The 69,110-nt window shown below is 51.0% G+C and overlaps 1 protein-coding gene, 1 long non-coding RNA gene and 2 other non-coding genes across 6 annotated transcripts; 2 read left to right on the top strand and 2 right to left on the bottom strand.

Moving 5' to 3' along the window:
* The first annotated feature begins 11,274 nt into the window (after window positions 1-11,274).
* Window positions 11,275-11,346, top strand: TRNAA-CGC (transfer RNA alanine (anticodon CGC)). The gene has a single exon. It is a non-coding gene; the product is annotated as a tRNA-Ala (tRNA).
* Window positions 11,347-11,558: 212 nt separating this feature from the next.
* TRNAG-GCC (transfer RNA glycine (anticodon GCC)) lies at window positions 11,559-11,629 on the bottom strand. The gene has a single exon. It is a non-coding gene; the product is annotated as a tRNA-Gly (tRNA).
* A 3,910-nt stretch (window positions 11,630-15,539) lies between these two features.
* On the bottom strand, window positions 15,540-18,687 carry LOC106628043 (uncharacterized). 2 transcript variants are annotated; one of them, XR_015773086.1, is made up of 3 exons: window positions 18,441-18,687; window positions 17,101-17,207; window positions 15,540-15,990 (listed from the first exon to the last, which is right to left on the bottom strand). It is a non-coding gene; the product is annotated as an uncharacterized LOC106628043 (long non-coding RNA). The 2 variants fall into 2 exon arrangements; XR_001331253.2 differs by having other exon boundaries at window positions 18,485-18,682.
* A 70-nt stretch (window positions 18,688-18,757) lies between these two features.
* GPD2 (glycerol-3-phosphate dehydrogenase 2) lies at window positions 18,758-64,631 on the top strand. Of its 2 annotated transcripts, none has more exons than XM_005519572.3 (17): window positions 18,758-18,897; window positions 28,862-28,969; window positions 33,833-34,001; window positions 35,489-35,613; window positions 36,826-36,923; window positions 37,824-37,987; window positions 50,219-50,383; window positions 51,333-51,477; window positions 55,484-55,677; window positions 57,403-57,537; window positions 57,770-57,945; window positions 58,386-58,517; window positions 58,847-59,005; window positions 59,733-59,845; window positions 59,926-60,004; window positions 60,103-60,201; window positions 63,953-64,631. In XM_005519572.3, exons 2-17 carry the CDS (start codon window positions 28,868-28,870, stop codon window positions 64,076-64,078), a joined length of 2,181 nt encoding a protein of 726 aa, XP_005519629.1. In that variant the 5' UTR covers window positions 18,758-18,897; window positions 28,862-28,867; the 3' UTR covers window positions 64,079-64,631. The 2 variants fall into 2 exon arrangements, with proteins under 2 accessions (XP_005519629.1, XP_087914992.1); XM_088058866.1 differs by lacking the exon at window positions 18,758-18,897 and adding an exon at window positions 28,274-28,377.
* The last annotated feature ends 4,479 nt before the right edge of the window (window positions 64,632-69,110 follow it).

Genomic DNA, 69,110 nt, shown 5'->3' with positions numbered 1-69,110 from the left:
TGGTGTCGGGCTCCGCCGGCCGCGTCCTTCCTCCCGCATCGCCGAGGTCCCTTCAGCTCCCGCCGGAGCCGCTGCGTGTTCCGGGACGGCTGTGATTGATATTCCCGAGGTGAAAGGCTAAACGGGCCATATGGCGCTCGCTGCAGCCCATCTGCTCCGTGCCCCGCCGCTCCTCCCGCCGGCGGCATCTGCCCGCCCGCATCCAGCTGTGCGGGCACCGCTGGCGGAGCCGCCCCCAACCCGCGCCTGGCTGAGGGGGCCGGGTCCCAGGACCCTCCGCATCCTCTCCCCATCCCCACCCCAATCGTCTGGATCCCTGTCTTTATCCCCATCCCAGTCCCAGTCCCCTTCCCAGTCCCCTTCCCAGTCCCCGTCCCCGTCCCCATCCCATCCCATCCCATCCCATCCCATCCCATCCCATCCCATCCCATCCCATCCCATCCCATCCCATCCCAGCCCAGCCCATCCCATCCCATCCCACCCCACCCCATCCCATCCCATCCCATCCCATCCCATCCCATCCCATCCCATCCCATCCCATCCCATCCCATCCCATCCCATCCCATCCCATCCCAGCCCAGCCCAGCCCAGCCCATCCCTATCTCCCCCCTCCGTTACCTTCCTCTGCCGCGGGCTGGGAGCGGGGCGGAGCGGCCGGAGCCGGGACCGGAGCCCGGTGCCGGGGGCCGCCGCGCCCCCCCGCAGCCTCCGCCGCGCGTCAGAGCCCGTCACGGCCCGTCAGCGGCGGCGGTGACGGCAGCGCCGGGGAGCGGCCCGGGGCTGCCGGGGGGGCTGGCGGCTGGGGGGTGCGGCACCGGGCTGTCCCGGTACCCCCGGGCTGTCCCGGTACCCCCCGGGCTGTCCCTCTGTCCCTCTGTCCCTTTGTCCCTCTATCCCTCTGTCCCTCTGTCCCTCTGTCCCTCTGTCCCTCTGTCCCTCTGTGCCCTCTGCTCCCCCCGCTGCCGCTCAGCGCTCCCGCGCAGCCGAGGGTTGGGCAATGCTTTGTGTTTTGATTTCAGGGGGATTTTATTCAGGTGTTTTTGGGTTGGTTTGGGCTTAGTTTGTTTTTTCCCACCCACCGGGCACCCCCCGATGTTCCAGTGCCAGGCTGCTTCAGGGAATCTCCCTGCTGGAAGTGTTAGACCGGCCCCAGCCCCGGCTCTGGGGGCTCAGCCTGGAGAAAAGGGGGATCAGGGGAGACCCTGTGGCTCTGCACAACTCCCTGCCAGGAGGGGACAGCCGGGGGGGTCGGGCTCTGCTGGCAGGGAACAGGGACAGGAGGAGAGGGAACGGCCTCAGGCTGGGCCAGAGCAAGTTCCCTTTGGATATTGTGGAAAATTTCTTCCCTGGAAATGTTGTCCAGCCCCAGCGCAGCAGTTCAGGCAGTGGTGGAGTCCCCATCCTTGACTGGATTTAAAATCTGTGTGGATGTGGCACTTGGGGACACGGGTCAGTGGTGACCTTAGCAGTGCTGGGGGAATGGTTGGACTTGATGGTCTCAGAGGGTTTTCCAACCCAAACAATTCTGTGATTCCATGATTTTAGGATCAAACAGGTCCAGTCCTGCCCAGGGTGCAGCTTCCCACCTCTGTGACAAACCCTCGCTGGGGTTTGATGTCAGACACGCGTCCTCTGGATGCAATTGATCCCGGCAAACAGACTATTTTAAGTGTCTGGTGAAGTTTTCTTACATAAAACACATCTCCAGACTCACCCCCACGCACACACGCTCAAACACAGGCGTCGCTCGGGTTTTTAACTTGGCAGCGTTTTCCTAAAAGGTTTGGAAATGCCAAAAGTAGTAACTACACTGCAGAGCCTGCTACAGCTTTTCATCTGCTACTCAGTTCTGAATTCCTTCTCCGTGACAAGGATGCCAGCCAGGCTGCAAGAGTGGAAAAACAACCCCAAGAGTGGCCCAGGAATGGCACAGAGCCCTTTGCTGCAGATGGGGCTGGGGAAGGATCAGGGGGAGGTGGCCCAGCTCTGCAGGGACAGGCTGGCAGAGCTGCAGCATCCCCACTCCTGCAGCAGACTGAAGGGACATCCCTGCATTGTCCCCCTCCAGAATTCACGTGCAGGGACACGGAGCTGCCCTCACTGGAGAAGCCCACGAGGCACAGGGAGCACCACGAGGGTGTCCCGGGACCAGCTCTGGCCACGGTGCTGCGGGAGGTGGCCAGGGCCTGCTGCTTTGGGAATTGTCTCAGGGATTGTCTCAGCCCCAGGCTGTTCTGCCAGCTCTAGAAACCCCCAAAACACAACACTTGGCTGATGTACTTGTGCCACAAACAGTCAAAAATAGCATAATTGCACATTGTTCTTCTTGTATTTTGGGAATTACCGACACAAGACACAGAAATGTGGTTTAATTAACTGCTTTCGTTAAGAGAAATGTATTTTGTTGTTTTAAGTGAAATCCTTTCTTGGTTTGGGAAGGATTTGCTCAACATATCTGGGATCCTTCTCGCTCAGCAACGCATTCCCTGGAAGACACTGCCAAGCAGGCAAACAAGTACCACAGACACTGGGCAAGGGGTGGCTTTCCAGTGACTGGTCACACAGGGAGGTGCTGCTGGCCCCATCTCCTCATGGACAAGGCTGGCAGAGCTCCTTGCACACACAGAGAGGTCAATGATGAGCTCCAGAAGTGCCCCTGGCTCTGTCCAGAGCTCCTTGCACACACAGAGAGGTCAATGATGAGCTCCAGAAGTGCCCCTGGCTCTGTCCAGAGCTCCTTGCACACACAGAGAGGTCAATGATGAGCTCCAGAAGTGCCCCTGGCTCTGTCTGGAGCAGAAGCCAGGGGAGAGGCTGGACACAAACGCCAGAGTTTTTGCTCCAAGATGTTTCTCATTACATTTCTCATTACAGGCTCCTCGTCACAGCAGCGTGAGGTCCCTGGTGGCCGGGATCACATCCTCAGTGCCAAAGCCGTCTGTGCAGAGAGGGGGCTCCTGGGGACACCAGGGCAGCGTTATCACCCCGTAAAGCCTCAGAGATGTGAGACAATGCCCGAGGGACGTCTGCTCCCACCCAGCCACCGCCAGGCTGCTCCTGCGAGCCCGGCCCCAAACCGTGTGTGCAGGTCCTCTCACAGCATCTTCTGTGGGACAGGGTCTGGCGTGGTGAGCACAGCCCCACAGGGGATGGCCCTGGCCCCTCGCTCAGGGACTGCCACATCCAAAGGCTCTGTGGCTTGGAGCAGTGCCCGGGTGGCCGCAGCCAGCTGGGAATGGTGCCCACCATCACCAGTGTGAGCCTTGCCCATCCTGCTTGGGGCTGGAGTCCTTCCCTTCACTCACAGCTTAACAAAATCTCTTTGCAGGGAGGCTGTGAGCCTCCAGGCCTCCCGAGGCAGAGCTATTCTGAGTTTTCCACAGCACGTCTGTTGTGCTCATGCCTGGTGAGTGGGAGACCCGCGCACGCAGATCTCCGGAGTGTGCCAGCCCAGCCTCCTCCTCCTCCTCCTCCTCCTCCTCCTCCTCCTCCCTGCAGCAGAGCCTGGCTGTCCTGCAGCGCTGGGGGCTGCCCTGGGCACCCTGTGCCTGTCACAAGCTGTGTCCCCCTCACCAGGACATGTTCCAGGCAAGGGGCTGCTCCCAGGGATGGAGGGTCTCCATCCCTCTGTTCCCTCCCACAGCCCCGGGAAGAGCCTGCTTGGAAAAATACCAGATGAATTTCTAGAGGAGACCCAGCTGTGTTTTGAATTCATGCTCTGGACTCGGACCCTGGCAGTGTCCCAGGCCAGGCTGGACGGGGCTTGCAGCAGCCTGGGACAGTGGAAGGTGTCCCTGCTGTGGCAGGGCTGGAACACGATGAGCTTTAAGGTCCCTTCCAGCCTAAACTGTCCTGTGATTCTGTGACCCTGAGCCCAAGTTACAAAGTGCAGTCTCCTATGGGCAGGAGGCTGCTGGAACTTTCCTTCACTGCTGGAGGTCCCTCAGATAATGGGCAGAGCCCAGGAGCCACAAGCTGAAGCTGTGAGAGCACCCAGATTCCTCCCCCCGGAGCAGGGAGCTGCTGCTGCTGCCTCCTGAGGATGGGCTTTAGTGGGGGGCTCACCTCTGGACCCCCCGGTCTGAGAGGGCTTTTCCAGCCTCAGCCATCCTGTGATTCTCTGACAGGCAGGGAACTCAGCATGCTGTGTTTGTCCTGCCACTCGTGTGACAATGTCACCTCCTGCCAAAGGGCTCACACCGAGCCACAGCCCTCAGAAAAGAGAGGGACAATGAAGAGAAAACAGCTCCTGAGAGGAGTTTGCAGAACTCTCCATGTCTGTGATGGCTGCTGTCATTAGGGGGAAATGGCAGGGAGAACAAACCCATTAATGCAGCTGTTAATTGAAAACAGGACTGTGTGGAGAATGGGGTTTGTAATTATGAGAATAGTTATTAAAATACCATTTTTGCTTTGAAAAATGCCTGACTTCAGTACAGAGTATGGAGGAGTTATGCTTTAAAAAGTTCAGCATTTCCAGTGCTTCAGAAAGAGAGACCCAAACTGAAAATGATTTACCAAAATTGTTAGGACAGATGTTTTAATTATCAATTTTAAAACACTGCTGTAGAGTGTTGGCTGAGCCTCAGTTTTACCTCCAGTCTGGAACGTGCCTCCGTCCCACGTGGGTCCTGCTCCTCCCCAAGCTCTGGAGCTGAGTGCTGGGCACGGCCGTGCCGGTGCTCAGGAGCTCTCAGATCCCAATTTCCATTGCCATTTTGGCCTTCTGGGACAGCTTTTTCCCTTGGTGTCCCCATCCTGGTGTGGGTTTGGGGTGGTGATGGGCCTTGGCAGTGCCATGGGCTCCTGCTCCAGCTCTGGGTGCTGGGGCAAGGGATTCCCACAGGGGGAAATGATTCCCACAGGGGCAAGGGATTCCCAAAGGGGAAGGGATTCCTACAGGGATAAGGGATTCCTACAGGGGGAAGTGCCTACTCCAGGGAGCAGGGTGTGTGTGACTGTACTCAGCCATGTGCTGCACACACTGGCTGTGCCTGGAGCTGTTCCAGGGGATTCTGCCCCTCTGTCCCTGTGCTCAGGTGAGGCCCCACCTGCAGAGCTGCCCCCGCCCTGGGACCAGCAGCAGAGGGACATGGAACTGCTGGAGAGAGTCCAGAGGAGACCCTGGATCTGCTCCAGGGCTGGAGCCCCTCTGCTCTGGAGCCAGGCTGGGAGAGCTGGGTGTGCTCACCTGGAGAAGGGAGGGCTCCAGGGAGAGCTCAGAGCCCCTTCCAGGGCCAGGAGAGCTGGAGAGGGACTGGGGACAAGGGATGGAGGGACAGGACCCAGGGAATGGCTCCCAGTGCCAGAGGGCAGGGATGGATGGATGGGATGGGATGGGATGGGATGGGATGGGATGGGATGGGATGGGATGGGATGGGATGGGATGGGATGGGATGGGATGGGGTGGGATGGGATGGGATGGGATGGGATGGGATGGGATGGGATGGGATGGGATGGGATGGGGTGGGATGGGATGGGATGGGATGGGATGGGATGGGATGGGATGGGATGGGATGGGATGGGATGGGATGGGATGGGGTGGGGTGGGATGGGATGGGATGGGATGGGATGGGATGGGATGGGATGGGATGGGATGGGATGGGATGGGCTCTAAGGCCCCTTCTAGCCCAACCCATTTTGGGATTCCCTGATCCTGCAACCACAAGGGTCTCCAGGCTTCAACTCCTCTTTCCTTCTCTCAGCAGTTCTTTGCTTCCAGCGAAGCTCAGATGGAATTCAGCGCAAGTGTAGGATGGACACACACCCAGTGGTACAAAAATATACACTCACCCTTTCCTGACATTATTCCTGATGGAATAATCATGGAGAAACAGGCAATTAATCATGCACAATAAATAATTTAGTCTTTCTTGCAACACATGGAGCACAGCGAGTAAAAAACACGGATTTGAGAAGAGTGGTGTTAAATAAAACTACACAAAATGAAGTTCAGCCTGCACACTGAATAGAGGAAAAACTGGGTTTTATTCAATTTTAATTAAATGGGATCTGGTTCTTCAATATGGAAAAACTAGATTAAAACTGAGGCAAAAATTGAATCCCATTAATATTACCAGTAAATAAAAATACATTATTTTTTGGTTGAGGGAGCTTTAATAATAAGAGGCATCATAAAGAGAGAAATCAAAGCTGGATTGTACATTCACCAGATTGTTCAATACAAAAGCCAACAAAATTAGGCCATATTGATGGGACAAGCAAGAAGAAATATATTAGTTTCCAGCTCACAACATTCTGCTACAAGATATCATTGGAAAACCAAGTCAATTTTGATATCAGTCAGATCCCGATTAAATGAGCAGGCAATCCCACAGGCCTGGCCCCTCCTGCCACACAGGAAAGGAGATGGAAATGGATTTATTGCAGCACCTCCACTGCTCTCCAGCGAGGCCTGGGTGGGCAAGTGCTGCCAGGCTGGGGGTGGCCACCACAGCCACTGCCACGTCTGGGGGCAGGAAAGCCCAGGAAAGGTCTTTTTTAAATACCTGCAATGATATTGAGTTCTTAATGTTTGAAATGATGCCGTGGGTCAGCCTGGATAATGAATGTTGTCTGGTGTTTCTCATGGAAGGTGACGTGTTCCATGATATAAATATGGATTTCCAAAGCTGTTCCAGGAAGAAAACCAAACACTGGGTCCAGGAGAGAGTTCCCAATATCCATACCTTAAAAATGTGATACTAAACAAACAAACTGAAAACCAAACATTTCTTACCTAAAGTGCTTCTGCTCACTGGGGACAGAGAGACAGCTGCAAATGGAGAATGAGGTTCAGGGAATAAGTCAACGTTGAAGGAAATATTATAACATAAACAATAACATGAACAACAGTAATGACAATAGTAGTAGCAGTAGTAATAATAAGTAGAAGAAGGAGAGAAAGAAGAATAGTACAGTAGTGTGCTTTTTAAGGGTTAGGTTAAAATATTTTAATCAGACATTCTCTAAGCAAAGCTGAAGTGTCCTGTTGAGTGATCTGCCCTAATGAGGCTCCACGTGGGCTTCCAGACCAGCTCCTGCCTTGCTTTCCCAGGAAGGGCAGTGAATTAAAGGCGTGAGGAGGCAGGAGCATCCCGCTGCCTGGACAGCTTCATTGCCAGTGTAAGCTGAGTAATTGTGCTAGAGCCTGGCCTCCCGAGCCTGGCAGAAGCCTCCTATTCGCCTCAAATCCTGAAATGTTAATTTTCATCTCTGATTAAGCTGCAGACCAGTCAAGGCTCCTTTTATTAAGTCAGGCAGACTCCTACCTGCTTCCCGAGGGCTAAATTTGGCTGGAAAAGCCATTGTAATGTTGTGTAATTAATTTGCCAGTCAAATAATTTCTGCAGGGCTCTAATTTACTTATCTGTCTGCAACACTAATGAATCTCCCAGCTCAGTACTTTAATCATGTTTTCTGCCTTTTTATCTCCTTTTTTAACTCCAACTTTCCTAATTGTTTACTATGGGCTCATCTGTACTTTGGGGATGTGTTTGTTCTCACAACAAAACCCAGCCAAGCTGGTGGACTCTGTAGTTTTCCTTTATGACTGGGAGCTGCTGAAAGCCTTCCTTGCTTTATTCTTCAATTCCAACAAGCGAGACAGCTGAGTCAACAAAAATCCAAGATGCAAAATTGCAGGAGAAAAAGCCATTCGCATTTGGAGGACTTAAGGTGGCAACTTCATTCCAGCTCAGTGTAACCTGTGTGCAGAACTTCCTAAAGGTCATTCTGAGCACTCTATGCCCTGATCAGTGGCAGTGGGTAAAGCATGTTTCAAAAACCATGGATGTGACACCTGGGGACACGGCTGAATGGTGCCCATGCTGCTTGGTGGGTTAAGGTTGGACTCGATTATCTGAAAGCTCTTTTCCAACCTTAACCATTCTTTGATTCTTTGAAATGTATCATTGGCAGGTTTTTCAGTTCTTTAACTTGGCTAATCACAGGTCTGTAGTAATTTTTTGTTTTTCTAATACATGTATTACATAAAATGCTGCGGTGAGTGGCACATCTCTGTAGTGTTCAGGACTTAGGTGTCGTTCCAACACACTAACTCTGATATTTGTCACTTCACAGTTTTCCTAATCTCTAATGAGAATGCTTTTTCAGGAGAAGAGGAATGCTCCATAAGAGATAAATAATCCCACAGAATCCCGGAATCCCTGGGGCTGGAAAAGCTCTCCCAGCCCACGGAGTCCCAGCTGTGCCCGACCCCACCGTGTCCCCAGCCCTGAGTGCCACTTCCAGGAATTCCCTGGACACCTCCAGGGATGGGCACTGCAAACCTCCCTGGGCACTTCCAAGGCCTGAGCGCCCTTTCCATGGGGAAATTCCTGCTGCTGTCCCCCCTGAGCTGCCCTGGCCCAGCCTGAGGCCGTTCCCTCTCCTCCTGTCCCTGTTCCCTGCCAGCAGAGCCCGACCCCCCCGGCTGTCCCCTCCTGCCAGGGAATTCCAGAGAGGGAAAAGATCCCTCGGGATCCTCCTTTGCTCCAGGATAAGAGGCTGGAATTCAGGTTGGAATTCTGCACCCCCTTATTTGGATACCCCAAACAAATGGATGATATGGGCACGTGATAAAAGAAAAATAATTTTATGTATTTAAGTATAAATGGGTGGTGCCACTGCCGTGGGCTCAGGTGCTGCACGGAGGTGTCACACACACCTGGGAGCTGCAGCTCTGCCATTGCTCCAGGGCTGGATCCACCACAAAAATCCTCTTCACCTGTTTGTGTTACACCACTGGGCTTTGCTGCTGGATTCTACTGAATGAGAGCGCTGGTTGTAAGAAGGAATGTTGGGTGTAAACATTTAATCCTGGGAACAAGTGCCGTGGTGGGAAGCTGTGCTAGAAGGAAACACAGACCTTCCCATCTGTCTCTCCAGAACCCTGCTGAGATCCCCGTTCCCATGGAGTCTGGGGCTTTGGAACAGAGCTCTTGGAGCCTGGAGCTTGAAGAAGAGCTGCTGTGGAAAACAGTGAGTTTGCACTTGTATCTGACGAGACTTGAGGAAAAACGCAGAAACTTGAGCAGATCAAAGAAAAGCCCATCCCCAGGGCCAGGGGAGGCCTCCCTGGAAGGCGTGAGCTTCCCGAGGTACCAGGAATGAGTTAATCCCACCAAGGAATGCGGAGGAGCTGCCAGATAACAGAGTGACATTGTTTTTCCCTGATGTCAGCGCAGAAACCCAAACACAAAGAGGTGAATGTAGTCCTTGGAGGCAGCTGAATGTGGAGCTTGTGCCGGCGTCCAGCAGCATTGAAACAAGATGACAAAGTGTTTCCTGGAAGCAGGGGTTGGCTCTGGCCAGCTGGGCCGGCTGTGGCCGTGTGGGAGGGATCAGGGATGTGCCGTGGTGGGAAAGGGTGAGGGATGTGAGTTTGCCCCATGCTGCTCCCTCCTGTTTATGAACACGCAGCTCTGGGAGTGCTGGGGCTTCCACCCCGTAATTCACATCCATCCATGGGCATTTTATTTTCCTTTACAGTCACTTTAAGGCATCTTATTTTCTCCCGTAGCATCCTCGTGCTGTGTCTTGCCTGAATAATTCACCTTATTCTGTTTGGTAGGCGATGAGTCTGGAGGATATTTAGACCAGGCAGGAAGAGAAGCCTTGTTTCACTTCAATATAGGCAGCACTTGTATTGCTTCCACAGGGACAGTAATTAAATACTTGCTGATAGGCTTTGGATGTGGAGCTGCTCTTCTCAGCAGCCAGAATGTGCTCTGCCTCCATCCTCCTCCCAAATGAGAAGTTTTGCAATTGGTGACTGTCCATCACAGCTGAGAAATCCATAACAGCCTAGTAATATCTGTATTATTCATTTTTGGCTATTCTGAACTCTACAGGAAGGTAAACAAAAGGAGGAAAGACTGAAGAGAAGGTTTTAAATTGCTTTGTGTTTTTATTGCAAGGTTAGTATGAGCCTTCCCAGCACCCTTGGCTCAGCCTGGTGGGGAGCCTCTGCACCTTAGGTTACACACAAACCAGAGTTTGGCTGGTCACTGGGAAAACCAAATCCAGTAACTCCCAGAAAGCGGCTTCTTAAAATCTGGCTGGAAGAAAGTCAAGCTTTGAGTGCTGTTTTCTGACAGGATGGAAAAACCTGAGTGGCCAAGGTTATGGATGTCAAAATGGGAATGGCTGGGTGGGGAAGGGCCCTGTGGGATCAGTACAGCTGCTTGTGGGAGAATAAATTAAATATGTTCTGACAATATCCAGTATTCTTCCCTGGGAGGGTGGGCAGGCCCTGGCACAGAGCAGCTGGGGCTGCCCCTGGATCCCGGGCAGTGCCCAAGGCTGGGCTGGACACGGGATGGGAGCAGCTGGGATGTGGGAGGTGTCCCTGCCATGGCAGGGCTGGGATGGGCTGGGATTTAAGGTTTTAAAGCGTTCCCAGACTCTGTGACACTGTGGGATTGCTCGGCTGCACACCGAGAGCACCCAGCACTGCCATGGAAATGGTGCTTGGGTTCTGACAGAGCCAGACCGGCACCGGGCCGCTCCTGCGGAGATAATGGGCTCTGTTAATGTTGCTGTTCAGAGGGAACACGGCACGGGGAGAACGCCTTTGGGTTCCTGCCCGGCAGCGCCAGGGCTCCGAGCCCCCAGGCCCTGGGGACCCCGGGGGCATCAGCCCCAGGCCCCGAGGCTCTCCCTGCTCCTCCCGAGGCTCTCCCTGCTCATCCCGAGGCTCTCCCTGCTCCTCCCGAGGCTCTCCCTGCTCATCCCGAGGCTCTCCCTGCTCCTCCCGAGGCTCTCCCTGCTCATCCCGAGGCTCTCCCTGCTCCTCCCGAGGCTCTCCCTGCTCCTCCCGAGGCTCTCCCTGCTCCTCCCGAGGCTCTCCCTGCTGCTCCCGAGGCTCTCCCTGCTCATCCCGGGGCTCTCCCTGCTCATCCCGAGGCTCTCCCTGCTCCTCCCGAGGCTCTCCCTGCTGCTCCCGAGACTCTCCCTGCTCCTCCCGAGGCTCTCCCTGCTCCTCCCGAGGCTCTCCCTGCTGCTCCCCGCACACGGACGGGGCCGTGCTGCTGCCGGGGCTCCGTGCCCGTGTCCCGGTGCTGCTGCAGGGGTTCTGTGCCCGTGTCCCGCTCCGTGCCCGTGTCCCGGTGCTGCTGCAGGGGTTCTGTGCCCGTGTCCCGCTCCGTGCCCGTGTCCCGGTGCGGGCAGAGGGAGTTGTGTGATCCGGGCCGGGCCGGGCCGGGCCGGACGGTGGGACAGGCCCCTGCCCTCCCTCCATTTGAGGGCGGCCGGCGTGAGGCGCTCGCAGCCGGGGATGTAGCTCAGTGGTAGAGCGCGCGCTTCGCATGTGTGAGGTCCCGGGTTCAATCCCCGGCATCTCCAGGCGCCTCCCTTTTATTTTTTCATTTGCTTTTTTTTTTTTTTCCCGTCTCTCCGTGCGGCCGCCGGTTCCGCCGGGCCAGACCGGCACCGCACCGCCCGCACTCCCCGGCCCGGCCGGCCCGGCGCCGCTGCCTCCCGCCCGAGAGCCCCCGGGGAAAATGGAAGCGCAGCGGCCACAAAAGGCGGCGGCACGTCCGGCGGCAAAAGGGAGTTGCATTGGCCGGGAATCGAACCCGGGCCTCCCGCGTGGCAGGCGAGAATTCTACCACTGAACCACCAATGCGCGCTCGCTGCACTCCCCCCGCCCCTGGCTGAAGCAGCGCACGCGGTGTCACCGATGCCCGCCCGCTCCGTTCTGTGTCCCAGCCCCACGGCTCACGCAGCGCTTTCAGCCGTCATTCCCAGGGGAAAAAGTGTTTTAAAAGTCAGTACTAACCGTTGTATATTTTCCCGCTAAAGGATTAAAAAAAAACCTGGGAAAGTGTATCATGCACCCATCGTACACCCCACAGAGTCTGTCCCGACTGTTGGTTTTGGTCTTAATCATCTCTCACAGATGCCACTAATCATTATTTCAGTAATCATTTTTAAAACTTTTTTTTTTCACCATATTCTTTGAAAACTTCTTTCATTTCTAAGCATTCTGTTTGTATCAGGGATAAACTAATACTATTCATTGAATAAGCAAGGAGTGATTTAATGGAAGAACTTCAGGAGGTTACAGGTAAAAGTTTCCAAGATTCTTTACACCTAGTACTATGGTTGGAGTCAATCTTAAAGGTGTTCTCTAACCTAAATGGTTCTATGATCATTCTTAACATTTAAAGCTTTCAGACAAAGTTACAAATGTGTATTTTTATTCCTTTTCCATCCTGGAAGGACTTTACCAGGGGAGGCCAATGGTTAAGCACTCAGAGACTCAGCTGATCCACAAAGGGATCATCAGATTGTGCTCAAGACGGTGTCTGTGCCGTGCCAGGTGATGCCGTTTCAGCACGCTGTGCTGCGTGTGCTAATGTCAATAGTGAGCCCGTGCTTCTGCTGTGATGTGGCCATGCCGTGTCCCAAAATAAATGATGCATGCTCCTGACACTCAGTTTGCCTTGGACACGCTCCCACAAACAGCCACATGTGAGCCAGAGTCCAAGGAAAAGCTGCAATGAGTACTTCATGTCAAGGGAACATCAAGATATGTGTACAGATCATGGGAACATCTGCAGAACACCACCAGGGCAGGAGTTACAGCTACAGCCACCCACCTCTGCACAGGTAGGAAGCAGGGGTCTTCTGCTTCAACCACCAGTGCCCTGGTGCTGCAGGGCATGCTCCATGTCCCGTGTTTGGGTGTGCATGAACACCACAATGTAACAACCCAGCACACCTCCTGCTCCTTCTCAGCTTCTGCTGGCAGAAGGCAGCATAATTAAAACTGTAAGTAATGACTATTATTTAGGCTGCTGCTTACGGTTGGATTAGTCAGCCTAGGAAAACAGTTTTCTCAGACAAGCTCAGGACCAAAAACAGCCCAAGCATTTAGGCAAAAAAATATTCATATTGAGAAGCCCCTAATTCCCCATTTTACTGTGTCTGGAAGTCAGCCATGAGCAGGTTTCCCCCTACTTTAGTTCTCCCACCTCCTCTTGGTCCTGGTGAGCTGAGGCTCTGCCAGGCAGGGACATCTGGCAACGTCCACATGGGACCCAGCAGCGTGTCCTCAGAGAGGATCATGGAATCAAAGAACCATGGGCTGGATGAGGTCGGAAAAGTGCTCTGAGATCACTGGGTCCAATGGGTGACTCAGCACTGGCAAGGCCAGCTCTGAACCCTGTCCCCGAGTGCCCCTCTGCTCTCTGGGGCAGGCAGAGCAGAACACGCTGCTTGCGCCACTCCTTGGAGAATTATTGCACAGAGCCACTGCAGTGACAGACTTTGCACTACTCCTTCCCAGAGCAGAGATGGAACTGTCCTTGCACTCATGGTGAATAACTCAGAGAACATGTCTCATGTCCATTACACTGTTCTACATCTGCTCAGAACATCTGGGACTGTTGGCTGATGTCCTGCAGGGAATTCTGTCATCCAGAGTTTGGCAACTCCCAGGCCTCCCAGGGGCCCAAATGTGACTCCAGAACATGCTCTGGGAACCAGTTCCCAAGCTGTGTGACCCAGGCTCACACTTCAGAACTGACTGTGAGTAGGAGGGTGCTGAACAGAGCAGAAATCGAGAGCTGCAATAGTAGAAATGGTGGTCCAGAGCCTCAGAACTGGTGAAAATCTCACAGGATCGGTTCAGCTGAGTAGGAATCAGAATCCTACTCCAACAAAAGGAGTTCTAAGGGGTTCCTTGTGTTAGTCATCACAATGGCTGGGAGAACATTCCCACCCAAGCTCCAGTGTAGATGGATCTGTTCTGTGCCCCCAATGGACGGCACTGTGGCAAAGAGGCCAGAGGAGTTACAAAGTTGGTAAGAGGCAGGAAGAGCAGAGGAGTTACAAAGTTGGTAAGGGGCCTGGAGTACCTCCCCTGTGAGCCTGAGAAAGTGGGGCTGCTCAGCCTGGAGGGGAGAAGGCTTTGGGGGACCTCCCAGACCCCTGCAGTATCTGAAAGGGTGTACAAAGAAGCCAGAGAGGGACTCTTCACCAGGAGCTGTAATGAGAGGGCAAGGAGGAATGGTTTCACACTGACAGAGGGGAAATTTAGGTTGGCTGTGTGGTAGAAATCCTTCCCTATGACGATGGTGAGGCCCTGGCCCAGGTTCCCAGAGAAGCTGTGGCTGCCCCTGGATCCCTGGCAGTGTCCCAGGCCAGGCTGGACACTGGGTCTTGGAGCAGCCTGGGACAGTGGAAGGTGTCCCTGCTTCTGGCTGAGGCTTGACAGAGCAGAGCCCAGGAGCTTCAGGTGTTTCTGCTGACTCTGCTGTGTCCCTCTGAGGAGGATGCTGCAGCTCAGGGCCACCCGCAGCCCCTCTCCCCAAGTTCAGTTGGTGCACTGTGATAGGAACAAGGTCAGGTTGATAGGCAGTGGTAAATCAGCTCAAATCAAGCTTAAAAGTGCAGGTGTGGCTTACCTGGGGTGTGTCCAGTGGGTATCATTCCTTCCCTCCTGCCTGCTGGCATGGACACGTGTTCCCATGCCACATGGAGGGACTGTGGCTGTATGAATGGGTGTTGGATCAATCCTTGTCCTGGCACATGAAAATGGGGAAGTGATGGCACAGCTGCACCTGTACTGCTGGCTCTGAGTCACCCCTTCCCATGGAGCTGTGTTAAACCATGTATGACCTAAAGGAGCTGCTGAGGGAGCTGGGAAGGGGCTGGAGAATTCCTGAGGGAGCTGGGAAGGGGCTGGAGAATTCCTGAGGGAGCTGGGAAGGGGCTGGAGAATTCCTGAGGGAGCTGGGAAGGGGCTCAGGCTGGAGCAAAGGAGGATCCCGAGGGATCTTTTCCCTCTCTGGAATTCCCTGGCAGGAGGGGACAGCCGGGGGGGTCGGGCTCTGCTGGCAGGGAACAGGGACAGGAGGAGAGGGAACGGCCTCAGGCTGGGCCAGGGCAGCTCAGGGGGGACAGCAGCAGGAATTTCCCCATGGAAAGGGCGCTCAGGCCTTGGAAGTGCCCAGGGAGGTTTGCAGTGCCCATCCCTGGAGGTGTCCAGGGAGTTCCTGGAGGTGGCACTCAGGGCTCTGGGCTGGGGACATGGTGGGATCGGGCACAGCTGGGACTTGATGGTCTTGGAGGCTTTTTCCAGCCTCAGTGATCCTTGGATTCTGTAAATGGAGATCTTAGAAATAAAGCCTAATGAGTAAATCAGAGCACCATGAAAGAGCAAACCCCTGTGCAAGAACCAGCTGGCATTTCACTAACAAGTACACAACACTTTGTATCACAGGCAAGTCCAGTCATGACTTCCAAAGCACTGAAGGTAACAAGAGGCCCTTCAAAATGGCTTCTCAAAGCCTCTCCAGAAAGGCTTCCCAAGTGCATTCCTGTCTCTTGTTCCAGAGTGCAGAGAAATTGCTCCATCCCCGGAGAGTTCTCCGCTGAGTGGAGCACACGCACATCAACTCGATTTTAACAGGTCACGGAATAAGCCGGGCATTTAAAAATATCCACCTACCCAAAAGGACAAATGAATCCGTATTGTGGAGCCTTCAGCAAAGATGGTTGGAACAAAACAAACAAAACAGTCGTGGTAATCTTTTAGGGAAGACTTATAATGTAGAACAACTTGTCAGTGCGGGTTAAAGTTTTAAGGCCTAGCAATTTTGACAGCGTCCCTTTGAGCACAGCGAGCGCGCGGGGACGAGCAGGACAGCAAAAGGTCACTTGGTCACACATATCTGCTGCCTCTCTGAAGTTTAGCTCAAGACCCACTAGGCACGTCCCAATTAATTATTTAAATCTGCAGGGAGGAATATTTCAGTAGATGAAAAGGCATAATCTGAAATTCCGGGGAAGGTACAGGATGGCTGGCGTGGCCAAAATGGTGCTGAGGGAAGATGTGGTGAGATATCCCCACCACGGCCTTTGGACACGGAGAGGAGCCACTCACATCCAGAAATGCTCGTTGTTCCAGATACCAGGCTCTCAGGGATTTTCCAGTATCCTTTCTTTTTCAATGGAATAGTTCTGGACCACAAAAGGTCACTGAAACCAAATTGACAATGATATATGTGGTTATTTAAAGTAACTTTTCCCTGCACAATTATTGATGATGTTGCTGGCAATCTGTAAGTTCCCTATAAATGCATGGACACCCTGAAACTGTTCATCCCAAATCCTGTCTAAAGTGTCCTAAAAGAAAGCCATCAGCAGGCAATGCCAGGGAAATGGGCACCAAAAGCAAACAGGAGACTCAAATCCTGGATTTACTCACTAAATTTACTCACTAAAGGCTGGGAATTTTAAAGTCATTGTATATGTCTCTGAACAGGTTTCTAAGGTTTTCCTAATCAATTCAATGAAGAAAATACCTGGATAAACACTAGACATGTACAGTCACCAGGACTGCTTTTCATCTGTCATTGTCTGAGGGAAAAAAATAATACAGCCCAAATGCTGAAGAGCCTTTTGCCTTGCTTTTGCTGAATACAGCCTCTCATTCCAGCACATACAGAGAAAATAAATGTGACAGTTTCTTCGTATTTCCTGCCACAACAAAGCTCCTTAAATGTTTAATGAGAAAATAACTACTCTTGACTAGTCCAAGCAGTCTCACTTTCTAAAAGATACTGTCCTTCTTCTTTTCTTTACCAATGGAATGTTGTCCATCAGACCTAGCTTGGCTGTTTGCCCCAGAAAAACACAGATGCTCCATGTCCCTTCCTTCCATTCCCTCCTGTGCTGCCATTGCAGGGAGAGGCCAATTAATTATGGGTTTTTTTTTTCTGCTACAAATAACGTGACCCGTGACCTCACTCTTTTAAAACTGCAATTTTTGCACTTGTTTCTGTGTGGGATCTTGATGGGACAGCAAACCATCAGACCTAATTGCGATGATAACACATCATAATAGAAAAATGAGCCACCTTCTGTCCCTCAGACACATAAACACGGATGGATTTATCTGCTGCAGTGCAGGGGAAATTCCGGAACACCAGCAACACGTCCTGGTCCAGTGGTAAACTGAGCATGGGTGGGAAAGCCACAGGGTTGTACTTGGAGTGACACCTGACACCCACAGCCGAGATGGGAACGATTTAAATGCCTAATCACAGCCACGACTGAGTACCTGGATTTTCAAACCAGAGGACCTACCATGGATCCTGTTGGAAAAATCCCAGCAGAGAAATTCTGTATCTGTTCTGTCCCTTTGTCCCAGCTCTCCTGCAATCACCACTCTTGCTCCTCACAAAGGCATTTTCCTGAAGACAGATTAGGAGAAAACATATTTATGAATGTATGAACAGATTTTCTTCTTATGATACATAACTTTGGCATGCAGTCAGGAAACGATGATGATCTTTTTCCCCATCTTCCCTTGCTAATGAAGAGAAACTGCCTCTGGGGTTAAGGACAAAGGGTGAACTCTCCGTGCACGCAATTTACACCTTTACACCTGCTGAGCACATGATTTCAGGCATCTGAAATTCCTGTCTTGGCAGGTGTCCCAGGGACCAAGCCACATGCACAGAGACTTTTGGAGGTAATATTTTCATCGAGGCATTAAATAAATAACAGACTTGAGAGGGATGAATTTTGCAATATTTTCAGGCATCTCATTTTTTTACTTAACCTTGTAAAACTCTTTCACTCTTCAAACTTACAAAGTACAGTCTTAAACAATCAGTAACTAAGATAAAAAGTAGTTGAACAGAAGCCTAAAGTAGGGAAGAGAACAGCCCATCCCTGTGTATTGGTAACTGCACCGTGCAAGTGGAGAGAACCTGTACCTGGAAAGTGACATTGCTTTGGAAATGTGATCCTTATGAAGTTTTCACTTTCCTTTTATGAGGAGACTAGTACAACACTCTCATTTTCTACCCCCTTCAAGATTTTGCAGGCTGGAAAAAGCTGGTGAGATACAGCAGTGCTGGGGTGCAAATAATGTTCACTTAGAAACGGCTATAGATACATTTTGCACTCATAAACAGCCCTGTACCAATGAAAATTTGTCATATATTAATACTGACAGTGCAGCTACATCTGGGTAGACAACTGCTTTGAGGGGTGGGAGGACAGAGGATTCTCCTAGCTCTGTAACGAATATTTGTTAGAGATGGATGAAACAACATATAGTGCCATGTTAGAACACGTATATGGGTAGGCATCACATCCAGAACTTGCGTGTGTTGCATCATGCTGAAATTATTTGCCACAAACTGCATTTAAATCCCTTTTCTTTTTCATATCCCAATTACTCTTCCTCTGTTCTCACGTGTTCCAAAAAACACATGCCCTAAAACCATATCCTTAGAAAACAAGGAATGGTTTTCCAGTCTTTTTCCTTCTATTTTCAATTCTTGCTCTTCAGCTGACAGTTTCCAAGCTGAAGTATCTACTAATTCCAGCTGCCGCTCGAGATTTTAGCCCCTTTTAAGAGCACTAATGTTCCAGATAAACACTGCTCCCATCACCAGTGACTGAATATCACTGACTTTGCAGAACTCATGAAATCCAATCCTTGCAGTTGTTTACTGACTTGAAATGACACCCAGACAGCTGAAGACCACGATCAGCGGTGGAGCCGGGCCTCACGCGTGGGCCTGAGACCTCCGGTACCGCCTCCGGTACCGCCAACGGCGCAGCCCCGGGGAGGGGCCGCCATGGGCGGCGACCCCCGTCACGCAAGGCCGGGGATGCGGAGGCCGCGCTGGGCCCGTCCCCGCGGGCCCAGGCCGCATCGGCGGCGCTCCCGCGGCCTCCGGCGGGCCAGCGGCGGCCCCGGGCGGGGAGCAGGGCGGGGAGGTGCCGGCGGTGTTCGAGGCGGAGCTCGGGGGAGCCTGGCTGGCTGCTGCAGGCGGAGGGCGGGCAGGGAGAGAGCCGCCCTCCCCTCTTTTCCTGCCGCCGGCCGGCGAGCAGCCCGCAGAGGACGCGGGCTCGGCGGCTGCCGCAGTAAGTGCCTTTGGGGTTGTGTCCGAGTGGCTGCGGAGCGCGGCTGGGATGGATGGAGGGAGCGGGGCCGGCTCGGGAGCGCGGTGCAGCCGCGCGTTGAACGCTGCAGCTGCCTTTTATTCTAAACGGGTATCAAAAGCATCCTGCCTGCCTCTCCTCCGCATCTTCCCCGTGCCCGGAGAAGCTGCCCCAGACCGGGGAGTGATCCGGGCCAAGGCTGGACACTGGGGCTTGGAGCAACCCGGTCCAGTGGAAGGTGTCCCTGCCCATGGCAGGGGCGGCACTGGAGCATCCTTAAGGTCTGTTCCCACCCGAACCATTCTGGGATTTTATCCTTCTGTGCGTAAGGCTCAAGAACAGCACGGGTGGATGGGATATGGGGAAGAAACCCTTCCCTGTGAGGGTGGGCAGGCCCTGTCCCAGGTTCCCAGAGCAGCTGTGGCTGCCCCCGGATCCCTGGCAGTGCCCAAGGCCAGGCTGGACACTGGGGCTGGAGCTCCTGGGATGTGGGAGGTGTCCCTGCCATGGCAGGGCTGGGATGGAGTGAGCTGTAAGGTCCCTTCCAACCTAAACCATTTCATGATTCTATGATCTTATTCAGCAGCTTTCACTACCAAGTGCTCTCAGCCTCTTCCCCCTGTTTTATTTAAGCTTTTGGATGGAGAAAAAAAAAGAAAAACCCCAAGAAAAGGAGTGTGTGTCAGTTTTGCAGAAGTGGGGCAGAGCCCCTGGCAGCTGTCCTGTGTGTGGGTCATCCCTGTGCTCCCTGACAATGTCCCACAACGAGAGGTCCAGCCCCAGAGTCTCCCTGTCCAGGACAGCTGCTGTGTGCCTGTAGGTGTCTATATATAATAAATAAGGAGGTTGCAGAGCTCGTTAACTATATTTTTATTCTTGGATGGAGCTGATAGAAATAATATCTCCCATTATAAAAAAAAACCCTTTGAATTCTTGGTAAAAAATAGCACAGCTGTAGTAACATTGAACTTTGTGCAATTGAAAGTAAGTTTCTGCTTCCACTAAACGTACTGGTGGGACCATTGCTTGGTGTCCTAAACTTCTCTGGGTTCTTGCCTCTATTCAGGAGTCAGTACATATTGGTAAGCCTGGTTCTACAGTAAAAGATACAAATGTGTGTGTGGAGAGCTTGGGTTCAAATTTAATTCAGATTCACTCCCTAACTGACTTCCTCTTGTGTTACGGTGAACAGGTAGTACAGGTGTGCTGAAAGCAGCTCCTTTCACCTGCTGCTGGGAAGCAGGGGCTCTCCTCCCCTCCAAAGGAGCTGCATTTTCTAATCTTCCCTGCTCCTTCCCACCCTTTTCTTTTCCTCACTTATTCATGGTTACAGTTCTTCAGGAATTTTCAGTGATGAGCCGTGACTGATCAGCCAGTAAAGACTTGGTCTGATATTTCAGGATCTTTCTGTGTTAATATGTAAAGTCCAGTATTGCCCCTTCAATAGCAATAACCAGAATATTATTCATTTCAACGTTAGGCAATTAGAAGTTTACTTAGTCTGAAGTTGGATGGAAGTTTTGAGTACAGGTGTGTACGCTTGTGTACAAGTTTTTTACAAGTTCTTTATGCACAAATGTGCATAAAAAAATGATTCACACCCCTTGTATCCAATTTAGAGCATTACTTTGGTTGTGTATGTATGGATTTACAATTTGTTTTGCCTAATTATGTGTGTGCCCAGGGGCACAGTAATAATAACAACTTTATGAAGTAGACCTTGCTGCATAACGTAGTATTTTCTCTAGAGATCCATTTCTACCTGCTGGCTGTCCCCGACAGGAATTGAGGAAGCTGGCAGGATGTGGTCAGTGCAGAGGCCATTCATGTGGAGCAGGTTTCCAAAGGACAGCTCCTACAGGTTCCTTGCTGCTGCCTGCTTTGTCTCTACTCAAGTCTCTGCAAGCTTTAGCAAATATTTGAAAGAAATGTGCATTTTCTGCTGTCAGTTTGCAGTTGTGACTTTCACCTTCCACTCGTAGTGGATGGTTTCAAAACAGGGCTTGGCATTTCCAAGTAGCTCAGTTAGGCAATCTCTTCCTTGTGCTGGTGCTTGTTTGTGTGCTGGCAAATGGGACCTGGGCAGGTATTTTGCCTTTTTATGGGCTGTGTACCCTCGGTCTCAACCATGGCTCTGCCAGCCTGCTTGTACAGATTAAGGAAGCCACTGTATGTTCTTGGCCTCGAGGTTGAAGTTGGAAGCTGCGTTTCTCCTGGGATTAGCTGTGTCATCATGGGTGTGCTCCTGCAGCTGATGGGAGCGCAGGATGTGAGCACGAGAGTGCTGATCCCTGTCCCTGCCACCCCCCTGGGACCTCTCTGGGCACACTTGGGAGAGTGGGACACCACGGCCGAGGTGGGAAATGGGAACAGGCTGGGCTGTGGGAACAGGGACAGGAGGAGAGGGAATGGCCTCAGGGGGGACAGCAGCAGGAATTTCCCCATGGAAAGGGCGCTCAGGCCTTGGAAGTGCCCAGGGAGGTTTGCAGTGCCCATCCCTGGAGGTGTCCAGGGAATTCCAGGGGGTGGCACTCAGGGCTCTGGCTGGGGACACGGTGGGATCGGGCAGAGCTTGGATTCCATGGGCTGGGAGGGCTTTCCCAACCTCCCCCAACCTGGGCATTCTGTGAAATAAAAAGGAAGCTGAAGCCAATGGGACAGAAATGGAAGATCAGCCTTTAAGGAAGGAAGGAAAGAAGGAAGGATTCCTGCACTTCCACTGCTCCATGGGTGTTTGTGGCTCATATTGGTGCCATTTGGGCTAAACACTGCAGAGCACAGAGACTACAGAGCTGTTTGCAGCAGCAGCTGTTGGGCTCTAGGGCTCCACTAAGTAGCTCTTGGTAATGTACATGCAGCCTATTTCTTCCAAAAAGCTTCACTTTAGGAAACAGCTTTCATTACGTAAGGAACAGGCAGTTTGTAATCAGATCTCTTCTACAACATCACAGTATTGATTTTGGAAACATTCCATATCCCTAAATGGCTCTCTCTGAGCCAGGTTCCCGAGCCAGCGTGTAGCTCTGTCTCCAGGGGTTTCTAGGTGAACTCACCCCGAATCACAACCAGATCCTGTGGATGGAGTCCAAAGTCTTGGACTGGGTTGTTTGCATTTGTTTTGTAAAGCTTCTCAAACGAAGATTCAGTTCTGATTTCAGAGTGATTCTGAACACAGGCCCCTCCTCCAGGATTAGATTTGCGTGTGCTATCAGGTCTCAGTCTGTATCCCAGGATATAAAACTAGGCTACTTCCTTGCCACACCTAAGTATTCACCTAATTTGTAGCTTTTGTTTTGAGCAGGTTCCTGTTTTGTGTGCAGGTATATGTCCAATCTTGTAAAAAGCAAAACACCTTGTTTTCTAATCCCTGCTCCTTGAGTCTTTGGCTAGGGAGTGGAAGGAAAAGCATAGATAAAGTGCCAGCATTGGGATCAAGCTGAACTGGCAGACTGTCTATTCAAATATCTGCATTAAAAATGAGGGGAATGAAGAATATGAAAAAAAAAAAAGGAAAACAGCTATAAATTAACTGTATCTGACAAGAGCATTTCTTGCTAGTGACAGTAATTGGCTTGTAGTCATTGTATTGTGTGTGTGGTTGATGGCTGATATTAACCCCCACCAACAGTGAAAGCAAGAGTGACTATTTGAAAAGTTTAAGTTAAAACAACATTGTCACAAGAACACAAACGTATGGAAATCATCCTGCACACATTAGTCAGTGATCAGGCTGGAGACCAGGCTTCCCACTCCTAGGACAGGAGGGAATTGAAATACTTTCACCTAGAACTTGATAAGTATATTGTGATATCTGTATGCCAGGAAAGCTCAAAATGCCTATTGACATTGGTGTTTCTTTGTATTCCTGTTAGACCTTAGATACAGTTCTTGGGATTACAGCCATCCCTGTCTGCAGTGTTGCCTCACTCCCAGAAACTTGCTACTGTCTCTGGCAAGACTATTGCTATTGGAATTCCAAGTGGGATTTACACATCAGACTTTTCCCCTCATCATTTATAGAGATAAAGTGGGAGGGTAACAGCAGAAGGAAGAGAAGTGGTTAGGCTAAAATGCAGACAGTCAGGAGCCAGAAAAGTTTGTTCCTTGTGGGACAGAGTTTACAGCAGTTGTTCTGTCATCTAAAGCAGGGTGGGAATATCTTGGTGTCTGAGTACAGAAGGCAGATTAAGTAGTTGGAAGCAGTAGGACCAAGAGGAGGAATGAGGATAGGATACCTATTTTCTGCTTTGTTTCTCCTTTATTTTTGTGCCTGACAAGTGCTACAACCACTTTTGGGCATGAGAGCCGAGCTGGTTGCCGGTACTGGAGCGTGGGAAGGACTTTCCCATATGGTAAAGTGCTGCTTGGTTTCCACCTACCAGCACAGGGTGGCCTGGGGGGACTGGGCGTTTAAATTCTGTGTGCAGGATGTTCCACATCTGTGGGGTGACCCTGTGAGATGTCTGGATATCACAGGTCATGTTGCTGGGCTTGGTTCCACATCTGTGGGGTGACCCTGTGAGATGTCTGGATATCACAGGTCATGTTCCTGGGCTTGGTTCCACATCTGTGGGGTGACCCTGTGAGATGTCTGGATATCACAGGTCATGTTGCTGGGCTTGGTTCCACATCTGTGGGGTGACCCTGTGAGATGTCTGGATATCACAGGTCATGTTGCTGGGCTTGCTTGGAGAGGTGGTCTTGGGAAATGACTTTAATTGCAGTGCCCTAACCTGTGTTTGAGAACGCAGAGTGAGCATGGGAGGCTCCAGGAGAGGCTCCGGAGGGTGGATGTGTCCCTGCTGTGTCAGACGTGTTAGGACCCTCTGGAACCCTTCCTTGGGGTGTAGTTCCTCACCAGAAATCTGCCTTGCAGGGAAAGCATCTCCAGCTTGGGTTGGTTTAAGCTTTAATCAGTTCCTTTCCAGCTGTTTCAGTTGTTCTGTATAACATTAACGCTCTCGAAGGCACACCAGAGACATCTTGCTAGATGACCCGGTTAAGAGGCTGCTAATTGGGCTATTTTCTGGTTACATCCCCTTTTTCTTGTTAGTTTGCCACTTCCTGCATTGACACACCCTGAAACTGCCGGTAACAGACCAGTACAGCTTTAAAGGCTGAAAGTACCCCCAGCCAGAATTTAACCGGGGCCTTGCTGCTGTCACCGTGGCCACCTTCCTCATAGTCCTGCGAGAGGGATGGGAGCTGGCTTAGAGCGAGCTGAGGGCAGGGCTGCAGCTCTTTGGAGAGGCAGGAGCAGTGCAGGACTCTCAGCTCAGCCCGGAGGGACATCAGTCCGCACCTCTCATCATCCCAAACTTACCTCAGGAGCTTTGGGAAGGAAGAAGTCAGACAATGCTCCTGCGCCAACGGCAAGTTATGCAAACTGTAGTGGAGATGATTATAAGTTTTCTATTTTTAAGGCTTGCATTGAGTGACTCACTTTATTAGATGTGTTCGTTTGCAATGGAATGCGAAGCACCCGGATTCCATGGTAATGGCCTCGTAAGGCACACGGCTGTACGACTTAACAGATTGGGTTTCTCCTCCCAATTTCTGCGGCTCAGAGCCGTGTCTGATGGCAGCTCTGCAGCCTGGATCCATCTGTCCCTGCTCTTCTGCTGGAACACTCGTCCTGCTTCGCTCTCTAATTCACTGCTCTGGGGCTGAGCTCCCCACCATTGCCCTTCCTTCATTCCTGTCGTTCTTGCCCCCAGCTTTGGCAGTGGGCTGTTCAGATCTAGCCCCATATCTTTGTAATTAGGAAGTACCTGAGTAGGGAAAGGCACATGTGGTGCTTCCCTTTCAGCCACCTGCTGCCCCGGTGGGAGTGGGTTTCACAGCTCCCAAGAACACCCAGACAACAGTCGGGCAGCTGGCTGGGCTGGGCATTACGGGAAGTAAGGAAGGCAAGTTACTGCCAGGAGCTGTGCCAGCCTGGGGAGGGTCACCTGGAGAGGGTCACCTGGGGACCTCACTGAGGCAGGGGTCTGGAGTGGGACACTCCTCTGGAAGTAATTGCTGCACATCACTGTAGGGCAAGTGAGTGTGACTGAGCTGCTGGTTAAGGACTGTGCCGAGTTTTACTGTGACTAGGGTTTGTATTAACTTTTGGAAACCGAAAGCAGGAACTTGTGCTGATAAATCTTCTGTGTAGTTTCCATTTTGTGTAGACTGCTCTCCCCACCCCTTTGTGTCCTTTCAAGTTTAAATGCTATTTCTTCTTACCATGAATCCTTTAATAGCAGTTTGAGCTAATGTCCCTCTGAATCTTTACCAGTGCTCAGCTGTTCCTGGGAACTGTTCCCTGGGGTTATTGAACTCCTTGGACAGATCACTCTATGCAGTAGCTACTCCTCGTGACGTGCTCCTGGCTCTTCTGACACCACTCAAGGGCTCCTGCTCCTGCCACAGCTTGTTCTAGAGTCTGTCAGGGACCTCAGCCCACTCTCCAGGTGAGGCTATGGGTCCAAAGGTGCCATTTATGGCTCCTATTGAAATCAAGGGTAGGGTTTAACATGCAGATTTACTGTGTCAGATGGCACTGACAGCGCTAAAACACTCTGAACCGCTTTTACAGGTGATTCAGAATATTTGTGTGATGGAAAGATGACATATGTCTGACTGTAGTGCTTCTCATGCTGGTTGCTATTATAATTTTCATTAAAATTAAATCCCGTTTCTTCCACAAGAATTGATCTCAGGATGGAAGAGAGGCAGGTTTCAGTACCTGCTCAGAGAAGAGGAGGGGTTTGTAAGCGTGGGCTCTTCCCTGGTGCAGCCTTGTGGGAACCACACGGACTGCATTCCTTCCCCTTTCAGCTGCTCTGGGGTGTATGCTGCTCAGAGCTGGATACAGGATAGCAGCAGCCTTCCACAGCCCAACGGGGCAGAGCTGGGCCAGAAACCCACGAGTGTCTGTCCAGAGCCTCTCGTTCCTCTGTGGCTTTGTGGCTGCCGAGGCAGTGTTCAGGTTTTCCTCCTTTGCAGAGGACACCTCGTGTGCCATTTCCTCCTGCAGAGCCCTGGGCAGCCTGGCGCGGTGGTACCCGGGCTCTGCCCACCTGCAGTGAGCTCACCCAGCCTCATCCAAACACATCTGCTCCCACCTCAAACGCGGGCTCGCCGTTCCCGGGATGCAGTCGAGCTGTTCCAGGTGTAAAAGCACCAGTCTGGTCAGAATGCCTGGCTGGCTGTGTGCTAGAGTAGCTTATGCTAAGCCCTATTTTCCTTTCTCTCCTGAATAAGCTTCTCTTAGGGATGGTGAGCAAGATTGATGTGGCAATTTGAGCAGCCGGTCTCCTGGGAGAGTTCCTTTCTCGGGAGGATTGCCTGTAATCGGCTCTCAGCTCTGAGGACAGCTAATGCAACACGCCCCGGGGCCAGGCAAGGAGTGGGGAGCCCTGAGGCCAGAAATCCTCCTGTGCAGGGGCACCGAGTCCTCTCCTGGCTGTTAGAGATGCTACCTCCGTGATGAAAGTGGGACAGCCGTGCCCTGTGGCACACCTAATGTCACTTCAGCGTGGCTGGAGCGGCTGCATGCGCAGTGAGACTGGCGTCAGGTGACAAGCTGCTGTAGGTGACAGTCTTTGAGCCTCTTAGTCAGTGGTTTGTGTACCTTGTGCTCAAATTCCATCGATAGGAACGGTGTAACTCTGGCAGGTGTGTCCCTGGTGTCCAAAATGAAGTCCCAGGAGAGGTCCAAGCCAGGGGACAAGAAGCAGGGGTGAGTGTTGTCTGTGCTTGCAGGAACCCTGGTTCTGAACAGGGATTGTGATTCAGCCATCTCCCTCCTGAGCTCGTACAGCATGGAAAGGGCACGCTTCCCTTTGTTTTCCTGCAAGCCAGCATCTCTGCAGACGTGTGAGACAGCTCCTTGGAAGATGCTAATTTGTTCCTTTTCAGCTTTATGGATTGTTGTGTTCCAGCACAGGCGCTTGGAGGGTTTCAGGCTCTCGGAGCCACTCCTTTGCTGCTGCATGAGGGGTGTGAAACTCCTCTGGTACTGCCACCAGCCTTGCTTGGAGAGCTGAGCTGTCATTCCTGCCTCCTGGAGGCCTTGGGGAGAGGTGTGTGTCCCGCAGTGCCGGCTGGTGTGTGCAGCACTCCTGTCACCACACGGCACGGGAGCGATGCCGGTTGTCTGAGCTCCTTCCGTGTGGGCATGGCCATGGGAATGTGCCAGCTGCTCTTTCAGTTCCTGCACTCTCCTGGATTCTACCTTGTGATACGACTTTGTGACTATCCATAGTCTTCCTCTCTGTTTTCGTGGAGGTGCTGTAGCGTTTGAGGCCAGACCTCCACAGTAACTTCCCTCCCAGGAGCTTCCTTGGCTGGGGTTTTTGTGTCACCTTTCCCTTTCACTCCTCCCTGTCACGGCACCAAGGAAAGATGAAGCTGATCTTTTTTTGTGCCCATAGTAAGAAGTAAATGGAAAATGTGATAGAAGAAAGGCAGTTGTAGTGGGAGTCTCCAAGAGCATAAATGCCCCTCTTTGGAAAAACTTGTGGGAAGCTGCAAGTCTTGGCCTCCTGTACACGATTCCTTTACACAGTTTGTACACATGCAGCTCTGCATCGAATGCCTGCACCAGAAATTGTGTGAGGGATCTCCCCCACGCTGAGGGTGCTGCAAGGCACAGTGCTCAGGGAAGGACATCAAGGTTTGGATTGGGAGGGACTTCAAAACTCATCTCGTTCCATGGGCAGGGACACTTTCCACTGTCCCAGGTGTCTCCAGCCCCAATGTCCAGCCTGGCCTTGGGCACTGCCAGGGATCCAGGGACAGCCACAGCTGCTCTGGGCACCCTGTGCCAGGGCCTGCCCACCCTGCCAGCCAGGAATTCCTTCCTTTGAGGCGTCCCAGCCTGGGAACACGTTTGTGTTCAGCATGTGCATGTGCAGGAGCAGTTCAGTGAAGTGCCCTGGCTGTGTGTTTGTGTCCTGACAAAGGCCAGGGGAGGCTGCCAGGGCCGTTCCTGCCACGGGGAGCCGGCTCCCTGCTCCTGGCCCAGGGCTGCTCCCCGGGCCTGCTAAGTGCAGCACAGGGCTGTACACATTGTCTGCCTTTGCTTTAAGCTTTGCTGGTGCTAAATGAGCTGTCGGGGCCCTGCTGGGGAATGGCCTGGCCAGGGCTGTCCCCGTGCACAGGATGCTGACGGGATCCCCAGAGGGGAGCGATGCTGTCGCTGACGCCGCTCCAGCCCCGCGGGCCGGGGAGGACAGAGCGGGCTGGGCCTGCTTAAGATTCAGCTCAGTCCCGTGCAAATTTGTCATTCAGGATCTGAACACTGGGTCTATTAAGAATTTGCCTGACCCACATAGGGCTGGTTTCAAACCCTCTGGAGCTGGGTGGTGAAGTGCCACCCTGCTTTCGAGTCGCTCCGTCCTGTCCCTGTCGGTGCTGCTGCTTCTCGCGGAGGGCCCTGCTCCTGCTGCGCCCCATCGCTCCTCACCGCCCGGGGTAGGACAGGCTGGGCTGCTGGGCACGTCCTGCCGCGAAAACTGCTGCTAGCCTACTGGGATTGTAGCAGGAGTTGGATGGGACGGGCAGGGAGCCGAAGGAGGTGTTGTGGAGCGTGCTGTGGTGCTGGGATAAGGGTTTGGTGGCCCTGGGGACAGGCTGCTCCTGGTCTGCCTTTGCCGTGGGATTGGCAGTACCTGTCACATACTCAGGGTCACTGTGGGGTGTGTGTATTTTCTCTGATCTAAATACTCTTTCGTCCTTCAGCTTTCTCAGCAAACACCAGAGCGCTCTGGCTTGCCTCTGTCTAGACTTTGTTTAGAAGTTATTAATATTGCAGTGAAAATCTCTAATTAAGACATTGCTACCCTAAATTTCAACTTGTCATAACATTGTCGTTAGTTTCTTCAGATGGTCTATTCTGTGTGTACCAGATCCTGACGTGGTAAAACTGCCAATTAATTTTTATCTTCTTTTCTTCCAGTAAAAAATGGCATTTCAGAAGGCAGTGAAAGGAACTGCTCTCATTGGAGGAGGTGCCATAGCAACAGTTTTTGGCCTCTCTCAATTTTCTCAGTATAGAAACAAACACGTAAGTATTAATTATGATTTTTTGATAAAATAGGAAACTTAAAATCTGTCAGAGCATATGTCAGGCTTGTACAAATAGTTTAAAAAATGACCTTTGGGCTTTGTTTAGTTGCAGGAGGAGTGGAAAGCCCAGATTGAAGTAAAAGCACTGTGTGGACAGTGTTTTCAAGCTTAGAAGCTGGAAATGAAACCACCAGCACTATCTCTGAACATCCCAGCTTGAACACAGCGCTGGTGCCAGCTCCTGCTGGGTTCCTAGGGCTGGGGACAGGGTCTGTGCCAGGGCAGGTGTAGGACAGGCTCCCGTTGCCACTGGTGAGCACAGCCCAGCCCCGGTGAGCCGAGGTTCCTGCAGGGCTGTGCTGCAGGTGAGGGTGGCACAGACAGAGTCATCACCCCAGCAGGGAAGGGTGGTGTTGGAGATCTGCCACAGGAAAGCAGCAGCCCAGAAAGAGGTGTAGCACATCCCCACGTCAGTCTGTGTGTTGGATCTTGCTGCTGGAGAAAACAGATTTCCTTGGGGTATCTGCTCCTGCCAGCAGGGTTGGAGTGGCTGTGCTCTTGAGAGCCCTTCTTCATCATTGCACCATGGACTTGTTTGGATTGGGAAATTCCTCCAAGACTCCAAGTTCAACCATTCTCCCAACACTGCCAAGGCTACCATGACCCACGTCCCCAAGTGCCACATCCACAACGGTCTTTAAATCCCTTTTCTGGCCGTTTCTGTGGGGAGGAGGAGGAGCAGCTGGGAATGAGATGAGTCATTTCTGGGGAGCCAAGCTGGGAAGTGGATAAGGCAGGATTCTTATGGCTTCAGATACTGTTGCAGAAAATAAAACCCAGCATTTCAAGTGAGCTCCCCATCGGGCTGCCTGCCTTGCTCCAAGCTGGTAATGCTCTCTCCAGAGTCTTTATCCCAGGATTTTACAGCCTGACTTTTCATTACTGTCAAAAATGGCAGCTGCAGCTTTTAGGACTGTTAAGTTAGAGGAGTTGGAAGGGAAAAATCACCTGGAGAGCTCACTTGTTGTATTGTCTGCAGTATTCCAGAATTCAGGGAATTCCCGTTGTTCTGGGGATGGGTGGTCACTATGAACTTCCAGACACAAATTAAACCCCAGGGTTTTACACAGCGTGATCATGGTGTCAGAATGACTGAACCACTTGTGCTTTTATCCCAACTGATTTTTCTGTACACACACATCTGCTGACATGTTGGGTCACATTTATGTGACTGACATGGAATCGTTGAATCCCAGAACAGTGCGGATTGGAAGGAACCTTAAAGTTTGTATCATTTCACCCCTGCCCATCTCTGGAAGTGTCCAAGGCCAGGTTGGACAAGGCTTGGAGCAGCCTGGGACAGTGGAAGGTGTCCCTGCCCATGGGGATGAGCTTTAAGGTCCTTCCAGCCCAAACCAATCTGGAATTCTGTGGTTTGGCCTCAAACACTCGGACACCTGCACGGCCCAGGTGGCACAGTGAGCCTTTGCTGGCTGTTTCACCAGCACTTCCAGCACTGGTGGAGACACAGAACTGGAAGTACCACATCCTCTGCTTCCTGACTGAATTGCTGCACTCTGGTTTTCTGGGCCTTTATTTAATGCATCAGCCTAAGCAGGATGGTGCCAGGTGTGAGGTGGGGTGTTCTTGGATATGCCAGGTTGAACTGGACACCACTGGTGGCTTTTCCTTTCCCAGTCCTGCTCTTCCTGGTGTATGAGTGTATTGTTGGTCAGTAGAAAGTGCTCAGCAAGGTGAATCCAATAGTGTGATAATATGATAATGCATCAGGGTCTGCTCTGGGGAGTTTTAATTACTGTATTTTTTTGTTTAAATGAATAAGGATGATGAATTTGACTCTGCAAACCTACCTGGAGATTTACAGTAGCAAATTAACGAGAGCACTGGCTTATGGATTACTAGATCACTTTATAACTTGATGATTAAATTCAAACTGCCAAACTAAATTCCTCTCACTAAAAGCGTAATCAAAACCATTCAGGGAACTCTTGCCTGAGAAATTGTAGATATAAACAGCAATTGCTTATTTCAGTAAACACACTTGTTCACTGCCAAACTAATCACGTTACTGCAGATGGAATCCCTGTGTGCAGCTTTTCTTCACTCCCCCATTTAATTGACAGCAAGATGCATCATATCTATATCAATTCCTGGTACTAATCACCCTGCTTATATTCCAGGGCTAATCTCCACACTCTGGCTATACCAGGGGCTGGATGCTGGGGACTCTGCTCTGGGCTCTGCTATTTGTTGTAAATAATGGGTTTAAAAACACACCAAAACAAGGAGTCAAACCCAACTGATGCCAGTATTTCTTGAACTCCAAATCTGTCTTTTCTGGTGTTCTGTTATTTTCCTGAAGTTCAGTCATACGCTTGGAAATTTCCCTGGAAATGTAGTGCAGAGTAAATTTGGAGGTGGGGATTTTCCTTCTCTGGAGCTCGTGGAAGTTGAGCACGTGTCGCTGAGTTTGATCAGCCAAAACACGTGCAAGAGAGGGTGTTTAGTGTTCCCAGTTTCCTGCTTGTCACTGCTGTCTGGGAGTGGCAGGGTGGCCTTTAAGGTCCCTTCCAACCCAAATCACTCTGGGATTCTCTTATATGTATTTATTTTGCTTTGGGTTTTATAGCAGTGTTATAGTTTTATAGCAGTGCTAGAGCCGAGAGGGCCAGTAAGAGAGCACGGCAAGAGGCAGGAGGACGTGGGAATGGACACAATTCCACAGCCAGAGGGATAATGTGGAAGCTGAATTTCTCTGAAGTGCCCAAACTTTGTCTCTCCTCCGGTGATCTTTTCCAGCAGGCACACATTAATGTGTCAACACCGAGGCTCATCAGGATTCACCCGTGTGCCTCCCCTCTCCGGAGTGCCTGGGGAGCTGGGGCTGTGTCTGAGGGCTGTGTCTGGGGGCTGTGTTTGTTTGGGGGTTGTTTTAGGGTTGTATTTGAGGGCTGCTGTGCCTGCACACACCTGGTAATGAGCAGAGCTTTGCTGCAGCGTTGGCAGCCAGGGCTCAGCTGGGTGAGCTCTCAGTGCAGCTCCCCCGTGGCCTGGGGGGACTGAGCTGATCCCACAGGGATTGCCATGCTCGGGAAAGCCAGTGGGAATGCTAGGATTTGTTCAAAATCTTAAACTTTCTTTCTTGTCCCCAGTCCCTCTCCAGCTCTCCTGGAGCCCCTTCAGGCCCTGCAAGGGGCTCTGAGCTCTCCCTGGATCCTTCCCTTCTCCAGGGGAACATTCCCAGCTCTCCCTGGATCCTTCCCTTCTCCAGGGGAACATTCCCAGCTCTCCCTGGATCCTTCCCTTCTCCAGGGGAACATTCCCAGCTCTCCCTGGATCCTTCCCTTCTCCAGGGGAACATTCCCAGCTCTCCCTGGATCCTTCCCTTCTCCAGGGGAACATTCCCAGCCCAGCTCCAGCCCTGGAGCAGCTCCAGGACCTCATTAGATCCTCAATAAGAAGTGAAGGCCTCTGTCTCCAGCCTGACTTTCCCCATGGATTGAATCATACCACACGTGCAGTGACAGTGGTTGCTGCTGTCCTAAGTGATTTTCATGAGCTGCTGGCATTATAGTCAGTATCCTCCCTGATTGCAGGATGAACCTGGCCATTAATTATCTTTGGAATATGCACTTCCTTGAGTCATGGCTATAGTTACTAGATTTTATTTTCAGCTCTATAGTAGAAAGAGGGACGCAGAACTAATGCATTTAAATCATGATACTGCTGAGGAATGAGCAAATAATTCTGAACAAAAATATTTAGGCTGCATGCACCATATAATCTGAACTGAGGCTTTTTGTGCTTGGCTGGAAAGGAGTTTCTGTGGTTTGTCACTTGAATTTTTATTAGTCTGCTCTTTCCTGTCTGGGAGATCTGGACAGAAGCTATTCTGCATAGTTAAGTTTGCCATTTGGCCTGGAGACTGGGCCTAAATTAGGTCTTAAATTAGGGTTAAACAGGTTTTTCTGGTGTTCAAAGTGTTTATAATTTTCCAGAAAGTCTGGAAATGTTTAGAATTCAGCTTAAGTTGATGTTACCAGCAGAGAGCCTTCAGAGACTGCTCAAACCCTTCACGCTTAAGCCATGGTCCCTGGTAGGTGACTGAGCATCAGCCCTTCTCTCCACAGTCACTGCACAAACAGCAGCATTGGCTCCAGGAACATCAGCCCAAAGAGATTCCCAGGGCCATTCCAGGAAAATGTGAACTTGTCTGGAAACTGCCACATCGTTCAGCTTTGTCACTTCAGAGTTGTATTTTAACATGCTATAGGACATAAACTGCATTGCTGAGACGTTTCTCAAGAAGGGGTGAAATTAGAGTTTCTCTGGTGTTTCAGGGCACTACATTTGACAATCACATCTCTCCTGAACCTCATCAAACTTGAGCTGGGATTAATGCCACTGTATGAGATGTGAAATGTACACTCAGCTCTTTGTCCTTTGCTGTGGTCAATTTCTTGGTTGAGAGTCTGTTTATTAAAATGCTTCCTTTGTAATGTTTATTAGGATAATAACAGCATCCTGTCACATTTGAGTGTTCCTAGAAGTAATCAATACAGGTAGTAACACTTGAGTACAATGCTACATTGAGGTGGGCAAGCTGAAATAAAGGTGTGGTAGCACTTCATGGTTTTAGTGCTGTTTGCTCCTCAATGCAAACAATATTACTGTTTAATAATTTAATACAATATTACTGTTAAATATAGGGGAGGTGGCTGGGAATAAGTGAATTTATTTTTCTGGTTCTAGAAAAGGCTGTGTTTTGGGGGGTGTCTGTCCCCCATGGGTGTTTACAAAACAAAGCTGGGGCCTCATGGGCTGTGTTCCATCTTTGCAGGGTGCCTTGGTGCAGGTTCAAGCTGCAGAAGGTGCTCCAGTAAGGAAGGACCATCTCCCCACGAGAGAGCAGCAGATTCTGGCCCTGCAGACCAGCGGGGAATTCGATGTCCTCGTCATCGGTGGGGGAGCCACGGGCTGTGGCTGTGCCCTGGATGCAGCCACCAGAGGTAAAGGCCTGGAGGTCCAGCTGCAGGCTCCTTCTTGGGCTGGCTGGCTTAGAACAAACTTCTCAGATTGGCTTTTCTAAAGTACTCAGAGGCAGAGGACTGATTATCCTGGTTGGGAAGCCTCTGTTCTCAGAAGGCAGAAGGATCCTGAGGAAGGTCACACAACAGATCCGTGCTCCCGTCACCCCAGCTTCAGGGAATTGCCAGAGCAGAGAGCCCCGAAGTTCTCAGGCTTTTAACCTGGACAAGCACCTCAGAAACAGAGGCAAAACCTGACCCCAGGAGTGCCTTTCAGTTTGGTGTGGTAATAAGAAATGGATAAAGCAGTAGGGTCTGACCATAGGGAGGTGAGTCCAAGCTCCAGCCTGGTTGTTTTATTTAATAACACGGGACAAAGATCTTGTCACTTCTGCCTCTGCTGTGCTTTGGCAGAAAATACAGTTGTGTAATAGACAGGAATCATTACAGTTAATCTCTGTTTATCCTTTTCTTGGATGTACTGGTTATATCAGTAGGTTTCTGAGGTGTGAAATATTCACAGGCATTCGGTTAATGAGTTGTGTCTCGTTGCTGTTCATTCATGGAACTTGCTCTTTTATCCTGTTTGCTTCGCTTAACAACAAATTTTGCTTCTCGTGTGTTTGATAAATCTTCACCAAATTATTTCTGATTGTGTCCATTAATCTTCAGTCACATTCGACAAAAATGAATTGCTCTGATCTTTCTAAGTTACCAGTAATAATTAGATTTTTTTAAGGACATAAAAGTTTTGGGAGACCAGTAGATGTTAAAATCTCTGTGTTGACACTGCTGAGGCCCCTCGAGTGCTGTGTCCAGTTCTGGGTCCCTCATGACAAAAGGACATTGAGGGGCTGGAGCATGGCTGGACTCAGTGATCCTGGAGGTCTTTTCCAGCCCAAGAGATTCAGTGATTAAGGCTGATCAGACTATTTTCTGTGCATCTCAGAATTCCAAGTGTGCCCCTCTGTGCATGTCAGAATTCCAAGTGTGCCCCACGCTCTCTGGCTCTCTCCTCCAGTTTTGGGCACCTCTGAAGCAAACTGTAAGTAAGCAGAGCTGCCAGTTGTCTCCCTCTCTGGAATGTCACTTAAATTGTTGGTGAAGAGGTTTAGAGCTCTCTGCTGCAAAGGGTTAAAAGTGTCCATGGAACCCCTCTGTTCCTGCCATGCATCCAAGCTCTCGTTTCCTCCAGGAGCGTGGCCCCCGTAATGTGCTGTAATGCCTTTCCACTGTGAAATATCCAGCTTTTAATGTGCTGCTGTTGAAGTTCTGCTTTGACTTTTCCCTCAGGAAGAAGGCTAAAATTTTTCATTACAATATAGACAGTGCACTACACTTTGAATACAAATTTATCCATGTACAGAGTAATTTTTCTTGTGATTGTCTCTACCCTAGAGAAGTGTCTTTAATGAATTACATACAAATTGTGTAATTTAAGAAGTTAATTTGGTTTTCTGGTAACACAGGACTAAAAACAGCCCTTCTAGAAAGAGATGATTTCTCATCAGGGACCAGCAGCAGGAGCACTAAATTGATCCATGGTGGAGTGAGGTATCTCCAGAAGGCCATCATGAACTTGGATTTCGAGCAGGTAATTTTTTGTGCTGGCTGTTCAGCAAGAATTGCTGGTAGACACGTCACTGTCCCAGTTAGAGCTGAGTCTCCTTTTGAGCTTTCCAACGCTGGATTCCAGTGTTGTGTTCCACAGCCCCTGTGCATGGGAAGTGTCTTCTGTGGGGGAGCTTTGCAGTGTCGCTGCCATGCCTTGCAGGCTGTGGGGCTTGGGAAGGCAGGCAGAGACAGGCCTGATCTCAGAATAAAAAGAGCTTAAAATAAAATTAAAATAAAAAGAGACAGGTAATGTCATGAGCTGGGGGGACTGTCTTGTTCTGGAATGGAGAGAGACAAGATGGTAAATGAATGATTGTGTCTGGAATGGGGGAAAAATATTGTAAATGAGCGACTTATTTTGGAATAAGGGAGAAAAGATGGTAAATGAGTGATTTATTTTGGCATGGGGAAAGAAAATATGGTAAATGAGTGATAGTGTATAAATGCTTTTATGCATTCTTCTGTGGGTGGAAGCCTGATGTTCCTGTTTTGAGGAATCACATTGTCTTCCCATTGGAACCCCTCAAAGTATGTTTTAGTGGTTGTAATGCTGCTGCAGGAATGGTGTTTTTTCAGGGGGAAATATCCAAACCCTGCAGTTCTTCACCTATAGAAACCTACCTTTCCTGCCAAAGAACAGCTTCACATTGATGCACAGTGATTGCTTTGGAGAAGAACCCCTCTGCATTTGCAGCTTGGAGTTTGGGCAGGATTGAGCTGTGGGAATTGGCATGGGGCTGTGCTGTGGGATGAGTCCTAGCCCTCCTGACGTGCCTCCTGCCCCTCCTTTGGGCAACGTGGCTTCTTGAGCTTAATGTTCAAATGAAAAATTACTCAGTTGTGCTGCCAAGACACCGAGATGAAACTACTGAAACTTAATTTTATTTGGGATCCTTTTCCTTAACCTTTGGGTTTCTCAGCAGATTGCAGCGTGGTTTTGAGTGTCCAGTGACAATGGTGTGAGATGTTGAGACCTGGATAAAGTCTGTGATTGAGTGTTTGCCCTGGTGCCAAGGGTTCTGCTGTGGCACTGACCTTGGCTGGTGTTTGGCAGTCCAGGAGGGTGGGGAAGGCTCTGGAGGAGGGTGCTGCTGTGGCACTGACCTTGGCTGGTGTTTGGCAGTCCAGGAGGGTGGGGAAGGCTCTGGAGGAGGGTGCTGCTGTGGCACTGACCTTGGCTGGTGTTTTGCAGTACAGGATGGTGAAGGAGGCACTGGAGGAGCGTGCACACCTGCTGCAGAGCGCACCCCACCTCTCGGCCCCGCTGCCCATCATGCTCCCCATCTACAAGTAAGCTTTGCTGTGCCTTCTCTCCTTTACCTTGGCTTCTCACAAGCAAACCCTGGCCTGGGAGAGGTTTCTTAAAGCTGTCCCAGGGGAAATTCTCTTGTGCCCCATCCAGCAATTGCTGCTTTGGGGGCACATCCTGGGGTGCAGCTCTTCAGTACCCTTGCAGCACCCCAACAGGGACAGCTGGAAAGAGCTGTCATTCCCAGGATGTATTTGCTATTCTTTCAGTGCACCCTTGTCCTCAACACATGCCAGGGTTCCCAGCAAGGTGCTCTTCAGCCCATGTGAGCACAGGGCAGTTGGGTATGGACAGAACAGGTTCCTCTTCCTCTGAGGAAGACACTCAGTGCTTTGGTTTTCAGTCTGTAAGAGAAATTACTCACTGGAACAGGCTACTTAGAGCAGGGAGGTTTTGCTGAAGGAACTTAATTTTATTAAGACCATTCCTCTTTTTATTATTCCTTTCTTAGTGTGAGGGGCTTGTAAGTGCTGGAGCTTGTGTAGGTGGGTGGCTGCCTGCATTTATTGTGGTCCTGTTGGTGCAGGAGACCTTAGCCCCTGCCTTGGGGGAATCCTCTCAGCTTGCACACACAGCTCCAATATCTCACACAGAGGCACAACACCCCCATTTACACCCTGGTTTTAGAGCAAATAAACCCTTGAATGTGCTTGAGTCGCTGCAGGGAGTAGCTCAGTTGAAAACAGTGGCAAACAACATCTAAGTCTGGAGTATTTACATTGTCTCGTTACCATGAGTTTGTAATGCTGTACAAGGTAGAACTGCTGTAAGGACATTCTGTGTTGCTCACCGTGTTCCTTTTGCAATAACAGCGTGTGCACACCCTCCTAAACGCTTCATTTGTGGGTTTCTTTCACTTCATGGTGTTTTTTTGCCCTCAGGTGGTGGCAGTTGCCGTACTACTGGGTTGGGATAAAGCTGTATGACCTGGTGGCAGGCAGCCAGTGCCTGAAGAGCAGCTATGTCCTCACCAAGTCCCGCGCCCTGGAGCTGTTCCCCATGCTGCGCAGGGACAAGCTGGTCGGAGCCATTGTCTACTACGATGGTGCGTGGCCTCTCTGCCTCTTGTGTGCTCGTGGGGTCTGCTTTGGGGGTTAAAACACAACTGTCAGCTTGGGGATTGTACCCTGGGTCTCTACAGCTTGAAGGATTCAACTTGCCTCCTAATTTGGGAGATAAGCCATGTTTTCACAGCAGCAGCCTAATGGATGTAGGAGGAGATACAGTGGTTTTTCTATGGGTGTAGAACGGTGTGAAAGTGTTCTGGGGGAGATGTGGTTTCTGACCTTTTGGCTTTACACAAAGGTGGATTATTAAGGGAATTCTGCATTTAGAACAATTCATCAGCTCATCAAAGGGGTTCTGGAGTGGGAAGGACTCTGGAAACACGCTGGATTCCGACGGGGTTTATGAGGCTTCTGGCTAAAGCTTGTGTTGTTAATTACAGGTATCTCAGACCAGAGCCCAGCAGGGTGGAAAAACAATTAAAAATTCCTATATGTGTGGGAATATGTATGTGCAGATTCGTGTTTGGCAGGAGAGTTGGATTTAAAGGATGGACTCGATGTTTACTTGATTTTACTACACATGTAAGGTGCCTTTTATCTTATTTTTAAGGTCTGGAGGAAATAAGAGCAAAATTTGCAAATTTAGCAAAACTTGTGGGATTATGTGGTGTTTTTGTACCCAGTACCAGGACCTGCCATTGACAGCACACAGAGAAGGAATTCAGATTTATTTTTTCTGTATCTTGAGCTATTCCTTAGCTTGTTTTAAGGGATCCCAGGAGCCTGCCAGAAAAACGAAGTGGTTCTCTTAACTGTAATTACACTTCTCATAAGAGCACTATAGCTTGAAATCTATTTATAATCTAGTGAAGTTTTTTCTGATTAAATAAATAATTTGGCTGTATCGTGGCTATTTACTACTCCAGCATTCCAAAGATACACCTTTCAGGATAGCCTTAAAATTGGTCTGCATGCTTCTTATATGAATAATTATTTTAAACAGTGCTGTAAATCTAAAAGATTCAGCATCAAGATGCCACGTGGGCTTTGATGGCAAACACAGGCAGGGCAGGGCTCTGAGTGACTGAGAGATATCTCTGGAGTTTTGGTGCCATCCCAACAGAGGGAAGCAAACCCAAACTTAATATTGGAAATGAAGAGTAAAATAGAAGAATAGGGGAAAAAAAATCTGTCTTGCTTTATTTTGCTTTCTTTATAAGATACAGCTTAGTTATCCTCAGTTTCAGGCAGAATGTAAAGAAATACTGTTTTGAATTAAAATTTAAAGAGCTCTCCAAGCTCCACCAAACCTCAGTTTCCCTGAAGAATAAAATGTGTGTGAGGGACTCAAGGATGAAATCTGTGAGTTGATGATACACACCTGAGTGTTTGGGGGCTGCAGCTAATGCAGAATGAAGGACTGTCCAGCTCGAGTGTTAATCCAGCTGTGAGCAGGCCACGTTCCAGCTCACTGCTGTCTGTGCTGCCTCTGCTGTGGGGTGCAGGAGGGTTCCCCTGGGGCTGGAGCACAGGAACTGTTTTGTCCTGGTCAGTTAACCTGTGTTCTGGCCACAGAAAATGGGCTTCCAGTCATAACATTTCAGCAAGCTCCCTTTAGGTCTTGGAAATTATTGTACTTGAATTTTAATGATGTACTGTCACACCCTAAATCCAGAGGGATGGAGCACAAAGGGAAAGGGAATGGATCTGGAAGTAGAGGAGAGGGTGATGAAATTTAACTTATTTTAGTCCTTTCAGGAGGAATAGTCATAAAATAGAGTATTAAACAATGGCAAAGCAAAATACAAGTCTTAAAGTAGGTGAAAGCTTTCTCTTCTCTGTCCATCCCTTCTCTCCCCTAAAGGATGAATCAATAAATTGGCCTTTTAAGGATGGAGTGTCTTAACTGTAAGTGCAGTCAAATGCAGTTTTTTCCTGTTTCCTCACTTTCCTTTATTGCTTGTCCCTGTAATTGTTGGAAAGAGAGCTGTTAACGATCGCAGCTGTCGATCCCCACCACCAAAGGGAAGAGGCAGAGAGATTCCGTGTCTCAGTTAATTTTTTGTGTGCTAAAGGCCCTGCTGGGGTGCCCTGGCAGAGGCTCTGTCCCTGGGCAGGGGCAGCTGGGGGCTGCTCTGGGTGAGCGCGGTGGCACCTCCAGCCATCCATAATTCATGGGGACGTCGTGTTCCCAGCCGCGCCGGGGTCGTCTTCATTACATCCTTTAAATTGTTTATACAGGCACAAAAAAATGGTACATTAGAAATGTTGGAAGTACCAGCAAGAGCAAATCACAGCCTTGTCCAGAGGCTATTCTTGCTCTGCCTGAGCATCGGGAAGCCAAAGCATATGCTGGATGTTAGCCGGGGTGTACACAACGTGTCCTATTTATTCAAGGTTTGCTTTGAAGCCACAACTTACAAGTTTGTTTCTTAGGGGGACATGTCAGACTGCATTTAGCATTTGTTGATATTAGGATACTCCTGAATAGCAAAAAGGCAACATTTTGGGGGGAGAAAGCGGCTGCTATCTGAGCAGGGATCTGTCAGATCCACTTAGGGGCTGCAGGAGAACTGGAGAGGAGGCACAGGGAGAGGCTGGGCTGAGCTCAGGATCTCAGGCAGGATTGTTCTAAAGCACTTTAAATGGAAGAATTAATCTCCATTTAAATTATATGGAGTTCATTATGATAAGAACTGGGAAAACCATTAAAGCAGGGATCCAGCTGGCCAGAGTGCGTCAATGTAAAGTGTTCAGCAATTCCAAGTGGCACGGATCTCTTTATGATACATTATTTTTCTGTCTCTAGGTGCTTGCAGGCTTTTTTAACATATTTTGCCTTGCAAGATGAGCCCTTAGGTGTAATGGGAAAATTCCTGTCCTGGAATCAATCCTGAATTTAAGATTCTAGGGCTCTGCTGACCATGCTTTCTGAATTTGCTGTTATTTCCTGAAAGAAGAAATTAACATAAGCTGTGTCTGGGACTCTCTTGCCACATCAAGATATTGGCTTGTTTAATGATTTGTTCTACAAATCTCCAGTATGTTTACTGGGATGCAAGTAGTTGGTTTTTTGCTTTTTGCCTTCTTAGTAGTTTTGCATACGTTCTCTGCTGAAATATTTTAATATGGAAGTTATTTAAAAGTAGAAAAAGCCTTGGCAGAGGGTTTTGCTTTCCCTGTTTACAGCAAACCCCCTGAGAAATCCTTCCCAGACACACAGGCACACACAGACACACACACAAAAATCAATGCAAAAGAGTAGAGCATTCATTAAGCTGTCAAAAATGGAACAAATGCTTTTTTTTATTTGGGTTCTTGTAGCTATTTTTCCTAGGATTTGAGTGTGTCCTGAATTATGAAATGTTATAGCTTTATAATTCATGTTTGACAAATGGATATTTGGAGATGTTGAGCTGTAATAGGGGTATTACAGACAACTCTGTGGCTGTTTTCCCTTCCCTGGATATAAAAACTCTGACAGTTTGTCACTGAACAGACTTTCCATAGGTGAATTTAAATACACAGCTACTCATATTTCTTCTGTTTCCAGCCTGAGGCTGGCTGGGTGAGAGCGGCCTTGCAGGCACCCTAACCGTGGGTGTAGCTGGGAAATACTGCATGTGCACTGCACGCCCCGCTGTTCACCAGTGCATTGTTGTGTTCTGGATCACACAGCTGCACACGGAATCCTGCAGGAGGTGGGGCAGGAGGGACAGTGCTGCCCAGGGCAGCTGCAGTGAGCACAGGATGCAGTGCAGCACTGGCTGTGCTGTAGGATGCAGTGCAGCACTGGCTGTGCTGCAGGAGCAGTGCAGCACTGGCTGTGCTGCAGGAGCAGTGCAGCACTGGCTGTGCTGTAGGATGCAGTGCAGCACTGGATCACTGGCTGTGCTGCAGGAGCAGTGCAGCACTGGCTGTGCTGCAGGAGCAGTGCAGCACTGGCTGTGCTGCAGGAGCAGTGCAGCACTCTCTGTGCTGGTGCTGGCACAGACAGCCCGGTGCAGCACAGCCAGGACACACCGCGTGGCTCTGCGCTCGCTGCCGACGCCGCTCCGGCCGTCAGGGCGCTTTAGCATTTTCAGAAGGGATAACATCAATGGCCTGCACCAGCTGCATGTTTAACCCAGTTTCGCCTCTGTCAGAGGTGCAGGCGTGTCGCTGCAGGATGAGGATTTGCTCCCCGCAGAAGGGCCGTGCGTCGGCGCTGCTGCTCGCTGCCCCGGGCGCCTTCCCAAAAGCAGCGGATGATAACTGCATCCCCGCCGTACCTGTAACAATTTAATCGTGTGAGTCAGCCCAGTCAAGCATCCCCAGCTCATGACTGGGAGACATGAAATTCATTGTCATTATTGTCCCTGTCATTTCGGATCATTATATCCTGCTGCAGAATTTTCCTCACTCCAGTGCTTTCTTACCTCCAGGAAGCAGGGATTATGGCTGAGGTTGGGGTGGGGGCAGGACTGTGAACTACATTTACCTCAGGGGAGCCACAGATTAAATTGGCTTTGCTTTCTGACTTGCTGGATTCGTCTGTTTGTACGCTCTGGGTTTAAGGTTGGAAATGATGAATATTCCAGTGAATTCGGGGCCTCTCTCTTTTCTTTTTTTAATGCTTGTATAAGCAAAGGATGGGGTTTGTGTCCCTTAAGAAGTGAACGGGGAATAACTCTTCAGATCGTGTTACCAAAAAGATTTAAGATCGTTCCTGAACAAAACGCCGTTACTTGTTCATTGTGGCACAAACATCTGAGTGGTCCCCGGAGCGTCGTGGCGTTCAGGGGAAGGGAGGGAGCTCTGCTCTGAGCCACGGCTGTGTTTTGTGGGAGCTGCAGCAGCTCACCCAGGGGTCACAGGTGCATGGTCCCGTTGGGATGTGGCATTGGGAAGTGGATGTTGGGACCCCTGCACAAATCACTGCCCCCAGGGAACAAGGGACAGGGGCAGAGGAAACGGCCTCAAGCTGTGCAGGGAGCCCAGAACAGATGTCAGAAACAACTTCCCGCTGAAAGAGTGGTCAGGCATTGTGTGTGGAGGTGGTGGGGTCACCATCCCTGGCAGCGTTCAAGGTGGCGCTTGGGACAGGGTTATGGGGAGATTATGGCTTGGCAGCTGGGCTGGGTGATGTGTCAGGGCCCTTCCAGCCTCGCTGCTGTGTGTTGTGTGACCTGTGGGAGCAGAGCTGCTCGCTCCCCTCTGGCACCTGGAGTCCCTCCAGGCACTCCATCCCTCTGGCCAGCTGTGCTTCCCGGGTGGGTTTCTCCTGGATGCAGCAGCTGGCCGGGCTCAGCACGTGAGCTGCTACACCCATCGCTGCTTTGCTGGGAGTTAAGGAACAGCTTCCATGGGATTGTTCCCCCTGGGAGCCGTTGGTGGCAGTGGGGACACAGTGAGCTGCGGTGACATCACCACGTCCCTGCCTGGCGCGGTGACGGCTGCTCACGGTGACATTTTAGCGCCGTTTCCATAAACTGACAGTGACAATGTTTAGTTTCATTTTAACACGGTGCTTTTCCTGCCACTGACACGGCCGTCGCAATGTAGTGACAAGTTGAAGGCTGATACAAAAGAAGTGGGAAACAACGTAATTATAAAGCAGTCACACAGAGTCAGAATTCCAAATTTTGTCTGTCACTGGATGTGGTGGATATTGTGGCTTATTTTTGCTTTCTGGGATCTTAGTTTCAGTAGGAGTTTTAGCTCCTGTGCTGTAACTTGGCAGCAGTCTCAATCAGACAGACATTTGAAGGATATTGGGATTTCTTCTGTAAAAATATTTCAAGGGTTTTCTGCCTCTTGCTTGTGATATTGCTTTGATTATAACTACAGAATTTGGACCAAATCATGGTAGAACAGAGGCATTGGCTTGAAATGGACAGAGGGCAGGGGTAGGTGGGAGATCAGGGAGAAATCCATCCCTGTGAGGGTGGGCAGGCCCTGGCCCAGGTGCCCAGAAGAGCTGTGGCTGCCCCTGGATCCCTGACAGTGCCCAAGGCCAGGCTGGATGGAATAGTGGAAATGGCCCCTGACAGGGGGGTGGAATGGGATGAGCTTTAAGCTCCCTTCCAACCCAAGCCATTCTGTGATTCCAAGAATAGGGAGGTTTAGTTCTTGTGATCTGAGCTGCTGCTAAATGGAGGAGGTCAGAAATTAAGGTGGCTACTACTGCATTATTTAAACTGAACGTGTCAAATCTGAGTTTGAAGCTGTTGGAATCAATTTAGCTGTGAGAAGGCTCAAGGCTGTCCTTAGGGTGGATGTTAAAGAGCTAAAATGTGGGCTCTGGTTATTTCCAGTGCATATTTAGTTGTCCCTCCTCCTTCCCACCTGCTTGGGCCTTCCTTCAGCAGCACAGGTGGCCCAGGGCACAGCAGAGCTGGGGCTGTCTGTGCACTGCAGGGACAGCCAGGAGTGCTGGGAACATGGAGAGAGTCATAACTCATCCCCCTGGAGCAGGACAGGAGCCAGGACATGAGTGCTGCATATCCTAGAAAGTCTGGGAGTTTGCAGCAAATTCCACTTGAGTTTCATGGGATTCAGAGAGCTGGAGAGTTCAGGTCTGAGGGCATTGTACTGACTTGTGACTCACGAGCCAAAAGGGACATTCCCCCTGAACTTACTCTCCTTGTGTTTGGGGAGGAGAACTTGCTGAGCTCTCCCTCAGAGAAGTCTGGAATGATTTTGAGTCACTCCAGCTGATTCATCGTGCCTGACTGGGATCTAACCCTTTCCATATGCACAGCAGCTCCTGGGCTCTGGCTTACTGCCTGTAATGAAACTGCTCCTGCAATTAAGCACTTCCTTAAAATTATAGGAGAGGGACAGTCTTGGTGACTTAGTGTAGTTGTGTATATCTAATGCACGTGTATAACTGTGTATAACTCAGCAGCCTTACGTGTGGTGAGCTTTGGGTAAGGTTTGTATGTACACAATGAGAAAACTTTGAACATGGAAGGATTTGGTTTCCTGCATTGCTTTACTGCCTGCAGTTACAGGGCTACAGTAAGGAATACACCTGTAGGTAGGTGGGCTTTAAGGTCCCTGTCATCCCAAGCCTTTCTGGGGCTCTGTGATTCTGTGAATTGGTGTGGTGGGGCTGTTGTCAGAGTGACACAGGACAGAACATGCCAGAACTGCCAGACTGCCTCATTAACGCTCTGGTTTTCACACAACGCTCCTGAATGGGTCCCAAACAAATCTCCCCGCTCCGTGGGCTTTGTTACCACTCCCTGCTGGCTGGGGCTCAGCTCTGACAAAAATAAAATTGAATGTACCCTGTGTGCACTCTGGGGGAGGATCCTGTGAGTGCCAACGGAAACATTGTCTGTTCCGATGTGAAGAAATACAGCATTTGCTACTAAGGAGTGAAAATAGAATTTTCCCAAATTACACAAAAAGAAAAAATGATAAACCAAATGGCATCAGTGTTGGGCTTAACGTGGTGTGGGATAGACTTACTCAAACGGTCTTTGCACACTAAATGTCCTCAGCAGTGTGGCTGCTAAGATTGAGGGGTTTTAGAGGATTCAGTGATAACTTGGTGAAAGCACTTAGGCCAGTGTTTTGGGAAAAGCTGGGTTAACTGCCCTTCGTGAAAATGGAAGTATCTCTTCATTGTCACCGTATTACAGCAGATGAAAACAACAAATAACCATCAGTTGGCTCAGAGAGGCTTCTCCCAAGGTGCTGAGCTGTGACTGATTCTGCCAGCATGCAGCAGGTGACAACTGGCATCAGGCAGGGCACTGGTGAACATCTGTTCTTGGGGAATGTCACAGCTAGCATTTCACTGTGCTGCCTACACTTAGGAGATTCAGGGGATCTTCAGGAGCATACTCACCTGTGGAGAAGCATGCCAGATTAATTTGGCTTAGCCACTCTGCTGTTAGAAAATAACTTTTTGAATGAAGTGTTTGGAAAACCCCAAAAGATCACAGAGGGGTTACCTGTGGTGGCAAGGGGGGATCACTGTTCTTGTTTGGCTTTGTGGCTGTGGTGGGTCAGCCAGGGCTCCCCTGGAAGCTCAGGGTTCCCTCACCATTGATCACACACCTCGGGTTTCTTAGAGTGGAATCACGTCTGGGCTGGAGGAGCTAAAGCCTGGAGGTGCTTTTCTCTGGTGTTCAGGGGATCTCTGTGTCTGGAGAGAGTGGCATTTGATTGTGAGCTCAGAAAGGCTGAGATGCAAAACCTTTGCTTTGCTTTATCCTTCCCTTTCTCTCTGGAGTGTTAAAGATCATCCCTGTGGTCTGGAGCTCCCTCCGAGGGGCAGCTCCCATCTCTGCTCTCTGTGACCAGGGACAGGACCTGAGGGCAGGGCTGGAGCTGTGCCAGGAGGAGTTTAGGTTGGAGATCAGGAAAAGACCCTTCCCCTTTGGATGAAGGGTGCTGGCACTGCCCAGGCTCCCCAGGGAATGGTCCTGGCCCCAAGGCTGCCAGAGCTCTGGAGCATTTGGACACTGCTGCCAGGGACAGGGTGGGATTCTTGGGATGTCTGTGCAGGGCAGGGAGTTGGGTCCCTGTGTGCCCATCCCATTCAGGATGTTCTGATTCTCTGTTCAAGTGCAGGATTTTAATGTCATTATCTAGGGGAGAATGCACACATGCCAGTTGGCAGGCCTTAAAAAAAAAAAAAAGGCAAAACCCAGCTGTTCCTGGATATAAAACCACTATCCTGTGACCCCCATCTCTCCTAAACTGTTGCACTGTTGTTCTCCACAGATGATAAATTCCCAAGGTGGGAAGTCACTCTTTACTCCTTTCAAACACAGGCCTCTCCAGATCTCTGCTGTTTATGCCATGAAATACTCAAGGACTCCACTCTGTAGGTCACATCAATCTGAAGCCAGTGAGTTTTTCTACCAGTGTAGTTAATCAGAAACTGGTTATTTCCCAGTCCTCTGCCTGCAAATGCATTCCATGGACACTCCGTTGCTTTTGGACAGCTGAGGAGTGAGTAATAGCATGGGGGTTCTTGTGTCAGAATAATGATGAGGGGAAAATGGATGAGAGGTTCAGAGAAAGCAGGAAAATGTTGTTTTGAACACAGTGGTCCCAATCCTGGAATGTGCTGAGAGTGTCCTGAGCTCACTCTGACTTTAGGAGCATTGGGAGGCTCAGCAAAACACCGAGCAGCCTTTGGATTTGGGGCTTGCTAAGCAATTGCTACTTGGAAGTTTGGTTTTATAGAAGCTACCCATTTCCACATTATTTATTCTGCTGATTGGCTTCTCTGGATTGCTTTTGCTCTGGACAAATAAGTGACAAATCTGGGAAGAGGCAAACGCTCCAAATTTAAACAGTCAGGGTTCCATAGACCAGAGCTAATATTGGCTGAAGTGGGGTCGTGCTGCCGTGTGCTGAATGCCCCGTCCAGGGCAGGCCCAGGAGAGGGGGGGTTTGTGTCGGTGCCGCCTGGGGCCGTGCTGGCAGGAGCCCACTGAGGGGGGCTGAGCCCCCAGGCTCTGTGAGGAGGGAGCACATTGCTCTTGTGCCCCTGGCACAGCAGGGGTTGGGTTTGGTGGCTCCTGGCACAGCAGGGGTTGGGTTTGGTGGCCCCTGGCAGAGCAGGGGTTGGGTTTGGTGGCCCCTGGCACGGCAGGGGTTGGGTTTGGTGGCTCCTGGCACAGCAGGGGTTGGGTTTGGTGGCTCCTGGCACAGCAGGGGTTTGGTTTGGTGGCCCCTGGCACGGCAGGGGTTGGGTTTGGTGGCCCCTGGCACGGCAGGGGTTGGGTTTGGTGGCCCATGGCACAGCAGGGGTTGGGTTTGGTGGCTCCTGGCACGGCAGGGGTTGGGTTTGCTGGCCCATGGCATGGCAGGGGTTGGGTTTGCTGGCCCCTGGCAGAGCAGGGGTTGGGTTTGGTGGCCCATGGCACGGCAGGGGTTGGGTTTGGTGGCCCCTGGCACGGCAGGGGTTGGGTTTGGTGGCCCCTGGCACGGCAGGGGTTGGGTTTGGTGGCCCCTGGCTGAGGCTGCTGCTGCGTGGCCCGGGACAGCCGCGTGCTGCGGTGCCATGGGTCAGGCTGGCCCAGTTCAGCACCAGAGAAAGGGAGATGTCTCCAGAGTAATGAGCTCCTGAGCCCGTGGCTTCAGGCTAAAGGAGCATTTTCTGGGTTGCAGAATCACTGAAGCATTTCTGTTGGAAAAGCCCTCCAAGAGCATTGAGTCCAAGCTGTGACCTCACCTCATCAACCAGCCTGGAGCACCGAGTGCCACATCCAGTCATTCCTTGAACGCTGGGTTCCTTTGGAATCCCTGTTGTTATGTGGAAGCAGCTGCTGTACCACAGCTTGTCGCTGTCCTTTGTCTCTTTTTCACCCAGTGCTCCCTCTGCACACGGGCTTTACCTTCTCTCAAGCCCTGAAACTGGGCAGGTTTGAGGTGAACCTCATAAGGTCATTTATCCCTCCCTGCCATGGCAGCAGCAGCAGTGCCCGTGCATTTACTGAGTGCTTTGCCTGCCAGCTCTGACCGATGGTTGTTCCCTCTCGTGCATCTCGTGTGATGGAGCATCCCCAACTTTTCCTGACATCTTGTTCAGTTGTTTTGCTGTTCCTCTGTTGTTGCAGCTGATTCTGGGTATTGTTTGCTGTGTGAAATTGGAGTTACTGTTTGTTTCTTCATCGGTGCTTTATCATGCTGCCGTTTCTGTACACTTTGTGTAACTTTTTTTCTCATAGCTGAAGACAGATTGCGCTGCACAGCCTGGGCTGGGTTGGAATGAGAGGTTTGGGGAGGGGAGGTGGTGCTTGCGAGGCCATTGATCCCATCTTTATAACTTTGCCCTTTTAGCTGGGAACAGATGATTTGCGCGGGGGTTGGAGATCTGCGCCGGCAGAATCCGAAGCACCAAACTTTGCATAAACCATTTATACTAAATGCTGGGAATGCTGGCAACATAAATCACCTACAGTATCTATTACAAATTTATCACTTTATCAGTATCATCTGTGATAGGAGTGGTCCAAACAGGTGGGGAAGTGAGCAGTACCTCAGGAAGTTTAGCCTGCTCAGAAATTAATTATTCAGGACACACAGAGCCTGGCCCCTTCAATGTATAGTAATTCTTTCCAGCCAGCATCCAGGCCTCCAACTTCAGTGCAATAATAAATAGGAAAAGTCTCAGGTGAAGCCAGTATTTCAGAGTAATTAATCATCTTCCCCTCGCAGTCCCTTCACCTCTCTCTTGGTTTTCTTTAACGAGGGAATTTCAGTAATAAATCTTTAATGATGTATGTTAAGAATCCTTCATTAATTTTTGTCCACTTATTTCTCTTTTTTGGGTGCTTTTATGTTGTATGTTGGGAAGTTCAAAGGAATATATAGAAAAAACCCCAGTTAAATTTGGCACAGTCTCTAAAAGGATGTTTTGGACACCGAGTGTCGTGTGTTCACTCGGTAATCAGACTCGCTGTCTGATAATCGGCAATACCGGCTGGATTGGCACAATCTCGGATGTGGGTACTGAGATCCTGTGGGACTGCACAGGAAAAGGGAGAGATGGTTCGTGTGCCGCTCGGTCCTGGGGTGCACAGCCTCAGCCAGGGGCTCGAGGTGTGTGTGGGGCAGCAGAACCCCATGGGTCAGCACAGCCCTGTGGGGCAGCACAGCTCTGTGGGTCAGCACAGCTCCGTGGGGCAGCACAGCTCCGTGGGGCAGCACAGCTCTGTGGGTCAGCACAGCTCCGTGGGGCAGCACATCTCTGTGGGGCAGCACAGCTCTGTGGGTCAGCACAGCTCCGTGGGGCAGCACAGCTCCGTGGGGCAGCACAGCTCTGTGGGTCAGCACAGCTCCGTGGGTCAGCACAGCTCCGTGGGGCAGCACAGCTCTGTGGGGCAGCACAGCCCTGTGGGTCAGCACAGCCCTGTGGGTCAGCACAGCTCCATGGGGCAGCACAGCCCTGTGGGTCAGCACAGCTCCGTGGGTCAGCACAGCTCCATGGGGCAGCACAGCTCCGTGGGGCAGCACAGCTCCGTGGGGCAGCAGATCCCTGTGGGGCAGCACAGCTCTGTGGGGCAGCACAGCTCCATGGGTCAGCACAGCTCCGTGGGGCAGCACAGCCCTGTGGGGCAGCACAGCTCCGTGGGGCAGCACAGCTCCGTGGGTCAGCACAGCCCTGTGGGGCAGCACAGCTCCGTGGGGCGCTGCCCACGCGGCCCCAGGAGCCCGGCGGCCCCACACGATGTGACAGGGCCGGCTGTGACAGATGCGGGCTGACACGCTGCCCCGGCTCCGCCGCTGCTGCGGGTGACGGCTGCCCTTCCCCGCAGGACAGCACAACGACGCCAGGATGAACCTGGCCATCGCCCTGACCGCCGCCCGCTACGGAGCCACCACCGCCAACTACACCGAGGTGCGACACCTGCTCAAGAGCACCGACACGGCCAGCGGGCGACAGCGCGTCTGTGGGGTGCGCTGCAGGGATGTGCTCACAGGTGAGTGTGGGGTCTGTGGGGTGTGATCACAGGTGAGTGTGGGGTCTGTGGGGTGTGATCACAGGTGAGTGTGGGGTCTGTGGGGTGTGATCACAGGTGAGTGTGGGGTATGTGGGGTGTGATCACAGGTGAGTGTGGGGTCTGTGGGGTGTGATCACAGGTGAGTGTGGGGTCTGTGGGGTGTGATCACAGGTGAGTGTGGGGTCTGTGGGGTGCGCTGCAGGGATGTGATCACAGGTGAGTGTGGGGTCTGTGGGGTGTGATCACAGGTGAGTGTGGGGTCTGTGGGGTGTGATCACAGGTGAGTGTGGGGTCTGTGGGGTGTGATCGCAGGTGAGTGTGGGGTCTGTGGGGTGCGCTGCAGGGGTGTGCTCACAGGTGAGTGTGGGGTGCTCTACAGGGACACCCTGGGATAACACAGCAGGGAGGAGTGGGGCCACTGCCATCGGCAAACAGCCCTGAACCGGCACAGGAGCCATCTTCCCAGGCCGTGCCATTAGTGTCACTCAGCTTCCACTTCTGTCACATTTCCCACTCAAACCCCAGTGTTTTGGCAGGCCAGCCTGAGCTTTCCATCCCAGCCCTGCTGTCACGCAAAGATGACATAGTAAAAGGCTCCGTGCTGTACAGGAGTAATCCCATTTACCGAGTCTGCGGGCTGAGACTGAAATCTCTCTTCTTGAGAGGCAGATTTCAGCTGAGCAGCTTCCACCCTGCCTGCCTCTCTTCTGCCCTTACAGATAAGCTGGAATTCCACTCTAAAACATTTTCTCTCAAATCTGGTGTTGGGTGAACACTTAGTTAATTTTTAGAACGCATCCCAGCTGTTGTGTTCAGACACGCAGGGTACACTTTACAGTAGGTTGGGTTCATAGAGAGATGAATAACAAAGAGCATCAGTGAGCAGGAAACAAATGGTGTCTGTGATTGATACTGTTTTCTTTCACAGGGAAGGAGTTCGATGTCAGAGCCAAGTGTGTTATCAACGCCACGGGACCTTTCACAGACTCGGTCCGCAAAATGGATGATCAGGAGGTGCCCAACATCTGTCAGCCCAGTGCAGGCGTGCATATCGTGATGCCTGGTTATTACAGGTGAGGCACGGGGAGCCTGCCGCCCGTGTAACACCATTTGTAATCTCTGCTGCTGCTGCTGAATAAATCAGCCGGGAGAGACGCGCCGCTGCCTTTACAGCAGCTCGGAGCGCACAGTTTGATTCTGATTTTTGTTTGCGTTTTTTAAAGAGGATCCTGGCGCTGTGCCGGTGAGAAGAACAATTTCATCTATTCAGAACAGACTGAAGCCATGTAGTTTTTAGTTAGAGCTCCCCAAGGCAGGGCTCCTGCTGAAGCAGAAGGCGTTTAGGCAGCACATCCCCAGGCTTGTGGAAGCACCTGTTTCAGTGATGCCTTTGAGCTGAGTGTGCTGCTGCTCGGTCACCCCCTCAGGAGAACCAGGAGCACGTAAAACCTCCCAGAGAGGTTGCACCTTCATACAGAATCTCTTGTCCTGTTAAATCATGGAATCACAGAGTGCTCTGGTTTGGAAGGGACTTTAAAGACGATCTTGTTCCGCTGCCTGCCTTTACATATGAAACCCCCTGAGCAGTGACTCTGCCAGGATGTGGCTGTGCTCAGAGAAAACAGCAGTGCAGAAGCACAAAGTGATCGAATGGGCATGGTAATAGTAATAATAATTACTACCACAGGCAGTAGAAATAGCTCAGAGTAACTCAACCACGCTTGCAGTGGCCCCAAGCCCACCCACCCTCCCGTGGGGGTTTGGTGGACAGGACGTGCCCTCCTTGTTCCAGGAGAGTTCCCGTGGCACTCTGCTCCCTGCAGCCTCCTGCCCCTCTCCCTGTTTGCTGTGCAAAGCCAAATCCCCTTCTCCCGAGCCAGCCTTGTCAGTCGGAACTCAAATATTACCTTTGGTTCCTGAAGTCATTAGCATCCTAATGGAAATTCCCCTTTATGGACTTAGCCCAGTTGTGTTGATACAGTGCCCTTGCAGTAATGCCTTCCACAGCCCTGCTCAGAATGGGAATTCAGCCTTGCAGTGCACAGCGGGGTGTTTGTGCCACAGCTGTCCCAACAGGACACCACCACACACTGAAAAATTGAGGCATTTTTGGCCTGGTGTAAAATCACCCCTCCATTCTCTTCTGTTTTTCTGTTGGGTTTTTTTTTCATTTTTGTATCTTTCTCCATGAAAAATGGTAAAATGACCTAATAGCTGCTTCAAAGTACTAAAAATGTGGAGAAATGGGCTGTAATCCCAGTTTCCTCATATGCCAGGAGAAGGATGTGTGTGATTAGCTCTATGGCCCTACACAAAAACATGGAAAGCTTTAAAACCTGGACTCACTTGGTAAATTCAAAGTAGAAGATGGCTGGATACGCTTGAGAGCTCCGATTTATTTATTCTGTAATAACCCAATAATTTTAATTGGAAATGTGGAGAATTCTTGTTCTCCATGTTCCCCAGTGTATGTCAGCATGTGGGCATTACTTTCCTTGGAAAATAGTATCTGCCCACACACTGCCTCCACAGCACAGCTGATCAGATAAAACTGCACTGAATTTCCTTGGAGTGGGATAGCTGAAAGCAGGGAACTGTCTGCTAAATAGAAAACACTCGTGGGATTTAATCTTGGTTGTATCAGGCTTTCCTTCTCCTGATGCCAAGGAACACTGCTCAGCACAGGAAGGTTGGCATTTCACCGTGTCCACGTGTGCCCTGTGAATGTGTTACAGGATTTTGGCCTGTAGTCACACAAATGAATTTTTTTTTTTAAACATCTAGAGGGTTTTAGTTATAAATATAGTCAAGATTTTGTAAAACTAATGTTAACCTAATGCATTCGTTCCCCATGGGTTTCTTACTCATTGATGTCCTTCACTAATAGTCCCAGAATTCCTCCCCTCATTAATTAGGCTTCCTGCCTGGAATGTGTCTGAGAAGGCAAGGATTTTTCCTCTCCCTTCTGACTAATTTCTGATGTTTCTGTCTTTCTGGAATTTTCCTCTCTGCTCTGCATTCCACATGCCAGGTAAACTTGCCTGTTGCACCTTACTTTTTCTCTATGGAAGGTCACATTTTATCGTCCTTTAACTGCCTTGCTGGTGCTTTGGTCAAATGCTTCTTCAGCTGGGGATCTTCCATGGATCCAAGACCTTCCATGGAGCTCCCAGACCTTTTACCTCTACATTTCCCTGTAAAGGCATTGCTTTGTGCTTCATGGTGGAGCTGCCAGTCCTGAATTTGCCCATTTTAGCCATCCTTAAAGAGAACTCTCACCACGGCTACTTGGCTCCTGCCTCCTTCTCCCATCCATGGTGGAATTGTAGGAATTCCCACCTCCTAAAACCAGGTTGTTTCAGAGGTATTCCTGGTGTGCAGCAGCATGACACCTGAGGCCTTGGGAAGGCCGGTATTTGGGTGTCAAGATGCTTCTTTCTGATGCAAAACACCTTATTTTGCATTTGTTTGGGTGGTTCTTTAGTTATTTAAATAAGCTGGAGCAAGCATGGCAAAGGGCATGGAGAGAGAGCTTCCCAGGATAGCTGGTATCAGTGATTCAGTAAATAATTGGCATATGGAAAATTGTTTCAGCCTTTCTCAGCACTTGCTGTGCAATCTGAAATGCTTCAGTCCAGAGGTGCTGTGGGGAAACTTAGTTTGAAGTATTTGCTTGGTTCTCTTTCTTGTTTTTAAGAGTTTTTATGAAATCACATAAAAAAAAAATCATACTTTGAAGAAAATGTCTGTAAAGTTTCTGAATTCTGGTACTGTATATTGAGCCTCTGATTTCCTCTGTCTCTAAATCAACAGCTTTTTCATTTTAAAAACTAATCATTTGTCTGAGGTGATTTACCTTTCCCAAACCTGTGTTGACTTCCCCTATTAGATTGTACCTCTGCCACCGTATGCCTAAGCTGTCTATAAATATCAGCTAAAATGGGTCTAATATACATGCTAGCTATGAAATTCTCAGCCTCTCTCCCAGCCTTGCCAGATATTGCCACCTTCCTTTCAGTTATCACTTCAGACTTCCTAAAAATGCAATATTCAGCGATTCAGCTTGAATAGGTAAATCCCACCCAAGCAGGTCTTTGCCTTCAGACGCTGCCTTAGGATTTGAGCCCATTGAATAATTCCCCTCTGAGGTCCCTAAGAGCCACCTAAATCTGCATCCCCTGCCCTCCTTCCATGTGCCCCTGTAGCTCAGGAGCAGGGGCACAGCCTGAAGAGCCCTGACCTGACTGCACATGTTTGTAAAGGGGCTTGCAGCACCTTACATGAGAGTCAGCATCAGTCCTTGAAGTAAAAATGATCGAAAAAAGGGGCAGCTCAATGTTTTCCTACATAAAAGCTGTTTACCTTGAAGTGTTTATAAAAGCCTTTTGTTTTCTGAAATACAAGCAGAGCTTTTGAATAAGCCATGAGGTAGTGGGTTTGTACCTGTGGATATCTTTCTTACATTACACCAGAAAAACCTGATACATTGATTAAAATCTCCTACCCAAAGCACTACAGTTTTTTGTCCTTGTACTGAATCACTGTGTTGTAGAATGAAATATGCCTGAGTAGCAGCACCCACCAAGTGTCTCTTTTGCCTTTTTTTCCTCAAAGCACAGTTCCCCATCCAGGGCCACAGAGCTGGAAGCACTCAGAGCACGTTCCTTGCTCCAAATCCCTCAGGAGCCTGTGGGTGTTCCTTCCTGCTGAAGTGGCAGGTGGTGACAAACTCAGGCTTAGTGGAAGGATATTCCTTAAATGTCTTCATTTCTCTTCTTTGTTGTCCTTTTCCTCTCAGTCAGCACCCCTCACCCCTCCTGCTCCACCTTTACTGCAGAGGCAGACTGGAGGAGTCACTGTGATTTTGGGTCATAAAATGATCCACGGGCCTTATTCCCCCAAACTTCTGGGACATCTGTTTAAATCTGTCTTGGGCACATGTGAAATGTGTTATTTGTTCATTCATTAACTCCTTTGCCTGAGAACAGCTGGTGTGTCCCAGTCCTTGCCTGGACACTGGGGGTGCAGGGACAGACCCCAGGTGCCACCAGGTTCAGCCAGACCCCTCCTCTGTTCCAGCCCTGACAACATGGGGCTGCTGGACCCGGCCACCAGCGATGGCAGGGTGATCTTCTTCCTGCCCTGGGAGAAGATGACGATCGCAGGGACCACGGACAGCCCCACGGACGTCACCTCCCACCCCATCCCCACGGAGGAGGACATCAACTTCATCCTGAGCGAAGTGCGCAACTACCTGGGCGCCGACGTGGAAGGTAATCCCGGGGGAGCCCTGGAGGGGCTGGGGAGGTGCTGCTGCCTGGAGCTTTTGTGTGACAGCTGTGGCTGTTGTGAGCTGCAGTGGCACCATGAGCTGTACAGTGGTGCTGTTCCTGATCATCCAGTGCAACCATCAGCCAGCACCACCAGCACATGTCCAGTGCCACATCCGCTTGTTTTTGGGACACCTCCAGGGAGGGTGACCCCACCACTGCCCTGGGCAGCCATCTTCCCTCCAGACTGAGGGTTTGGGTTATTTCTGTTATTCTGGGGAGGCATTTGGACTCATGTGTTTCTGCTGCAGCATGAAGTCTGAAAGCACTCAGGCAGGAACATTGTAGCATACTTGGGTTTAGGAAAACCTGCTGTCTGGAGATGGGAAATGCTCGATTCTTTGTTCCCTGGAGAATTGATGTCTGCGTGTTGTATGAAGTTCTGAAAGTGTCCAGGGAAGCTCCTGTTGAGTGTCTGGAGCAGCAGTTGGTGTTGGAAGTGCAGGGGACCAGGGAGGGAGATGGGAATGTGAATAGGACAGAGATTAGATAGGATATTGGGAAGGAATTGTTCCCTGGCACAGGTGCCCAGAGCAGCTGGGGCTGGCCCTGGATCCCTGGCAGTGTCCCAGGCCAGGCTGGACATTGGGGCTGGGAGCAACCTGGGACAGTGGGAGGTTTCCCTGCCCGTGGGATGGGATGGGATGAGCTGTAAGGTCAGTCCCAAGCCAGGCCATTCCCTGGTTTCCTGTGCATTTTCCAGCAGCACATCCAGAAGTGCTCGGTCCCTGTGGCTCAGCCCAGCTGGGCCTGTGCTGGTTTTCCTGTGCAGTTACTGTTTATAGATGGCTGGAGCTGAAATAACAGCAGCACTGCCCATATCAAGGCTCGACAGCCCTGCCTCTGCTGCCAGAGCCAGTGCCAGGGTTATCAACTTCCACAGGCTTGGACACCTTCCAGCTGCTTAATTACAGCGTCACGCGTGCTGCTTTCTGCAGTTTCATTAGTTTATAAACCTAATACAGGATCTTGTGTCTGTGATTAACACTTCATTTTGGCAGGTTAAACATGCTGGCAGAGCACCATTGATTTTGGAAATCTATTCAGTGTTCTTTGGGGGATGTTTTTTACACCCTTTTAGTGATTTTTCAATTATCGGTCATTTGAAAGTAGTATTAAAAACATGTTCCAAAGACTTCTGTATAAAGCAAATTGGTAACTGCACTTAGGGTGAAGGCTGTGGATAAAGATGACTTGTCAAGAGGAAATCTTGGAATAATAACCTTCAGGCTAGAGGAAAAGTCTGGAAGATCTGAAAGAAAATGTTACACTCATGTAACAATCTTTATTTGGGTTTATAAAACGTAATGTAAGGACTGTTCAGGTTCATTGGGAAGAATTTTCATGGAAAGGGGGTCAGGCTGGAGCTGCCCAGGGAGGTTTGGAGTCCCCATCCCTGGAGCTGCCCAGGGAACACCTGGACGTGGCGCTCAGTGCTCTGGGCTGGTGACAAGGTGGCCATTGGTACAAGTTGGACTGGGTGTCCTGGGAGGGCTTTTCCAGCATCAGTGATTCTGGGGTTCCATAGCCCAGCTTATCCCCTGCCTCTGGGGGCTCTCCCCAGCTCTGGGCTCGCTCAGGGCCGAGCAGGGTGTGGAGCAGTGCCCAGCAGTGCCCAGCAGCGCAGTGGGACCTGGGCACCCCTGGGCTCAGTGTGGCTCTGCACAGTGAGAAGAGGAGATGTGCTGGCAGCCTGGAGTGGCATCCGGCCCCTGGTCACCAACCCCGACTCCAAGGACACCCAGTCCATCTCCCGGAACCACGTCGTGACCGTCAGCGACAGCGGCCTCATCACCATTGCAGGTACTGGGAGTTCCTTAAAGCCACGGCTTTGCTGGGCTGCCCTGGGGATTCTGTGTGGAAATCTCGTCCCAAGGCAGTTGTTCAGCTCCTCTAAGCAGAAGCTGCTCTGTCAGTGGTAGTGGGGCTGGCACCATCACATGCCGTATGGAGTACACAGATACGTCTGTAGCATCTAGCAGCTTGTATTGTTCCTGCTTTCCCCAAATAACGAGGTGAGCGTGTGTTCCCCCAGGTGGGAAGTGGACAACGTACCGAGCCATGGCCCGGGACACCATCGACACAGCCGTCCGGGAGCACAGCCTGAAGGCAGGCTCCTGTGTCACCATGGGGCTGCAGCTGGAGGGGGCTCAGGACTGGAGCCCCACGCTCTACATCAGACTGGTGCAAGACTATGGACTTGAGAGCGAGGTGAGTCCTGGGCTCCTGTGCTGGAGGGGTTTGGCCTTCCCCTAAATCAAACACCGACATAACTTGGACTAAGGTCTGGTGAGCCCCATCAGAGCTGGGACAGAGATAGTTCTGACTGAAATAAAGTTCATAATTCTTCATCATCTTCCCCTTTTTCCTTTCTCATAATCTTGGCTGTTTCCTGCTTAGAAGCGCTCTGACTTGCCGCAGTCCCTGGGGCCGCCGCAGCTGTGCTCAGGGTGTGGCAGGGGAGCTGGGCTGGCAGCCTGTGGCACACACACACAGTGGGCCAGTGCTGGGCCAGCCCCAGCTTCCCTCCCAGGCTGTCCCACTCCAGCAACCCTGGCAGCCTCTTTGGTACTGGGGATGAGGGAGTGCTCAAGGAAAATGTGTCTTTCTTGTGCTTTCAAAGCGTGCTGGATTTGTTTTCCTCTCCACAGGTGGCTCAGCACCTGGCTTCCACCTACGGGGACAAGGCTTTTGAGGTGGCCAAAATAGCCCAGGTGACGGGGAAGAGGTGGCCCATTGTCGGGAAACGGCTGGTGTCAGAATTCCCCTACATTGAAGCTGAGGTATGTGGGAAAGCCACGTCACCTGTGACTCTGTCCTAGGGACCAGCAGGTCGGTGGCTCTCTGAAACATCTCCTTCAGCTCTTTCCTTTCCAAGATTTTTTCTGTGCCCGTACCTGGAGCACACTTTATGCATCGCTATATACACATACTAACATATTTATGCATAATTAAAGGTTTATATAGCACCTATTTTTTACTTCACAGACAAACATTTGATCCCAGGTGGATTCTGTAAAACGTTCCAAGGAAAAGGGAGCTTTCCCAGGGCCTGGGGTGGTAGCCCTGCCCTGTGCAGGTGTCAGGTGTTAGATCTGTGCTCCCCTCGCAGGTGGTGTACGGGGTTAAGGAGTACGCCCGCACCGCCGTGGACATCATCTCCCGGCGCACCCGCCTGGCCTTCCTCAACGTGCAGGCTGCCCACGAGGCCCTGCCCAGGATCGTGGACATCATGGGCAAGGAGCTCAACTGGTGTGAGCAGAAGAAGAAGGTACAAAGGGCCCTTTTCAGCTGGAGCTGCTTTGTTTTGCTTGAGGAGTTTCCGTGTTAAGGAGAGTTGGTTGAATAGAAAGCTACAAGTGATGTTTTATTCCCGGGACAATGAGTCACTTGGTGCATTTCATTCTAAAGACTTTATCAGATGGCTGTGAAATGGGTTGGGATCGGCCAGGGGGTGGAGGGGAAGGGGAAGATCTGTATCCTGGTGCTCCCCAGCCTTAGAAATGCAAGCAGGCTTGGCATTGCTGTCCTATTCCTGTCAGTTGTTTTGCTTTACTGACACTTTTCAACAGATCTGCCTGAGCAAAGGAAGCTCCTGTAACCACAAAGAACCTGCCTGGTGTTGAGCTCCCTGATTTTTTTCTGATTTTAGACAGCTGAGTGAATCATCACACAAAGATAACAAATGACATGTTGTAGGATGGTCTGAAAAGGCCATTTCTTCCTGAAAGGGGCAGACAGACTGTGTGTGACTGAAGGTGTGGATGTTCCTGGAAGCATTTACAGAGAAATTAGAAGTCCTTACGAGCCTGGATACCTTTTTCCAAGAGTAAAAAGTGCCAAAGTTTAACTTTTTGATACTTTTCAGCTGCCATTTGCTTTGGGACCTTAGAAAAGTACTGGTTAAGTGGAAGAACCTAATAATAAGGTATAAAAAATAAATACTTGTGTAAGAATTTGCTATTGCTCAGTACCCAGCTTTTGTGTTTTCACTGTAGGAAGAGCTTGAAACGGCTAAAACATTTCTGTACTATGAAATGGGCTACAAAGTGAAAACAGATCAGTTGACAGACAGGTCTGAGATCTCTCTAGTGCCTTCAGACATCGAGAGGTGAGTGGGGCAGGAGAGCTGGCCGTGCTGCTGTCCCCGCAGCCCCACGGCAGCCCTGACGCGCCAGCCCTCCCTCGCAGGTACAAGAAGCGCTTCCGCATGTTTGACAAGGACAAGAAGGGCTTCATCACCACCCTGGACGTGCAGCGTGTGCTGGAGGTGAGTGCCCTGTGCTCCTCACCCCTCTGGGAGCAGCTGTGGGAGCCAGGAGAGGCCCAGGCTGCTGAGCCCCCTCCTCCTGTGCTTGTCCCGTGCAGAGCATCAGCGTGCAGATGGACGAGAACACCCTCCACGAGATCCTCAACGAGGTGGATCTCAACAAAAACGGGCAGGTGGAGCTCAACGAGTTCCTGCAGGTACGTGCTGTGCTTGGTGCCAGGAAAGGCTGGCTTTTTAAAGGCAAACACACTGCCAGCGACTTGTAGTAATTTAGATTAGCGAATTTCGTTTCCCGGCCGACGCACCAAATAATGTGGTGATTTTAAAGCATTAGCTAAAAATCACCAGAAAACTTACTCATCTTTTGCTGTGAGATATGGATTAGGAGAAGGGCAAAACAGGCTTAAAACTTAAAAGGAATAAGGGCTGGGTTGGGGACCAGGGCAGTGTTACCTGTGGTGTTGGTACAAGGGGCTCACAGAGCCATCCTCAAGCTGCTTGGAAATTCAGGGGGTTTTTTCCCAGTCAGACTCAAAGAATGGATCCAATTTACAAAGTATGCCCCAGTCCAGACCTGAATTTGGCATTTTAAGCCCAGAAATGCTGTGTAAATATATTTAAAATGATGCAGGTGTCCATTGGAAAGTGCATTATCTGGCATTATCTGCAGCTGTTAAGGGTTGTTATAAAAATGAGTAAGCTAAGAAACTGTATAATAAACAACTAAATAACAAATAGTAATATAACTATAATAATAAACTGAATAACTAAATAATAAACTGAGTATTATAAAGACTGAGCTTGTAGTTAGAGCTCATCCAGGCCCTATAACCCATTTTAAGTCCTGGGCTGGCTAAATGGTCCCAGTCTCTGAAGAAAATACATGCATCTCCTTTTTCGGGGGCTTTCAAGCAAACCCAAGGGTGCTCCCTTTGCAGGTGCTGGGTTGGTGTTTGAGGAGCCTTTTTTGGGGTGGTATTTCAGAGCCTGCCGTGTCTCCCCTGCCCAGTGGCAATGATGAATGCCAAACAGGAGAGAAATTAATGCCGGGGATTTTGGTCAATGTCAGCCCTTTCTTCACTGTGTCAAGTTAAACAAACAAGATCAAGGCAAAGGAAATGGTAATTGTCTCTCTGGAGATGAGCTGGGGATAAGAGCAGCATTGTTGAATCTAAATGCAGAAAATTTTCACAGGTTGTGTCCAGCATTAGCAAAAAGGAGTATTTATTTGCCTAAAATACAGCAATTGAGCTGAGGAGCTGCAGTGAACTTGGGGGAAGGGGAAAAACCAAACCAAACAAAGCGGGGGGAAGGAGAACCAATGGCTTTGGGAGTTTGTGCTGATCTGTTCAAATGGGAGAGAACAGCCCAGCTGGGCTCTGGCTGCTGGAAGGAGACACCCTTGTACCTCCACTGGAAACCTCTCTCTGGTTTCTCTCCCCCTTCTGCAGGGCTGAGTTAGGAGTTCGGTTAGGCTGGCTACATTGCTCGAGGAGTTGAAACAACCAGTAATTGTTGTTGTGTGGGGTTTGGGGCATTCTGGGGTTTCTCTGCTGGGCTGACCAGCCTCACCAGGGATTGCCAGCCCTACATCATCCTGTGCAATGCAAAGGGCAGGCAGTGCTCAGGAGCAGTTTCATGATTGTGCAAATCCGTGTGACCCCTGCACGTGGCCCAGAGCAGCCTGGGTGTGGAGCAGCAGTGATGGCACTGCAGGGCTCAGCCCTCTCCTGTGCTCCAGGGAAACACTCAGTGCTGAGCAGGGAGGCTGCCACTGAAATGAACTGGGGTTGCCATGGAAGGAGCAAAATACATTAGATGTTTGTTTAATTTTTTAATGGATCTGTTAAGTCAGTGCCCAATACTTGGGTGTTTGCTTTCTGAAAACTTTCAGGTAATTGCGTTTCAGCGCAGAACTTGTGCAAGCCCCGGGCAAATATTTGTGGAGCTTTGTGTTGGAAAATAGAGCAGGTTGTAGCTGGGGGCTGCCTGGCTTTGCAGGTGGGAGCAGAGCAGGGCTGGCCCTGGAGCCCTGGCAGCCCCTGGTGCTCCCAGTGCCCGTGGAGGGATGCCCAGGCAGGGAGCACAGCTGGCACAGGGCACACCTGGATCCCTGGAGCTGCTGGCACTGGGGCTCCAGGAAGGAGAGGGAGCCTTGGGAACCGGTGCTGGGATGTAAAGGCAACCACCCCCTGTTAAATCCAGGGGAATCATGGAATGCCAGAGTGGTCTGAGCAGGAAGAGACCTGAAAGCCCATCCCATTCCTCTAAAGCACATCGCCCCAAGCTCTGGCAGGCGTGACTGGGCAGGAGGCAGTGCCTCTGCTGCTGTGACATCCCTGTCTGTGCACGGGCCTGGCCTTCTCCCTGTGCTCTGCAACTGGCAGGGGGCCACAGCACGTTTGCACAGGTCCAGCTGCAGGTGTAATGAGCAGCTCTTCCTGTGGGGGGGAAGGAATCTGAAGGGTTCCTGCAGTCAATGGGAGTAAGAAATTGCATTTGGCAAGTGCTGATTGCTTCCCCAGCACTCTCTGCAGAGCAGGCTGCAGGTAATTTCAGCTCTAATGCTGGCTTTATCCATGGGATAAAAAAGAATTAACTAAAATCTTAGCACTAGCGTGCTTTCACTGGGAGAGAGCAGAGTCCAGCTTCCAGGACTTAATAGCAAATTAGTTTTAAAAGTCTATAAAGGAATTTGGATTTGAAAGAATTGTGGGAGTCAAGTGCAGTGGCTCCAGAGAAAGACATGTGGGTGGAAAAGGGCAGGTCTGGGATCGGTGGTGGATCAGGAATCATGAAATCCCTGCGTGGTGTGGCTTGGGAGGGACCCTAAAGCTCATCTTCAAGCCAGGGGCAGGGACACCTTCCACTGTCCCAAACTGCTCCAACCCAGCCTGGGGCACTGTCAGGGATCCAGGGACAGCCACAGCTGCTCTGGGCACCTGTGCCAGGGCCTGCCCACCCTCACAGGGAACAATCCCTTCCTAAATGGAAAAATATCCTGAATCTTCAGTGAGCTGCATCCTTCAGATATTACAAATAACCAAAGAAAGCCTGTGCAGCCGCTGGGCCCAGCATTCTGAATGCTATTCTATCCCACATTCTGAAATGTCACGGAAAAACCCCAGTGACGGTGTTTGTCCACACTGGTGTTGTCTGCACTGCTTCCAAGTGGATCATATTTGGTACTTGCACTCTTCTGCCACCCTCACCTGTCCAGAGCAGCCTGAGGTGTTCCTGGGGATCAGCCTGAGGTGTTCCTGGGGATCAGCCTGTGTCACACCTGGGGATCAGCCTGTGTCACACCTGGGGATCAGCCTGTGTCACACCTGGGGATCAGCCTGTGTCACACCTGGGGATCAGCCTGTGTCACTCCTGGGGATCAGCCTGTGTCACTCCTGGGGATCAGCCTGTGTCATTCCTGGGGATCAGCCTGTGTCACTCCTGGGGATCAGCCTGTGTCACACCTGGGGATCAGCCTGTGTCACTCCTGGGGATCAGCCTGTGTCACACCTGGGGATCAGCCTGTGTTACTCCTGGGGATCAGCCTGAGGTGTTCCTGGGGATCAGCCTGTGTCACTCCTGGGGATCAGCCTGTGTCACACCTGGGGATCAGCCTGTGTTACTCCTGGGGATCAGCCTGTGTCACTCCTGGGGATCAGCCTGAGGTGTTCCTGGGGATCAGCCTGTGTCACTCCTGGGGATCAGCCTGAGGTGTTCCTGGGGATCAGCCTGTGTCACTCCTGGGGATCAGCCTGTGTCACTCCTGGGGATCAGCCTGTGTTACTCCTGGGGTGTGGGGTGTGGGAGGGAGCTGGAGTGAGGCTCCGGGGTCACACTTTGGGCTGCGCTCCGGCACTTTGGCTGTGTGGGCTCAGTGCCGTGGCCCTGGGCCCAGCAGGGAGGGCTGGCAGCCCGTGAGTGACACTCGTGTCCCCGTGTCCCCAGCTGATGAGTGCCATCCAGAAGGGCCGTGTGTCGGGGAGCAGGCTGGCCGTGCTGATGAAGAGCGCCGAGGAGAACCTGCGGCGCCGCCAGGCCATCCCGGTGGACCGCAGCGGAGGGGGGCTCTGAGCCCGGGCTGCCGGAACATTCCAGGGCTCCTGATCCCCCTGGCTGGCTCAGTGCAGCTCTCCCAAGAGACTTCGGTGCGTTTGTGGTTGTTGTGAATGATTCCCTCCCCGCTCCGGTGCCGCAGTCCCAGCGTGGCCTCGGCAGCGCGGGGTTCAGGTACGCGCTCCTGGCCCGGTTTGTGTTCAGAGCACACGGTGCTCAGAGGGAACCCTGCCCTTAAACACGCTGACTTCTGCAAACACAACATCTCACAGCTGCTTCTGCCTCTTCAGAAGAGCAGGAGAGGGAAAGCTGTAGTGGAGACACCATCCCAAAGGAACAAACCCAGCACTTCCTGGGGTTGGGGTGGTGGAGACCTGTCCTGAGCCTTCTACGGGTGATAGGCTTGCCCTGTTTGTCCAGTGGTGCCACTATGGGGCCACCCAGAAATTCCAGCTGGAAAAAACCACCTGGATTAATCACCCGAGGTAATTCTGTAGCTGAAAGCTGGAACAGCTTCCTTTCTTCCCTGTTAACACAAATAAACTGCCTCTAATAAATGGCATTGTATGCAGGTGGTGCTTTGTGCAGTGAAATAAAGGCAAAAGCTGTTTTATGCTAAAGAGTGTTTCACATTTGGGGCAAACCCTGATGCTCTGTAGGATGGGGCAGGTTTTGGTAGCACAGCAGTCTTAAATGTTAATTAAAAATGCTCAAACACATTGAAAAAAACAAGGTGCATGTCTTGCATCCTACTAACTTTTCTAGAGAAAACGGCTGTTTTTCAGCAGGTTAAATGAAAAACCCAAAGACGGAGCCCTCACTGGAGCTGTGTCCAGCTGTACCTGCCTGTTGTCCTCCTGCTGCTGGGTTGGGCTGAGATCAGCTGGGACATTTCTGCCCCGTGTAGAACAAGGCAGGGAAGCCTGGTTTACTGCTGCATTTGGCATCTGCTGGGTCCCCTGAGTAGAGCAATTTCCACCTCAAACCAAGCTTCCCTTCCCAGGGGTCAGAAATTCTGCTGAAGTAAAATTTGATGTGTTTAACTGATATCACCACACCCACTGATGGAAAGTAACAGGGCAGGAGCAAACAGCAAGGATTCCTTGGATATTTTAACAGGGAGAATGGTTCCAGACACAAGTGGAGTGGTGGGATGTAGCACCGTGAGTGCAGATGCTGTGTTTGGCTGCAGAAACAGAACCCTTAAAAACAACATCAAACATTCAGGTGTTGAAAAACAGCAGATAAAAAAGAAAAGGGCAAGGTTCACCTAAAAGGAGTTCCTGAAAGGGTTCAGATGGGTTTTGCATGCTCAGTTGGATTTTTGATGCAGATGTTGTTCAGGTTCTGGCTTTGTGCTTGGAGCAGGGGCTGAGGGACAGGAGCTGGCACATCTGACACCACAAGGGTGTTCTAATGAGCAGAGGGGTTTGTTCCTGTGCTCCTGCAGGCTTTTCCTTTTGAGCTGTGTTCCAGAACGTTCAGGTGAAGGATGGAGTGTTTGTGTTTCCAAACCCACTGTAACAGATTTCACATATCCTGCAGAATGGAGGGAAATGAATGTGTAACACAGTAATTTTGGCTCAGTGAGCAAGGGAAGGGGTTCAGGATCCTACTATTAACAAAAGTTAAAGGGGAAAAAAAAAAGCAAAAGTCATGAGACGTTTTCTAGGCCACGTGAAAAAAAAAATATTTCCAATATTGGACAAGTTTTTTGTAAAGAAATAGTATTTTCACTATTGAACAGCTTTTGTACAGTTTAAAGAGAAATTCTCCACTGCTCTCTAACTGGCATTGTTCAAATAATAACCTGAATTTATGTGGGAAGCAGGGTTTCTGTGCTGTGCCCCAAGTGTGCTCTTTGTTGTTTTGCTAACCCTGCACCTGGAATGTGACTGTGGGGTTCTCCTGGCTGTGTGTGTCCCATGGATTTCCTCTGTGTCCCCTCCTGCACGGCACAGCCAGGCCTGCAGTGGCAGGGGCAGCTGCATGTGTCCCCCAGCAGCAGCTGAATCTGCTCATGGAAAACTCCAGGTGTGTATTTACACCCCTCGTTCTGTCTGCAGGAGGGTTGGCTTTGCTGTCTGGGGTTTTTATGTCAATGTGTGATGTCACTGTCTTGCCGTGCTCATCTGGGATGGAAAAGCTGCAATGGGATTATTGCATATTATTTTTTTAATTTTTTTTTCCTTTTCTTTTGGTGAAGTGAAAGATTTCTGGATTTTCTGTGGGTATTTTGTATTTGAAGTAACCTGTCTGTGTGGGGCGGGGGGATCCATGCAGTGTCTGTACAAATACCTGTATGGACACACTGCAGGTTTGCACGTGGCACTTAGCTCTGTTGTCAGGTTCCTGTTGCAGCCTGGGCTGTTCAACGCTGTGTTTGAGGCTGGGCTGTCATTTTTATAACTGTCTTGGTGTTTTCCTGCCGTTATTTATTACCTTTGATATCTGGAATGAGCCGCATGCGTTTATTGAGCAGTAAGAGGATGTATTTAATGTGCCTTGTTTTTAACTGAGTAAGGACTGAAAGCATGAATCAATAAAACTGGTTAAAAACGCTCCTTTGGCTGCCAGTTTGTTGTGGCAGGTGCAGAAATACCTCGGGGTCACCCTGGAGGGGATCCTTGGGGAGGAGGAGGAGGAGGGGATGGGGTGTGTGGTGAAGCCTGGCTTCATCTCAGGGCTGAGTGCGGGGCAGGAGGGGGAGTGAGGTGTGAGTGGCACAGGTGACAGAGGGGTCCTGCAGTGCCACAGGTGAGTCCTGCAGTGGCACAGGTGAGTCCTGCAGTGTCACAGGTGACAGGTGAGTCCTGCAGTGCCACAGGTGAGTCCTGCAGTGTCACAGGTGACAGGTGAGTCCTGCAGTGCCACAGGTGAGTCCTGCAGTGTCACAGGTGAGTCCTGCAGTGGCACAGGTGACAGGTGAGTCCTGCAGTGTCACAGGTGAGTCCTGCAGTGTCACAGGTGACAGGTGAGTCCTGCAGTGTCACAGGTGAGTCCTGCAGTGTCACAGGTGAGTCCTGCAGTGTCACAGGTGACAGGTGAGTCCTGCAGTGCCACAGGTGAGTCCTGCAGTGTCACAGGTGAGTCCTGCAGTGTCACAGGTGAGTCCTGCAGTGTCACAGGTGACAGGTGAGTCCTGCAGTGCCACAGGTGAGTCCTGCAGTGTCACAGGTGACAGGTGAGTCCTGCAGTGCCACAGGTGAGTCCTGCAGTGGCACAGGTGAGTCCTGCAGTGCCACAGGTGAGTCCTGCAGTGCCACAGGTGAGTCCTGCAGTGGCACAGGTGACAGGTGAGTCCTGCAGTGCCACAGGTGAGTCCTGCAGTGCCACAGGTGAGTCCTGCAGTGGCACAGGTGACAGGTGAGTCCTGCAGCGGCACAGGTGACTCCTGCAGTGTCACAGGTGACAGGTGAGTCCTGCAGTGGCACAGGTGAGTCCTGCAGTGCCACAGGTGAGTCCTGCAGTGCCACAGGTGACAGGTGAGGACTCCTGCAGCGGCACAGGTGACAGGTGAGTCCTGCAGTGGCACAGGTGACAGGTGAGTCCTGCAGTGCCACAGGTGACAGGTGAGGACTCCTGCAGTGGCACAGGTGACAGGTGAGTCCTGCAGTGTCACAGGTGACTCCTGCAGCGGCACAGGTGACAGGTGAGTCCTGCAGCGGCACAGGTGACAGGTGAGTCCTGCAGTGGCACAGGTGACAGGTGAGTCCTGCAGTGTCACAGGTGAGTCCTGCAGCGGCACAGGTGACAGGTGAGTCCTGCAGTGCCCTCTCAGGCTGCAGTGGCAGCAGCCACAGGTGTCCTGGCCGATAGATCCGGTTCCCAGCTGGGTTTGCTGGCCGGGAGCAGCCCCCACACAGATCCTGAGCCAGATGGGGAGCGGGGAACAGGAGAGATTTCCCAAGGCTTCGGAGGGTGTTCTGTGCCAGGTGAGCCCCGTGGTGAGGAACTCTGACTGAACAGATCCATCTCCCCTGCCGGGGAATCGGTTAACGACGGCAGCACAGCCTTCATCGTCTCCACATTATTTCCTGGCTGAACTCGCTCTGCTGCCAGGGACATTGCCACGGAGCTGAGTACAGGCTGAGTACAGGCTGAGTACAGGCTGAGTACAGGCTGTGTACAGGCTGTGTACAGGCTGAGTACAGGCTGAGTACAGGCTGAGTACAGGCTGTGTACAGGCTGTGTACAGGCTGAGTACAGGCTGAGTACAGGCTGTGTACAGGCTGAGTACAGGCTGAGTACAGGCTGAGTACAGGGGCTGTGTACAGGCTGTGTACAGGGGCTGTGTACAGGCTGTGTACAGGCTGAGTACAGGGGCTGTGTACAGGCTGAGTACAGGGGCTGTGTACAGGCTGTGTACAGGCTGTGTACAGGCTGAGTACAGGCTGAGTACAGGCTGAGTACAGGCTGTGTACAGGCTGAGTACAGGCTGAGTACAGGCTGAGTACAGGCTGTGTACAGGCTGTGTACAGGCTGAGTACAGGCTGAGTACAGGCTGTGTACAGGCTGAGTACAGGGGCTGTGTACAGGCTGTGTACAGGGGCTGTGTACAGGCTGTGTACAGGCTGAGTACAGGGGCTGTGTACAGGCTGAGTACAGGGGCTGTGTACAGGCTGTGTACAGGCTGTGTACAGGCTGAGTACAGGCTGAGTACAGGCTGAGTACAGGCTGTGTACAGGCTGTGTACAGGCTGAGTACAGGCTGAGTACAGGCTGAGTACAGGCTGAGTACAGGGGCTGAGTACAGGCTGTGTACAGGCTGAGTACAGGCTGTGTACAGGCTGAGTACAGGCTGAGTACAGGCTGTGTACAGGCTGAGTACAGGCTGAGTACAGGCTGAGTACAGGCTGAGTACAGGGGCTGAGTACAGGCTGAGTACAGGCTGAGTACAGGCTGTGTACAGGCTGAGTACAGGCTGAGTACAGGCTGAGTACAGGCTGTGTACAGGCTGAGTACAGGCTGAGTACAGGCTGAGTACAGGCTGAGTACAGGGGCTGAGTACAGGCTGAGTACAGGCTGTGTACAGGCTGAGTACAGACTGA

Source organism: Pseudopodoces humilis, chromosome 8 (genome assembly GCF_049639895.1).
Source record: "Pseudopodoces humilis isolate 2021_Gansu_Grassland_sample_001 chromosome 8, ASM4963989v1, whole genome shotgun sequence".
Lineage (NCBI taxonomy): Eukaryota > Metazoa > Chordata > Aves > Passeriformes > Paridae > Pseudopodoces > Pseudopodoces humilis.
The sequence above is the reverse complement of the archived record's forward strand: the minus strand, read 5'-3'. Positions and strand labels throughout refer to the sequence as shown.

What these genes read in the sequence shown, in the direction of transcription:
- GPD2 (XM_005519572.3), top strand. Translation starts at nt 28,868, where the DNA reads ATGGCATTTCAGAAGGCAGTGAAAGGAACTGCTCTCATTGGAGGAGGT. An exon ending in GGTGTGAGCAGAAGAAGAAG is followed by an intron (nt 59,006 to 59,732) that starts GTACAAAGGGCC and finishes TTTTCACTGTAG; the next exon opens with GAAGAGCTTGAAACGGCTAA. An exon ending in GTGCCTTCAGACATCGAGAG is followed by an intron (nt 59,846 to 59,925) that starts GTGAGTGGGGCA and finishes CCTCCCTCGCAG; the next exon opens with GTACAAGAAGCGCTTCCGCA.